We start from the raw sequence: 70,300 nt of genomic DNA on the forward strand, positions 1-70,300 counted from the left end.
TCCTGGGCCTTGTAATGGGGTGGAGGGAATGCTCTCCCTCCTGAATCCAGCTGGGGTTGCATTCGCAGAGGTGAGCAGAGCTTGGGCAAAGAGTAATGGAGCCATTCGTGGGCTTCCCTGTCTGTGGACAATTGGGGGGCCTCAGCAGGCACAGGAAACCCCACAAGGAGGGGGCCAAAAACTGAGGAACAGAGTCTGTGATAGGGAAGACCCATGTGAACATTTGGTTCAGGGAATCAGTTTGAGGGCAATTTGATCAAATCAACCTGAGTTTTTGAACTGAAGCAATGATTCAGTTCAGTTTATCAAACCAAACCAAATCAATTTGATTCAGATTAATTCTGATACCCCTAGTATGGAGAAATGTAAATTTTTGCATCCAAACTGGATCAAAGCAAATTTGACTGATTTGGCTCCTTCAGATTGAATCACTTTGGGCACCTGATCAAACTGGATTGATCTTCAGAATTAAACTAATTATTCTGACTGGACTGAATCCACAATCCAAATGAATTGGATGATTTGAACGTACTTATGTCTGCCAATTTCATTCAACCGCAAAGATATTTTGTTGTGGAAAATGGCAGTGCTAGTTGAAAAAACAGAACATTGCTCCTTTATAAAAAATCAAAACCTAGACTGTGCAAAGAAATCAGTTCAGTCGCTTCCTGCCATTCTCTGGCCAAGGTGGCCATATTTCATTAGCTAATACGAAGTGCAGGTGAGTCACAGAGAAAAAACAACCCACAGAATCTTGTAGGTGCAAGATTTCTTTTCTGAACCCAGACAAGGGAACTGAAGAAGCCTCTGCAAGATCCGGAGAATCCAGCCGCAGTTCCATTTCATATGGGGCGCTTTTCATTCCGAAAGACAAAATGTATTTCCAAATTGTGTGTGCGTGTTTACGTGGGTGTGTCTGTTCTTTAACTGTTCGTGAGATCAAATGGTTCTGAAACTCACTCAGAGTGCAGGAGGAGCCTTCGCTGCTTGGGGGTCCTCCCCCTGGACCTATCGCCAGCAGCTAGCTTGGATCCTCAGGGCCCCCTCCCCTCCCCTCCCTCCCCTCCCCATCTCGCTATTCTCTGGTTAGAACGACTTCAGGAGGCCTTGTCCCTCGTTCTGTTTCTCGAGCCCTGACTGAGACTGAGGGTGCCCGGAGCCTTCTCGGTGGTAGCCCCCACTGTCGGCAAAGCCTTCCAGGGACCCAGATTCTCTCTCTCTCCTTTGCAAGACCGAGAATCTGTCTGGCTCTAGGAAGCCTGTACATTTTACGCCACTGGGTTTTAGGTTCAGAGTCATCAAACTAAAAACAAATTTTGATTTGACTATGCATTTCTTTGAACACTTTATTTAATGGAAATCTTACTAGGAAATGCAAAATAGATTGGAGCAATACTTTTTAAAGTGCATAATATTTATTTTTTACAGGTTCAATATATTGTTTTAAAACAGATTTACAGCAGTGCAGCTGATCCAAGGGCTGGGTGTTGCTATATTTTCCTGTGTGGCTGTTAATCGGGATGATATAGTGCTGGTAGAAACATCGGGGCACATTATATATTCAGCTGAAAATTACATTGCATTGAACCTGGTGTCTGATCCAGAATCCATTAAGAAAAACTACAAGAAGCCGGTAATTGGCAAAAAAAGAAAAAGAACCCTCAGCATTTGGTTGCTCTTCAAAAAGCAAGCACACAGTTCTCCTTCAGAAGTTTATATGGACATAAATATTTCACTTTACTTTTCCAGAATTCATTGACTTTTGGATTGCATTTATGATTCACGATGATGGATGCTTCTTATAGCTGGCACAGTATTATTTTTAATCACAGCGGCTGCAATCCTGCATGTATTCAGGCATAAAAAGTCCATTCAAATCAATTGCAATTTGTTAGCTTTATTAGGTTACTGTACAATGCTTAATGTAACACATTATTTCAGGACAGAGGTCTTTAAATAATAGTTTTAATATCTTGCCTCATTTGTAGGAACTACTCTTTATAATTAAACCCTCTTTTTTCTGCTTTTGCATAGTCTCCCGTTTCCTTGTTTTAAATACCCTGTAATTGCAGTAAACATGATTTTTAAGCATCTTCTCATTAACTGTTCTGGATTCACTCACATAATTGTGATGGGTGGGTTGGATTTATTCTGAAATGACTTGGGTCCTGCTGATTCCAAAAAACACACATCAATTAATATTTGCAAACCACTTTTCAGCATATGAAGGTTGCCAACCATTACCATGTCTGTTTTATACCTCGGAAAATGAAGCTGAGGCCTGCCTGCCTGCCTGCCTGCCTGCCTTCCCTTGCCACTCTCTAATCCTTGGCAATGCATAAAGAAAGTTAACCAGCAGCCCATCTTTCAAGATGACATTTTGTTAAATTGGATCCAAAGGGAAACTGGTGGACTGAATTTAACCAGAAAAAAGGAAACTGCTGAAGGTTTTTGTATCCTGTTCTGGCAAGAAAAGTCTTGAGGTCCTGGCAAGTTCTGCTTTTGCTTTGAAGTTTCTAAGATTGCTTTGGAACAGGATCACCACAACCTAATATGCTCTGAAGAACAAGACATTTACAGATCTTTAATAATCTCCAGAACTCTTTCTTTATAGAGAGCCTGGTTTGCAGTAAAGGCTCATCACAGATTTTATCCCATCCTTTTTTCTTCTTGAGGGTCCAATGGATAATAGCTTTGCACTAAGGATGATAGGATGGATGGATGGATGGATGGATGGATGGATGGATGGATGGATGGATGGAAGGAAGGAAGGAAGGAAGGAAAGAAGGAAGGAAGATGATAGATGATAGAGATAGATGGAGAGAGGGAGAGAGAGAAAGAGAGATGTCACAGCTGTCTTACTTAGACATAGCCCCTATTCATATCCAGTCAGTGATATATTTTCACTTTGAGCTTGCTACTTCAGATACAGGTTTTACTTTACATAGTATCCTTCACAGAGGATTTAAAAAAATCATTAACTGAACATCAGAATACAGTAGTTTTTTAAATTTATTTTTACTGCTTTTTAATTAATAACAAAAAAGAAAAAGAGCAAACAAAACAATGATAATACAGATGGAGATACATACATTGTCATAAAGAGGAAAAAAACATTAAAAGTACTTTACAAAAAAGTGGGAAAAGTGCAACAAAAAAAGAAGAAGGAAAAGAAACATAATATAATATGACATTATGTCAGTAATCAGCTACAATTCTATATATACTTATCTAACAGAAATATTATTATTCAAGGACATAAATATTTCTAATACATGTGGATGACTTATCATTTTTATACTGTAGTTTTTACCAGCGTTCCCAATGTACCGCATCTTTCCCCATTCCCAACATCTGAAGTCCACCCCAACTCAAGGATGGCAGGTTTGGGAGGCTCACAAAGACACAGGCAGGACTCCTATACAACTGTTACAGCTTCTTCGGCTCAGTGTGCTGTGTGAACACAACCCACTGTAGTTTATTCAATCAGTGATAGACAAAGGTGGAATGGGTATCTGCAATGGAAGAGGCGCAGGCTGTGTTCGTGCTTAAGAACTGCTGGTATGGCTGTCTTTTGCTAATGGCTTTAATGTATTGTTTTTGCTTTAATTCTTGCAAGCCTCTCAGAGTTATCAATAAGTGCCCAGCCTTGGAAATTTAAATTACAAATAAACAAGCCCACCATGGTTAAATAATGCGATGTATGAACACAGCCACTCAGTTAAAGAGGTGACTGGGAATGCTGCCCACCTTTCAGGGAAGCCATGCGCAGATGTTTTCATACACCAAATCAGCAGACCAGAAATGGGTGAGTCTCCTATTTCCTCCAGAACTGAGGACCTTCAGCCTTGTCTGGTGAGCACAATATCCATGGGGCACCTCTCTGTAACAGGGCACCAGTGGCATCCCAGCAGGTCTCCTGGTTCTTGGACTGCCCATGCACCCACCCCTGTCCAAAACAGACAGTCATGCTTTTGTATCCTGGGCATAACTCCATTGGGAATCCCAAAAGTAAAGTGCGCCAAAGGCTTCAGGAATCCTGGTGATCATGGAAGGAGACTGAGGGCCTTAATGAAGAGAGTGCCCAACTGCTTTCCATAAGCAAATACAAGAAGCCGCTGCTTTGAGACGGGCAATTCTGCTTCTGGTGCAGCCAAGAAATCCACGTAACCAGGGAAACGGGAGGAGAGGCAGTTGGAGCAGGATAATCCCCAGGACTGAATTTAGATTATGGAGTTATATCTAACTCATTATTTCTTAATTTTTAAACTATTCCTATCCTATTTTTCTAAAAAATAATTTTTTAGAATCCCCAAGTTCACAGTGATGATCTTTAAAAGACCTCCACGGGTTAAAAAATCATGCCCACGAGAGCAGAAGCCAACTAAAACCCACAAAATAAAGCAGAACAGAATGAAACTGCTTATAGAAGGACAAATGTTTCGGTCCACTCTAAACACTTTTAGGAATAGGGTAGCAAGAGTTAAGTAATTTTCCAGGGATTGTCCTGGACTTGCAATGATGACGAAATCTCTGTTATTTTTCCCACTCCCCACTCCCCACATCCAGCTTAAGCTCCAGATCTGAGCTGGAGAGCCAGGTTTCTACAGCTCCTGCTGGTTGCAACTTGGGGGACCCAGAACATTCCACCTCAGCCGTCTTCCTGACCAGCCATCCTTCAACTTGAGGAAAGAGGGTTTCCATGAGATTCCCTTGGGTGGCAAGAAATGGGGCATGAGAATGTCCTGCTTCTCCCTCTACCCAGGGCCGCAACTGGGGTCTGTGTCACCCAGGACAAACATGGATTCCACGCCCATTTTGGCGCCCCCCCAGCACGGCGCCTGGGGCACATCCCTGGCTTGCCCCCCCCCCCCCCACCATTTGCGGCCCTGGCTCCTCTACCATCCTCCCTCCAGTGGTCCACAGCTTCCTTGGCTTTGCAGTGGACGGAAATGCTTCCACTCGTCTTTTCAGATTGCAAAGGGGCAGAAGGAGGGGGACCAGAAGACGGCCAGCTCAGCAACAGCCAGAAGCACAAAAACACCACCGAGGAAGTTCTCGAACACTCCGAGAACCTGATAGAAAAGCAGGAGGAGGAGAAAAACCAAAACCTTCCAAGAAATTCTTCCACCCTGCATGCTCTATTGTCTCTGCAATTCTGACCTCCCCAAGGAGGTGCATGAATATCGGTTGCATACAGTCTGCCAAGAAAATGTTGCGAAAGCGGCATCCCCCCAGAGGGTCAGACGTGACTCGGTGCTGGCACAGGGGACCTGTCACCTTCACAATTAAGAAATGTTTGCATATGTTTTGTATGATTTCCTGTGTATCGGAGTGATAATTATGAATTCAGCATAATCAAATTGCCTTGTTTGTTCTTGTTTGTGGGGCCTCTTTGAAGCTTTTGAATCTCTTTCTTCTGGAATATTTGCTTGATGGACAGAGTCCACTTAATAGATAAGCCTGTAATGAGATTCCCCATCTGCTCTTCATTTACGTCTTTCATTCTTAGCTTCAGCCCAGTCTTACAGTGATGGTGGAAAAGCAGCATGGAGATAGATAGATGGATGGATGGATGGATGGATGGATGGGTGGATGGATGGATAGATAGATAGATAAAAAAACAAGCCACCATCTGCAGCATTGTTTCCCAGCACTAGGTGTGGCGCATATAAACAAACAAACAAACAAATAAATCAAGCTGGGGGAGGTGACGACTGGGGAAGGCAATGGCAAGCCACCCCGCTATAGTCTGCCAAGAAAACATTGTGAAAGTGGCATCCCCCCAAAGGGTCAGACATGACTCAGTGCTGGCACAGGGGACCTTTCACCTTTTTTCACATGCTTGCTCTGTAACACAAGCAAAAAACGGTGACGCTGCATCCCCCAACTCCCTGGCTACAACGCAAAAGGGCTGGATGTCCGTGCAAGGTATGGGGAGAGTGGGGAGGGGATCTTAACCTGCTAAGCAGAGAAGCTCCTACTAATATTTGAATCATTTACAGCGTGAAGCTGGAATCATACTATTGATCTGAGAAAGCTGCATCTTTTCCAAGGTTGCTATTAAAAACCCATTAGAACGATGCCCCATAGATCCAGCGAGAATAAACACATCTAGCTGTAAAACTAATGATATATTCCATTATGGAAGATAGGCTACAAAATGCTGGTATTGAATTACACTCACAAATAGAAAACGAGGGAGAAAAATATCCCTCTAGGAAATAACTCGTCATGACTGAGCAGTTTCCTGTTTACATTTCAGATCAATCATTCCACCCGGGTCTCACGTAGGAAGCTACATGTGAAAGCCAAGGAATTTCTCATTCTCAGCCTACATGGCAGAACCACCTTTTTTTAAATTACTAACCCTATCAAGAAATGGGTAGGTTTGCATTATGCTGCCTAATGGCCTGGAAAGATGACAACAGCAGAGATATTGTACCTCTAGACGCATCATACTGTGTTACTGTTGGTGACTTTACTAGAAGCATATCCAACCAGTTGGCTCAGCACCATTTCAACTATGTTTTCACGTGACAGCTTCAAAGAGCAACCTTAAAAACCAAAAACGGTGCGTTCTGGAGCCTGGACCTGAACGAGGTTGGATCCTACAATGGCTGCTGTCAAGGCAGATGACAGCCTCTTTCTCCAGCTTGTCAGCAGTTTTGGGGCCATGTCAGACATCAGATTAAGAACAGTTTTTAAAGAATGTGCTTAATGTCAGCCAATTTCCTTTTCATTTTGAGACAATTCCTGTGAATGAGGCACCTATAAAGCTCCAGAAAGATGGAGGTGCGCAGTAAAAACAGACATCAGCTTTAATAGAAGCTGAACAGCAAGGAAAACGGTGTTCTCTGCTGCGTAGCGGACAGTTCACTTACAGGACTTTTTCAGCCCATCTACATATATTGCCATCTCCAATCTGATTCCTTCTGTGCAAACGTTTTGCTGACACTATTTATAATAGCTACTAATCTTTCCATACAAGCCTTCCTGCAAAGCTTTAGTATTTTTGTTACATACAACCTTCTCTGGCAGCAAAACAATGCATTCAAAAACATCTACGGAATATCTCAATTAGCCCACCTTCTTAGCCCAGAGATGAATTTGATCTTATGGCAAGAACATGCTAAATCAGGTCTCCCCCAGACAGGTGATTGCTCCAAGAGGAGGAACGCTGTTCGGTACAAGCGATTTCACTGAACACCTGATCAAACTGATTGCTTCCAGCTTCACATTAAAGCCAATTTTTTTCCTGAAACAATTCATTGTGCTCCTTTATGAACTATATCCATTCATAATTCATCAAAAGGTATTTTAATGACAGCGTGACAGTGCTTTCAATCAAGCAAACGGTGCTGTTTTTCCAGTAATTGCATTTTTGCAACCTAATCCTTTGCTTGATTTTTATTTTATTTCACTCAGGCTTGTGGATTCCTTGAACCGAGAACTGATTCTAAAATTGATCTTCCCAATGAATTCACTTTATTCTGTGGGGTTGTTGTTGTTGTTTTGGTGCAACTCCGTAGTGACTGCCTTGGGAGGCTTTGCACCTTGCAAAGCAGCGTGCCACCCTGCTGCTAACAGCCACGCAGCCCCGTTCCCTGGTGGGCTCCCTCCAGGGCACAGGCACAGCTCCTCCCCAGAACCCCTCTTGCGGGTTCTTGCAAAGGCCAGAGGAGCTCCAGGGAAGCCGCGAAGCAACAGAAGCGACGTAGTTACATCTCCGTCTCAAATCAAATGAAAGCTGCCTCGCTTACTCACTCCAACTTAATCTATTTGCTTTCCAAAGAGATGCTGAGGGTAAAGATATGGGGATATTGCTTGTTCTCTTCCAAATGGTTCAGAGAAATCTTGCACTTTATTTCTAAATCTTCCTCTCCATGGTATTTGAAGAGAGCCCTGTGAGTTTACATGGCAGAAAACCAGGAGGAGTCTGGCAGGGCCTTTTCCAAGCAAGAGATTGTATTAAAAGGCAAAGTTTCCGTGGGCCGCAGCTTACTCAGCCTACTTCCTCTGACCCCTATTTCCCACCTCTCTTTCACATGTTCTCTGCCTCAAATCAACAGTGCAACTTTCAACTCTGCACAGCCAAAATGTATTGCTTTTTGCAGTAAGTGGAAAACCAGAACCCCCTTAATGTCAGGTCCAAGTACAGCTGCAGGGTGACTTAAGTCAGGGAATGCATGGAAGAAAAATGTCTCTGTGGCATCACTGGCATCACCTACTTCCTTATCCTGTTTCCCAGGCAGGATGGGGGTGGGGGGGGGTACAATTCTCCCTCCAGTTTTGCTGGCTAGCAAAGAGCAATTCCAGGGCTCCTTGGGTGATTCAGAACTTGGAGGTTGCTGCTGATAATCCTAATGAGGCTTCTACAGGTAGTCCTCACTTAACAACCATTTATTTAGTGATGGTTTGGACTTACGACGATGCTGAAAAATCAGACTTGTGGCTGGTCCTCACACTTACGACTGTCCCCGCGATCACAATTTAGGCACTTGCAACTGCTTCACATTTATGACCATAGCAGCATCCTGTGTTCTTGTGATTTCAACCATCCCGGCCAGCTTCTGGCAAGCAAAATCAATGGGGAACCGCATGATTCATTTAACAACCACGTGGTTCATTTAATGCCCATGATTTTGCTTAACTGCCACAAAAATGGTTGTAAAAGCAGGCCAGATTCGCTTAATGACCACTCTGCTTAGCCACCAAAATTCTGGTCCCAATTGTGGTTGTTAAGCGAGGACTACCTGTACTTGCTCTCCTTCTGTGGATGTGACTTGATTTGCCCAACCTGCTATAATTAGAAGGAGGTTTCCCCAACCCAGTCCCACACGGGTGGAACTGTAGCTTCAACAAGCATAGCTAAGAGTTGGGACCTAGCGCATCTCGTGGGCATCACTTTGGGTGTGAGTAGACGGAGCCAACGGGTGCGAACAAGGAGGCAGGAGTTCCATTTGTTTCATTACTGGATTCGCTTCCCACCTGTTTGAGGTCGAGGACCAGTTTAACCCACCATCGAACTGGGCGCGGAAAGGAAATTGGGGGGAGCGAAGAGCATCTGAACTGCCCCAGCTGAGCTCAGAAGTCTTGGCGAGGCTGGCCCTCGTGAGTACTTGAGGAAATCCAGGGCTGGCACTGGATGGGCAAGAAACACCTGCCCAATCCTGGGAGAACACCAATGCAAGCTGCTTCAGGCCATGTACTAAGGATCATCAGGGACACCTTCGCAACCGGTGCAGCCGTGAACAGCAAAGCACCCAATCGCCTTGCCAATGAAAGCAATGAAAGTTGTGGCTCAAGGGTGGGGTCTTCTCTTCCTGGGCCAGGGTCAAGCTTCTCAGACCCTTTGCAGGCCCCTCTCTGGCCCGATTTCAAAGCCCCTCCGCTGCCCACGAGGTACGGAATCAGCTGGTGCCACGTAGAACCAGCTGCAGTGCTTTGCCGAATTGCTTAGATGGTGTAGCTAAAGCCTCATGAACTTCGACATAAATGTCCTGCAACGCTTTGCAGCAGATGGCGGCATCATGGCGGTCATTCCCCCCTCTGCTAAATAGGCATCCATATTGTCAATTAAAGACACCATTTTAAGCTCCAGATATGGTCTGCTGTGAGATGGAAGAAAAACGGGGAGAATTAGATGGGACTGCTGGAGAATTTCCTACTCTGCTCAGCGTTCATTCTGTAGCTCTCGAACACGGCCTGTTCTTTTGGGAGGGTTTACAGCTTTCAGCGAGGCCATTATTTGTTTATTTATTTCACTTTTATGTGATTTCTATGCCTCATGTTCCCAAAGGCTCTGGGGGGCTAACAAACCGATCAGAAAGTCCCCCCCACCAAAATCATAAAGAAACCCACCAGTAAATTAAACCAAACGTTGTATCGAAACTGTACGAAAAAGAAAATGCACAAAAGCAGGCATCTTCCAAATCCGCCGTCACAACCCGCCCTGCTCCCGGGCAAAGACGGAGCAGCCGGGCTTCCTCTGCTCTTCCAAGGGGGCGGCCGGTGATCAGAAGCGTCTCGTCTGGACGGACCCGGAGGTGGCTGACCCTTTCCCACCCAGTCGGATCAGACCACAAATACGGGGGAAGGCTGCCCCGCCGCCCCCTGGGCTGGATCCACGGAGGACCTTGGAGGTGGCCACTCGCCTTGAGTCACCCTGGAAGCCAGCCACCAAGCCACGCGACTCCAGAAGCTGCGGGGCCACCCGAGCATGTTGGGATAACCCCCCCCCCCCGCTGTGCGGGCGGCCTCCTTTGACCAGCTGAAGCCAGGGCAGGGCAGGGCGGGTCGCTCACGGTGGTGCAAACAGGAGCTGCCCGGGGGTGAGCCGTTGTGAGCAGGGCCTCCCTGTCCAGGAAGAGCCCCTGGCAGATGGAGCTGTGCAGAAGCCCTGTGGGCCGCAGCTGCCACTGCCGATGGGAACCCGCTGAATGGAGGAGGATCAAAGAGGCGCCTCCCTGGATTTGGGGGCCCTGCCTGTGTGAAGCAGGAGGACCCCCAGGGGGCCCCGGGCTCCTTTCAGACCCTGGAAAGCCCTTCAACTGGGCTTCTAGATTTCAGAGTCTGGGGGGGGTAGGGGGTGCCACTGCGGAATACCAGCCCCGCTGGGGTGGCAGGTGGCACCAACGGGGGGGGGCGTAAAGGAGGTTCGGGGTCCCTCAAGGGAGAGGGACGCACGGCCCGCTTGCGTCCTCCCTGCGCGGGCTCCGCAGGCTCGCCTTGGGTTCCTGGCGCGGCCCTCGCCCGCCAGGGACGCCGCGAGCCCCCTCCAGCGCTGGCGTCCCCCGGGGCCCGAGCCGCGACCGCTGCCCCCACCGCCCGGCGCCGGCGCGAGGGCGGCTCCCCCGCGAGGCTGCGGCGCGGCCCGGCTGCCCGGCAACCGAGCGGCGGCGGCGGCGGCGATGGCGATGGCTGGCGGCGGCTCGGCGGCCAAGGGAGCGCCGGAGCGGGCGAGCGGCTCGCCGCTCCTGCCGGTACGAGCCGCTTCCGGGCGGGCTGCGGGGGGTCGAGGGCCGGGCCCGGCTGTCGCCCTCCGAACCGCCGGGCTGGGGGCGCCGGGAGGGTCGCGCGCGGCCCCCGGGCTGGGCCTGGGTCGCGTTTCTGCCTCGGCGCGCTGCTCTTCTGGCCGGGCTGCGGGGCGCCTCGGGGGGAGCGGCGGGCAGCGGGCCCCCGCGTCCGGGCCAAGGAGGAAGGCTCGGGCGCCCTAGCCCGAGCGACCTGTCTGGGGCCCTCGGAGGGGCCGCGCGGCGCTCCCCGTCCAAACCCGCGCCCCGCGGCTGCGGCAAAAGGCCGCTCTCGGCCCGGTTCGTCCCGGGACAGTCCGAAAGGGCTGGGCGGCGCTTGGGGTGGGAAGGGGAAAGGGGCATCTGATCGCCGGGGGCGGCGGGGGGCTCGCCTGGCCCCTTCCTGCAGCTGGGAACCAAAGCGGTTGCCGCCCCCGCCGGACCAGGCAGGAGGCCGACCGGGCGAGCTCCCTCTGCTTTGGAATGGTGAGGCTGCCCTAACAGGGCCTCGCACGCCTGCAGCGCCCGCCGAGTAGTCGGGGCGGGCCGCCCCCAGCCGCCTTCTCCGCCTATTGCCCCGTTGCGGGCGCCTTCCTCCCTGCTCCGGCTGTTCCCCAGGCGGCGTCCCTGCCCGTCTTCTGAGCCACCCTCGCGCTCCATCACATCAGGCGGCAGCCGCGGCCAGCAGGGCCTTTCCACAGCTTCAGGTTGGGCGTCGGATGCCCTGTTCCTGGACGGGGAGCCCCCAGGAAGGCCTTTGTGACCTCCCCGTTGGACTACTGCAACACACTCTACCTGGCGCTGCCCTTGAGGAGCATTCAGAAGCTGCGGCTGGCGCATACTGCAGCGGTGCCAGCGGTTTGGGGCGCCTGACTGCTGTTCAGCATGCGAGACGCCACTTGCTGCCGGGCTGCTGCTGGGCGCAGTTCAAGATGCCAGTGGTCCTCTTTAAAGCAGTTCCTGGTTTGGGCCAAGGTTGTGTACGGGGCGGTCTCCCCAGCCGTTTCCGTCCGCCCTGTCTGGTCCAGCAGGAGGGACGTGTTTTGGGTCCGTTGGCTCAGGAGTGTGGCTGGGCTGGCGGGGCCAAGGAAGAGAGCCTTTTCTGTGGTGGCACCCCCTCTGGAATATTGTCTCTCTGGAGGTCAGTCCGTTGCTGCTGGCCTGCCTTAAGGTCTTGGAGACTGGCCCGATGCCCATGGTTTGGCCGCTCTGGATGTTCGTTTCTTGCGTCTGTAATTCTTCCTGGCTGCTGTGTATTTCTATGGGTTTTTGAAACAAGTTTTTAAAATCATATTTGTTAGCTGCCCAGAGTCATATATTTGAGATGGGCAGCCATATAAATCTGCTAAATCAATACAGAAATAAAGGGCTCTTCTCCAGATCACGGAGGCAGGGTGATCCCAGGAAAAGATGCTCCAGGAGTTTTGAGCTGGGGTGGGGTGGGCCTCTTGCACACTTCAAGGTACCTTTTTGCCCTTGAATTGAAAGTGCCACATGGTCCGCAGTGTGGCGGTGATCTCTAGTATTCCTGGAGCATAAAGAACACAAAACATGCTTGCGTAACACTCGGGTCATTTATAGTAGGCGTGCTGTGCATACCACCTAAGTCAGTGGCAAATTTATGGTTATGGAAGAAACCTGCTTAGCCAGAGCTAACCCTGTGGAGATATTCAAGTGCAAGGGAAGTGTAAATTTGGAGGGCGGTTGCTTCAGCAGAGGACCCAGAGCTCACCTGAAATGTGGTGGTGGTTAGCCCTGTCCATCCTGGGGCTGTTTTTCAGTGGGTGGGGGGCGTCCCATTGGGGCTCCATAGAAGCGACTAGGCAGCCTGCTTCAGAGTAACAGCTGCTTCAGAGTGAGAGCTGGGATTCTGATGAGGAGAAAGGGTGGCGTTTTCCAGTTGTGGGTGAGGGGAGGGAGAATCGATGTCCTTGTGGAAGAAGACAGTAACTTCATCTGTAGGAAAAACAGCAAATTTGGGTTAGAATAAATAAACAAATGCATGGAGCACTGCAGAACCACTTCCCTGTTTCTGATTCTGACATGTTGAGAGGTGTGCATAGAATTTTCCTAAAAGCTACCAAAAATGATACTACCACTACAAGAACATAATGTTTGCCTTTTTTGTAATCTGGGGCCTTTTTGTACCCACCCCCCTTTCTGTCCCCATCTGGTGATTTTAGGAGGAGGAACAAAGAGCTGTTGCTGGAGTTCTGGCCAATGGCCTGCAGGGTGCGTTCGAAACTTGGTCAAGGCCCAGCGGTGACCTAGCAAAAATAGGAATTTCTGCTTTGCTGCATTGAATTATCTAAAAAAAAAAATTGTCTGCAAATGCAAGGCAAATTATTCTTCTCTTTATCTGCCTGTTATTGCTGCTGTTCCACATCAGCTAAATAGGTGTTGACAGTTGCCATAGTTTCTCTTTATACACTGATTCAAAGAAATCCTTGAGATCGAATGTATTGTTTGTGCTTGAATGCTACTATACTATGATTCATTGTTTTGCCATAGGATGAAGACAAAATTAATAAAGACGACGAAGCAACGGCTTGGAAATTTCTTTCTCTTGCTGAGGTTAGCGTTATGATGGAACAAGACGTAGCAGGAGCTGAGAAGTAAGTAAGTTTCTTTCTTTCTTTCTTTCTTTCTTTCTTTCTTTCTTTCTTTCTTTCTTTCTTTCTTTCTTTCTTTCTTTCTTTCTTTCTTTCTTTCTTTCTTTCAAATTTCTCTCTCCCAACAAGGGGCCTCTTTGCTGGGACATCAACAGACCTTGCCCTTGTTATCATCTGTTGGGAGCGCGGCTGGGCAGCTTGCCTGGGGGGGGGAGACTGGCTCGGGCTCTTGTGGCGGTATGCTCTTCATAGGGCTCCCCTTTTACAGAGAGGTGGGGCCTCTGTTGGTCCACGGTTTTATTCCTTGTCCCTGGCCCAGGAACAGAGCCAGAGTCCTATTCCACTGCACTCCACAGCCTGCAGACCCGCCCACTGGTTTCCAAGGCATCCCAGAGGCCCTCCGTGGCATAGGCCGGCTTATGGCTGGAGGTCTTGAGAGGAGACCACCTTGTGATCCCATCTAAGCAATGCCCAGGGAGGAGAAATGCAAACAAGGCCTCCTTTGTTTGCGCTGCCAAAAAAGAAACTCTGATGTTCCATCCTTTCCAATATTTTCTTTGTCAAGTCAGCTCAGAGTAAAATATTTTGATGAATCAATTTTAACCTTAAATCCAATAAAACAAATCTGACATTTATAAGACCTCCAACCGTTCATGTTACGTTATCAGATGTTCCAGTTCTCTAGTGCATAAGCTGTAAATGTCATTACTATCAACTCTGAAACTATTATTTAGTTCTCGGTACAAATACGATGTGGGTTTAGTTTTGGACACTGACTGGGCCTAGCTGTAATATTAAAACATTTCCAGAAGTCCCATGGTCTTGTTTTATATGCTATCAGAAAACCTGTGTGAGGCATTTCTGGTCCTCCAGAAGCAGTTTAATCAGAGGTGCTGGTTAAGTTTCTGGCACTGGTTTTTTCCCCAAGGTCTGGAGGGCCACCCACTTTCCACCCATTCCTGATTTGGCAAAATTTATTTCATTGTTCTGCTCTTCTGAAGGTAAATTGGCACAATTACATGGACTAATGTGGTTTTGGGTTCTGATTCTCATTAACCACATTTTTCAACTACAGAAGTTTGGAAGAGTTCCTGAATCTAACACACCGGCTGACCTCTTTGAAAGAAGGCGTCTTGCTGGATTATTATGTCTCTGGATTTTGGTGGGCCAGAGGATTAGAGTTCTCATCTGTGCAGCTTGGAGGGTTCCTGACTCTCTTAAATTTGCTGCTGGATAATCTGGAGAGTAAGTTCAATTGTATTCTAGGAACTTCCATTTTCCATTTGATTATATGAGTATATTAGGGCTATTTTGGGATGTCCCCAGCCCCAGAAAACTGTAATTTTACCCTGAATTCACCAGCTGCTGTTACTGAAGGGACAATACATTTCTTTATTTCTTGTATTTGTGTACCGTTTTCTGTGTCAAGACACCTCAAAGCAGTTTACAGCAATAAACTATAAAAAGAATAGTATTGTGGCTCCTGGAGTGAAGAGTAGTCAATCGGAAGAGGGACCCTCGGCTCCATATGGCTTTTCCCTGTAATGGGTAGGAGTGGTGGAAGTTTGCTCACAGTTCAACCCTCTTTGAATGTGGGATAATGGGAGTGGTATACAACTACAGGTAGTCCTCGCTTAACAACCACAATTGGGACCAGAATTTCAGTTGCTAAGCAAAGCGTTCATTAAGCAAATCTGAACCAATTTTATTACCTTTTTTGTGGTGGTCATTAAGTGAATCACTGCAGGCGTTAAGTGAACCACATGGTCATTAAGTGAATCATGCAGTTCCCCATTGATTTTGCTTGCCGTAAGTCGGCTGGGAAGGTCAAAAATGGCGATCACGTGACCATGGGACGCTGCGATGGTCATAAATGCGAACTGGTTGCCAAGCACCCAAATCGTGATCACGTGACTGCAGGGACTCTGTGATGGTTGTAAGTGTGAGGACTGGTCATAAGTTTGAACTGTCACTAAACGAATGGTTGTTAAGCGAGGACTTCCTTCTATTGAGGGAAGGATTTTCCACTCCTTCCCTCAATAGAGGTGGAGGCCTCAGACACAACTTGTCCCCCATTTTTCATGCTGCTCTTTCATTAGTCCACAGGAAGATTAAGACCACTTCACAAGTTTACCAAGAAGGCCACTCTTAATGATCCACTTGGGGATGAACAAGGGATTTAGGAGTAAGACATCCCAAAGACAATCCACACCTCCATGGCACAATTAACAAGCCATTCAGGTGTAGGGACAATGCAGCCACCCTGGAGGACATATACCAGGTCCCCTCACCAGCCTTTGCCCAGACTGAAGAAGCTGCCTGGAGAAGCAGCGAAACATTTCAACCAAAAAGAAAGAAATCCAGTTGCCATGACTCAACCTACAGACAATTCCACCTGGATGACTAAGAATCTTCATCAACACTCTCGTGCGTGTTTTCATAAAAGGGTTACTATGGCATATATAAAATTAGCTGTATTTTTAAAATGACATTTGTATAATTTTGCTAATATACAAATCTCAGCATCGTCTGTAATACAATGGAAAGCATCAGGGCATCTGTATCAACAATAAGGGAAATGGCATTGTGGTTGCAATATATTCCATCTTCCAATTTATCTGACGAATCAGAGGGATTAAAACATCTTTCAGTAGATGCTGAACTTTTAAGATTCAAACCAGAATATACCCATTAGGTTAAAGAGCTTGGAACATCTCTGGTTGCTCACATCTGCTTTATATTTTGAGAGTTTACTTTAAAATTAATTTATTAAAACATCATCTTACATCTCCTTTGTACATAGCCATTTAAATTGGCTGAACAAATCCATGCAATTAAAGACTTGCTTCTCGGCTCTCGGCCGAGGTCCAGCTGCTGCGTTAGAGCTAACGCATCCCGCCTACGTGGAGATGGGCTGGCAGTACGGTGGGCTGGCCTCCCTTCACCCCACCGCCTGTGCAGGGGATCTCTGGCCTTTGCATGGAGCAGGAGGAAAGGGCACCATTCAACTTCTTTGGAACCAAAGCCTCACTGGCTGATCCTCCAGACTGGCCATCGTGAGGACGTTCGGCATCCAGAGCATCTCCTCAGTTGAGATATCAAGGACTGAGAAGTCCTGTGAAACCCAAAAGCAGGTCCAGCCAAAGATAAAATTTACTTTTTGCAGATGTGACCACATCATAGAATCCTCAGGTTGGAAGAGACCTTGGAGGTCCTCTTGTCCAGCCCCCTGCCTAGTGCAGAAATCCTCAGACCATCCCAGACAAATAGTTGTCCGGTCTTTTCTTGAAAACTCCCGGTGATGTTTGACTTCAGGAGGCAGGGTGTTCCGATGCTTCGTAGCTCTCTCAGTCAGGAAATTCCTCCTTGTTACAAGTTCTTGCGGTATCCTCTGGTGCTAGGGAGAATACACCTAAACCCGCACCCGCTTCTCTGAGACAGACCTTCAAGTACTATTGGAAGATTGCTCTCAGGTCTCCCTTCTTTAGTCTACACTTACCGTGTTCCTTTAACCCTTTTTGGAATTAGCCCCCAAGCCCCTCACCATCTTTGTCGCTCTTTCCAGTTCCTCAGCATCCTTCTTACAGAACTGGACGGGGTATTCCAGAAGTGTTCTGGCCGGTGCAGCCTAGAGTGGTACTAGCACTTCCCATGATGTTGAGGCGAGACCTCTGTTGATGCAGCCCAAAGTTGCATTGGCTCTTTTGGCAGGTCTGGCATGTTGCTGGCTCATGTTTAATGGCTCATGTCAAACCATGGTTTGTTCAAGCATAATTTGTTGACTGATTGGCTGGATCCACACAGCCTTCTAACCCTACTGTAAATCATAGTTTCCAAGCCACAATGGCTGGGGTCAAATATTATGGGAACCCCAAATCAGACATGTTAAGTGCAGTGTGTGGCCTGAGTCTGCGGTTGTTTCAGCGACGGTTGTGTCTGAGTTGTCATGCTGGATCCACCACCGCGATCTTTGCCAGTGCGGAATTGCAGAGCTTCACTCTTGAGACCCCGTTCGCTAACGTGGACGGTTCAGAGGCAGGGCAGCTCGTACGTCTCCTGGCCAGCACAGACCCTCCAGTCCATTGACAGTAGCCCTCCCCTGTGTCCTGCTTTGCCAAGGGCTGCTCCTTCTTTTGACACCCAGATCAGGAGCTGATTTTTCTCTGGAGCCCCAGTCAGGAAATAAAGCCAAAGGAGGGGTAACCATAGGAATTTCCCAGCATGCTTGGGAGCATTTTCCTGAGAAGCCACACCCTCCACTGTCCCTTAAATGACAGCCTCCTGCAAACATCTGCCCGTTTGGCGGTGGTAGCTGTGGAAGAGAAGCAATGTTGTGTGCAGTTCTGCATGTGTTGCGGGCAAGATCCAGGACGGTGCAAAAGTCGAATGCAGATGGTTGTGTGCGCAAAGGCTTTTCTTCGATGTGTATGTCAGTTTTCACACGAGCCAGGTATTGGTCACGTGGAAGCCAATGCACATCTTGTATGGAGGCTTTTCTCCCACAGGCACTGTTCCTGGAGGGGGCTTTGTCTGTCGCGACCTGGTGAAACGGGTTCATTCTTCGTTGTTCTGCATTGCAGCCCAGCATATGACCCTGGAAGAAAACATCCATGAACTCGCAAGTGCGATGGTCGGCATCGGGCAGGGTCCTTCGGAGATGAGCGGTGGGTTTGAGTTCTTCACCGTGGATCAAGCCAAGGCCATCATCAGTTACCTGAAGAGCAGGTACCTGCTGCTTCGCCCTTCAGCCGTGCTGTGAGAAGGGTGCCGTTCGGTGCTTGTGGCATATGAGCAGGCAGAGGTCGGTGACGGGTTTTACGGGCCCCCTATAAAGTGTGTCGTGAACAGATTAGCGTTGGATTTCCACGGTTGGTGGCAGTTTGCTTCTCTGAACCCCCACTAATAAAGAAAGGAAATATCAGCTGCTCAACTGGTGGCATTAATTCCCATAATATGTAAGTCTTGTGCAGATACATTTATCACTGTACCCCCTTAGGCGGGTAATGGATTAAACAATGAATCATTAGGGTTTTAACAAATTGATTAACTGATTAAATTTTTATATGTGTTATCCTAACATTTCTCTTGCAAACATGAGACTTCTTCTAAAAAGATATTTTGAGAGAGTACATTTGGGCATTACAGCTTATATTGTAAAACCAAAACCTTTAATATTTGCCTAGCAGGAAGAAACCGCCTTTAATTTCTTCTCCTCAGGGCTGGTGGGTGCCAGCTGGCAGAAGGAACTAGAAAAGGCTTGGCTGGATTCCTGAGCCGGATGCGTCCTAGAAGACCCCAACAGAAATGGAAGACTGTGGCCCTGCCCTGCTCTTTACCTTTGATAAATGAAATGTTGATTGGCCTTTAAATAGTAGAAGAAAGCTAAAATGCTGGTGGCACATGGGCCTAATCAGTGGAATTTTCAGCCAGAAACACAGAGCAAAAGCAAAATAAAGGAGAACCCCCTTCCCATCCTATGACACAAGCTTTACTCACAGAGCGGACATTTCGGCCTTGCCCACTGTTCTTCCACTCTTGGTGCAGGTTTTTTGCCAGCATGGTAACAACAGGACTCTTCGGCAAAGAGATTTTCTTGATCTGTTTCCAGTGATGGAGTTGAGGTATTTTTTTCAAGGATATTCAGAATTTCTTCCTTCTTCTAGCTTTGGTGTAGAATTTTTTTTCTAGAAAAAATAAGGAGAAATGCCCATTTTTCAGGGCAGATGAAGTTTGGTCAAATTGGTAACTGTCCCATCCCCACACCCCGGCCCCTTTTGTGTCCCCTGAAGCATACCCCAGCATCAGCCTCGTCCATGACATTTTCTTCCAGGAAACAATTGAACTAGGAAAATGTATCTGCATTAATCACTTTCAGATGCTTACATGGTGTCGTGAAAAAGCCCTTCATGTTGTTTTGTTCACATGTGTAATCATTTGTCATGTTATGCCAAAAATCTCACCCACGGTAACAGCAGACATGCATGCCAAGTGTATTCCACTGTCTCATAAAAGGGGAAATCTGTTTGGGTCAGGAGAAATCCACACGTTGCCCATGTTGCACGGTTTCTTAGCTGGGTGATTGGCCTGAGTCCAGAGGGAACAAGGGCCGTCAATGGTCGGCAGATGCAGTCTCTCCTTCTCCCCTGTCGCCCCCTGACAGAAAGCCCCCGTCCCAAGGCCATCCTGGTGGGCTCAACCCAGAACCTCCAGGGCCAGCAAAACAAGACTGACAAAGCGATGTCAAGGTGTTTCTAGTGTCTTGGCACCTTTGAAAACGGCAGTTTTCCATTTCAAAGTCCATTTCAGAGTCCTCACGTTTTTTCCACTAAAATGCATTTATTATTATTCCCATGTCCCATCTTCCCTCGAAGGTGATGGGATGTCTAGTCTTTTCACCATCACAACAGCTTCAAGCACCAGCAGATCCAGAGGAGAAATCACAGCTGGAGAAGAGTCTGCCAAGGAGGGAGCTTCATCCCTGTGGGCAAATTTAAATCTGCAACCTGGCCAAGGCGGCTGGGCTCCGGGGACCGTGGCTTCTCTTGAGATAGGCTTAGGGTTACCTTAACCCTAACCCACCAGCCCTGTTCTGTGATAGTGGCAGGCATGGTATTAGGGCACTGCAGCTCTTGATGCTAATGCCATGATGCTTCCTCGAGGGGAAGTGTTTGAAAAAGGAATAAGGAGTTGGGGAACTTAGACTGGAAATAACCTTATTGCATTTTGCTGTGAGGACTATGGCTTCTTCTAATTCCCCTTTGTTTCCTGAAAAGGGGGTGGAGGGTCTTTTATTGACAAGGATGTTGGGCCTGAAGAACTGGGGTGCCACACCTGAAAGCCTGTCCTAGTATCCCCTTGCTTCTGGTCTCTGGACCCCTCCAAAGATTTCCGTGCCTTGCAGATTCCTGGCAAGCCATTTAGGAATCAATTTATTAATAGGCATTAATTAAAACAATCAATGCTCCCTTGAGGTGTCTTGTTCTGAAGCAAGAGATGGGGAGAGAGATTCAGCTAATAGTATACAGAAGGCTGCCTTGCCTCCAAAATGTACCCCGTCCATTTGAACAGGCTGAAGGCTGTGCAGAGCAGCCTGCAGAATTTTTAAGCAGTATAAGTCTTTGTTTCTTAAAACTATTCATGACTAGAAAAGACTAAAGAATAGATATTTTTTAATAAGATGCGTTTATTGCGGTGTATTTTTTAAAATAGAGAATATAGAATACAACCAGTTTTTAAAATCTTCAGTTTTTTCCCTTTCACTTAATAGATGATTATAAATCTTAATGGAACATATTAGCTTCATATATACATAATATATTTAATCAATATCTGGAGTCACATATATTAAAGAAAGCTGTAGAGTCAGTTAACATTCACCCTGTTCAGATATTTGGCCTTGGCATTAGCAAATTTTGAAAATGTACTTTCACAGAGATTTGTTGAAATAAAAGATAGTTGTATTTTTTCATTTCAAAACTCATTTTCTCTGAGAACCGTTCATTTAACTCTTAGATCTGAGGAGAGATCTGCAAACATCTCACTCATGGCTAGTGGAACTGAATGGATTCAGAACTTAGCAAGAAACTTCTCTAGATGAGCCAACAATTCATGGAACAAACTCCTTGGGAAACACTGGTGTTTACTGAACACAGTTTAAGAAACATCGCTGTGTAGTCTTGGTTGGTTGGTCCCCATAGCAGAAGTGGTGGTTTCTTTCGGCTGCAGGATTGGCAATTTTATTACAAGAACACTGAATGATGGTACTGAAATAGCAGGACAGAGTTTGCTGTAATAGCTCCTTCCTTCTATCAGCATGTCCAAGCAAGAGATACTTTTTTTCTCCAGCTGTCTCTGAGTCTCTGCCAACTGGGCTTATGCTTGCAATGGCATCACCTTTCCTTGTTGCTGTGAACATGGCCAGGGCAACAGTTGTCAGCACTGGGGCATTCACCAAGAATGCCTTCTCTCCACAAACCGCAGGAGGGTGACAGGAAAGCCATCTGTTGGACAAGCATTCCTACCGTTGGTGAAGAACCAAGGACAATGATTTCTGAAGCAGTGCAAGTTACATAGATTTAAGGAATTCTACGATCAGAACTAACTTGGGGGTAACATTTGAAAACCTCAGTACTGTTAATCTAGATCTGGTTTGGGAAATGCGTCCTCTGATAGAGTGTTTTTACTCTGGGCTCTATTTTGTGTGGAAAAAATCTGAGTACAGAATAGTGAATGCAGGTGTACCCACTTTGGGATCTGTCACCCACAATTCTGTACAATGCCTGTTGCAACTTTAGTTCTACATTTAGTGGAAATTATGATCTCACTGCAGGATTTTATAACAGCGAATGAGAACAAAACCAGGCATGGACTATCCAGTCTGGCTAGAACTTTAGGGTCTTACGTTCTATGGCTAAGGAACCTCCTTTTAAAACCAAACTGAACCTTGTCTGCTCCTGGAGGTTTATTGTTTTGCAAACAACATCCACTTTCTTGTCTTTCAGTTTATTCCAACATTATACGCTCTACGAATATCTTTTCCACAGTCCCAGGGAAGAACTTGTGATTGGAGATGAGGTAAGTGATTCATATGACTGGAACTGATTAAGTGAAGTATTTTAATGCATGTTCTCTGGCATCTGTTTTCTATAGCTCAAAGCAACTTTATGTCAAAATTGCTCAAGGGTTAAAAGCCTAGAATAGCGGATGAAAGAATAAAAAGGAATACAGTAATGCCTGTCTCCTCTGCAATTTGAAATTAACAAGAATAAATAGTGCCATTGTTGGTTCAACTGCTGGCGGCAGAGTTAAGAATGTATTTGCTGACAACATTTGTAAGGGCAACACACTGCATTTGTATTCTTATTGTAGTTAAGGAGGAAGGGGCTAAGCAGCCTCACTTTTCCTTTTGTGGTGGTGCCCAGCCCAAGGAGTGTCTGTGGGTAACAGGGAAGAAAGTGCTCAGAGAAGTGGGCTGTGGCATTGCCAGGGGTGGGGTGGGGGTGCTGATGGCAGGGCCAAAAGGCCATCCGTCCATCTAGAGAAAAGCTTCCTGGTGGGGCCTCTGGTGGTGGACCTCCCTGGCTTTTGAGGAGGGCCAATCACAGGCTGTTTTGCAAACCGTTGCTGAACTTCTGGTTCTCTCCAATTGTCTGCTGATTACTGAATTTTTAAGGTGTGATCTGGTATTTTATTTTGATCTTTGTAGGAAATCTGTTGTGTACATTAACCCAATGGATTGTTCACCTGGGCTGTGATTCTGATCATAATATGGGTCCTATTCCTGTGTAACTATGAAGAAAAATTGTGCTGCATCTTGACAACATAACAGAAGTCTTCTTCTGTATTTACTATGTGAAATTTTGCTTAACACACTGGTGATCAACTGATTTAACTGATTTATCATATTAATGCAGTTGCTGTTTATGTATTCAGGAAGCTCAAATGGAGGCAGGCAAAATCCAAGAATTCAGCAGAACTATTTCCAGTAACATGTCAGACCCAGGAACGAATGTTTACATTGCTTAGTCATTAGCTACATAAAAGCTTTTATTGCTGCCCACGTGGGGGTGGGGGTGGGGAACCTAATTTATTTTAGTAAGGGTGATGTATTACTGTCTGCCGTTTACAGAGCTGGGGCGACATTTAGGAATACAGCCTTGAGGGTGATGTGGTCCTGCTGTTCTTTGAGGGAACAAGGAGAAAAGATTTGAACTGATTCTTGCTTTGAAAAAGTCTTCATAATATGGTGTGGCTGGTAAACATAGTTTTATCCCTTTGGGCTTCAATCAGCGTGATGGAATAATCTGTATTTTATGACCCAGCTGACTGGATGCCTGTTCGGTGACCCAGCTGCAAGACCTCTGGCTCAGCCTCTGCTGAAGGAATTTATTGGCGCAGGAAAACTTGCCAAAGCGTTGTGCTCTGTTTAGACATGGCATAGATTCTGATCTCTCTCTCTCTCTCTCAATCACACACACACATGCACAGAGACACACATATTATTAAGTGCGCCCTGCCATAAAATTTATAGTCATCGAGTATCATCTGCTGGAGTTCAGTTTGCAAAACAGAAACTATTTACATTAACTTACTGCTCTCCTCAGCGTTCCCATGCTTGGGCTGTCTCCAAACTGGACTTCATGTCCTTTGGACAGACCTGCTTGCTCGTTGGCGTTGTGATGGGGAAAGGGGCTTCCCCACCCCACCCTCCGCTCTTCCTGGCAGCACTGATGGGGCAGAATTATCAAAGAAAGAGTTCATTTTAAAAATTATGGAATTGGGTTCCATCTGAGAATTTTGCTGCTGCTGCTGCTGCTATCACCACCACCAAAATATGTTGCTTTTGGCAAGTTTCCTTCCTTTCTGGCTTGCACACGATTTTAATTCAGTTTTTCAAATCTCTGTTACTAACCCTCTGCTGAATTAAACGGAGACGATCTCATTTGTAGAACCAATTTTTAGAGTTGGAGGAACTATCTGCTTACAGTACTGTTATTCTTGCTTTTCTGTTTCTTTTTTTCTTTTTGCTTTTCAGAGAAACATAATAATAATAATAATAATAATAATAATAATAACAACAACAACAACAACATAACTTGCAAACAGAAATGCAAACGTTAAATTCATTTTCCAATGTCATATGAATGCTAATTCAAACAATATGATTCGAATCAACAGTATTAAAAGTTCAGCTATGTATAACATTAAAGAAAAATGAAATAAAAGAGAAACATGCCTGGAAACATTTGCTCTTCAGGCAAAACAACTCCAGAAAACTTGACTGGATTGCTCAGAAGCCCTTTCCTTTAACCCTCTGTTGAAAAAAAAAATCAAATGTTGATAAACAGTCAAGTTTCTTGTCCCTTGCTGTGTCATAATTATTGGAGCTCACTTTGATCATTGTGCCTTGACAAATGCCAAACACTGAGGATGTAACCCAGAAAAAAACCAGTTGTTTTTCTGCATCAGTTACTGTTCTCACTGTGATTCCACGTATGAAAGGAGAGCAGCCAGCCCAGGACAGTAATTCACACAGAGATGCAACAGACCACGTCTCCCAAAGGCAGAGGGTTTTGCTCCATCAGATGTGGCTGAATCCAGTGGCTGCCCAAGAAGGCAGGGCCGGTCAGCAAGGGGACAGAAGTGCAGAGGTGAGTGGGTCCTCGGGCCGTAGGCCTGATAGCCTTGTGGACGGTTGCCGGGGCCGGACGAGGGGCTGAAGCAGTCATAATGCAGGGGGAGTCAAGGGCGGCTGAAGGCATTTTGGTGCAGTCCCACCAGGGCTTGGTCAAATCATTCTGGCTCCTGAGTCCAAAAAAATCATTTAAGATGCTGCTCTTCTTCCTGAAAATAAAGCATAAAGTATAAACAAGTATTTCCCTGTTCTTTTATGGGTAGTAATGAAATCAGTCTGGCATTCTCTGAAGAAATACTCTGATTGGCCACCTGGCACAGTCTCTGAGATAAAACATAGAATAAAATAAAACAAAATGAAGAATTAAAACAGGGAAAGCTCCAGGAAGTGATGACAACACAGCAGATGGAAGAAAGCAAAATGTGGGCACCAATCTTGTCATCTCCAAGGGACGCCTGTCAATATTATGGCCCTCTGAGTCTGTGCGCCAATCCCAGAGGAAGGGGAAGTTGAATTCTTCTGTGGTGGCTTGCAAGGGCCAGTTGACTGATCGTGTTCTGCCAAGGGAATTCAGTGTTGATGGTAAATGCCTTATTCCAACTACCTGAGTGATGATTCTATGCATAGATACCCCTCGACAGACCACACTGAAATCGGATTGACCATCTACTCTGCAAACAAAGATGGAGGACTCCTATTCAGCCAAAAAATAGAGAAGATCTCATGCTCAGAACACAAACTCCTTCTTGTAAAAATACACTAAAGCTAAAGAAAAGAAAGCCACCCGATCAGCAAGGTCTGACCTTTGCAGTATTCTGTATGATGATGCGGAGGCGAGGCGTAGATGTAATGGCTTAGATCTGTTAAAGAGGGTCCCTGAAGCTCTCTGGGTTGCAACTCACAATATCAGGAAAGAGGAAGCAAAGAAAAGCATCGCCAGGTGCGAAGGGGCCAAACGCAAAAGGCAGCAGAGGCAAAGGCAAACCTCCCAAGTAAACACTGAGTTCAGGGAAGAACCAGACGAGGGCAGGAGTCTTCCCAAAATAAGCTGCACAAAGAAATGGAGGAGAACAATCAAATGGGAAGGGCAAGAGAACTATTTAAGAAATCTACAGAAATCAAGGGCTTACGAGCACCACAAAATACAAATATCTGAAGGTTTGAGGAAGAGAAGGTGTGAATGCATGGAAGGACTGAAGCAGTGATACATACGAACATTGGACCACCAATCTAGAGCCAGATACTCTGGAAAGTGAAGCTTCGTGGATCCTAGGAAATGCTGCTGACGGCCTAGCTGCAAGAGTTGATGAAATAACAGCAGAACTGGTTAAAACCTTGCAGGTTGATGATGCATCTAAAGTGGTCAATGGAGTTTATAAGCCAGTACTTACAAATGGTGGCTAACGGACTGCAAAGGATCAATTTGTAGTGATTGGTTTATAACCGTAACAGGGCGCTCAAGCTGCAAACAGGTGCTCTTATCAGATGTGCCGGAAGGGCAAGATTCTGCAATCCAGGCACCTCCTGTGTATGGAGCGGGAACTTGCCAGGTGTGCAAGTCGGATTCAGAGGTCGGAGGGACACCCACGATCCCTGTGCTAGCATCTGACAGAAGGTGGGGGAGACCGGAGCATTCCCAAAAGATGGCCGTTTTTGCTTTATCAATTATACAAAGACCTTTGTTTAGATTGCAGCGAACTGTGGGTTGCCCTTAAAAGCGTGGGCACAATGGACGACTCATCTGCCTCTGGAGGAGTGTGCCTGATGGCCAGGAAGGAGCAGTTTAAACAGAAAACGGAGAAACTGAATGGTACAGAACTGGGGAATGGGTGTGCCACGGTCGCATGCTGGCACTTGATTTTCTAGACCTGTATGCAGAATATATTCAGAAATGCTGGGGTAGAAGAGGTGCCGGGCGCCCATTCCAGGCTTTCCCCTTGCTTCGTTCTGAGACCAGGATCCCGGGCGGTTCCCTTGCTGAGGGCAGCCGGTTCCCATTCCTGCCTTGCCGACTTCCCTCCCTTCTGGATGCCTCCAGAGTTTATGGTTCTCCCCACAGAATCCCATTGTACTTAAGTTGCCGTTGAACCCGTGGAGGTGATGCTGTGCTAGTACAGACAATTTGCAGTGTGCCACAGGCGTGCCTGCAAGAACAGGCCATTAAATCTGGGGGGAGCTCGCTAAATAGGCGGTGGCGGCGGCTGCTTCTGCTGCTTGTGGGCATTTGTTTTATATAATCGCTATGAAGGACTTTCACCTGAGTAAAAGGTAAACATGACATTACACAGAGTGTAATAGAAAGGAAGATGGATAAAAGATCAAAGAAGAAGTAGAAACAACAGTGCAGGTAGAAGAAGAAAAGAAAAGAAAAGAAGCAACTTCCGATCTTCTTCACAGCCATTACAAATTCATTCGCTCTCCTCCCTCTTTAAAGATACAACATGGTTCTCTCCTTCCCATATTCAACCCTTTTTAAGCAGTAAGTCCATAAATCACCAATTCATTTTTTTCTATTTTTAGCAAAAAGGCCATAAGAGGTTTCCAATCCTTTATAAAAGTACTTGTTGTCTTACCCCTGCTGCTTGTGGGCGTTTTATAGTACAGAGAGTCTTCAGTTAATGACTGCCTTGTTTAATGACCATTCAAACTTATGACATTGCTGGAAAAGTAATTTTATAACCAGTCCTCAAACTTACAACCATCACAGCATTCTTGCAGTCATATGATTGCAATTCGGGGGCTTCACAACTGGCGTGCGCTTACAACGGTCACAGGGCCCCGTGGTCACGTGATCACCACTTGCAAGCTCCACGGCTGGCTTCCAACAAGGAAAGTCAGTGGAGAAGCCGGCAGTAAGCCACAAGTAGCAGTCACGTGAGATTCTGCTTAACAAGTGTGGGTGACTCACTTGATGACTGGACTGGAACTGATGTTGTAAGTCCAGCACGGTCACGTGATGCTTCACTTAATGACTGTGACGCTTAACAATGAAGTTGCTGGTCCCAGTTGCTGTTGTTAAGTGGGGACTACTTGTACTCAACTGAAATTATTCTAGCAGCAAATAGTGTACTTAATGTGAAAATACCTATTGAATAACTTTTAGCTAGATAATAACACCATGGGCTACCACTTGAACTGCTACCCTATGACTTTACTTGTAAAATCTGCATTTCTCTGAAACTTTACTGAAATTTTTTTATATATATTTCAATAAAAGCTCTATAGCAGCACATGAACACTACTTGTTAATATGAACCCTTTTTTTAAAAAAAGAAAAGAAATGTGTTTTCAGAGTTAAATATTTGTGGTTTGCTGATCCTGGGTGGTTTTTGCCTGGCTGAATGATCAAAACGTAAGTCAGTGGAAGTGCGTAGGAATGTGAGGAGGAGGAGGTGACATGCAGAAACCTGACAAGTTTTAAGCTCTCACTAAGTATGTTTTAACTTTCAGAGCAGCCATCCTCCTCTCTTTTCTCTAATTAAGGAAACAGGTCTGGTGGAAAGGCCAGGAAGGGCAAACTTCAGCTCTTGCAACTGACCTGTGCTAGGAGAGTGGGGGTGGGGAGGCTCCCCCTTGAGTTTGAAACTGCATTGCTCATCCTCAGAGGAGAAAAAGCCCAAGAACCGGACTGGCCTGTCCTGTAGAGGTGCCCGCCTGGAGGGCAGCACCGTTCTCACAGACCTGGTCGTCCCATCCATCCTGGGACCAGGTTCAGCCTCTCTGGCAAGGCCCTGCAGGTGTACTTGAATTGAGAAGCAAAGGCTTGGGGGTCCCCCCTGCACCCCTTGCCCCCAGAGGGCCTCGGCCAGGAAGAGGGGAAGAGGGTTGTGCGGCGGACAGAGAGTGGACAGAAGTGAGCATTTAGCTTGGGCGATGTGGCTTCCACGCCTCTCAGTTCCCGTGACTTGACCTTGTGCTTGGAAATCCCAAATTGACCCAAAAAAAAAAAAGGAAGGAAAAAGTTCTCTGTGATCTGAATCTGGAGGAGGAAGAAGACAGGCTGCTTCACTGGAACTGGCAGGTGAGTCCACAATCGTCGCTGCCATAACCTTTCCTCAGAGCGGAGGAGGGGGTGTTCCTGACCTCCCCCTTTTCTGCTTGGCTCCCTGCCCTCAGAGGTGGTCATGAGCTTCTTGACTCATTCACTGCATCAGGGTCGGGGTTGAGGTTTGGGACACCCTGGGAGATGTCAGGCCGGGGAGGGCCACTGCTGGGAGAAGGGCCGCTTCCACGCGTGGGATTCCAGGAGCAGCACTGGCCCAGCCACGGCCTTGGGTCTACGGTGGGTGGCTGCCCTCGGAGTGCCGGGCATGAGGTTCTGCTCGGCCCCCTGAAGAAGCGGGTGCTAGAGGTGGAAAGGCTGCAGCACAGGGCAGGGCACGCCACATGAACCGCCCCCTGCGGGAAAACCCTGCAGGGCTGGCTCTATTGCTGGAGCGAAGATGCCTGGGGAGACAAGCCGAGGCCGCTGGGGTCACGCGTGGTGTGAGGGCGGAGGATCAGAGGAGGGCTCCTCTGGGTGCCTCTCTGTCGGAGCCGGGTCCTCCGTTCAGAATCAGTGCAGGGGCAATTCGGAATTGTGGGTTTTTTCTGCTCTGAATGAACTGGAATTCACCATCACAAGAAATGACCGTGGCCATTAATTTAGCAGTTTTTTAAAAGCTGGACAAATTTGTTGAGGATTGGGCTCCCAGTGATGATTACTCTTGCGGTATTTTCACTATTAGCCCCCTCCCCAGCTTCTGGGCCCCAAAGTCTTATTTGGCTGTTTACAGTTGGTGCTTCCTGATGTCACAGAATACTGAATTTGGTAGAGCAGGAACTGAATTTGATAAGACTGAAGAAGATGGACCCAGCAGGACTCTGTCTTAAGGGCATCTTAACCCGTAATTGTCTTTCATCTCCTCCAAGAGTGACGGCTTGTTAGCTGCTGAACTTGTGCACAGTTTTGGGTTCTCTTTCAAATGGTTTACATAGAGGGGAGACTAAATTAACCCACAGTAATATCTCTTCAAAGACAGCATTTCATGGAATTATTCTTTCACCTGCATCTGTTATTAGACATCTGTAGGTGTGTGTTTCCTCCTTGGTGTTTTTTTTTTTAAATTAAATATTCAGAACTCCAGAAATTGGTTTTGAAGATAATACTGCATAGAGGCAACTTTGTTCTGCAGAAATTGTCTAATCGGAGGGCCCTTGAGTGCCCTCATGTGGGGGTCTCGGGAAGTTCTTTATGTCGTTCCTCCTTGGAAGGTTTTCTGCTCTGCGCCAGCCAGTATTTCAGACCTGTGCTGTGCACGTGGGTGTGCGTCTGTGTGGGTGTGGGTGTTTGCAGGTATAATATTTAGAAATTTATGTTTTGGACTAAGAGATCAAGAAGCAACTTTTTCTTAAAAGGCATTTCTTCAAACAGCTTTGTCTTTTGTGTCCTCCTTGCTTTCAAATCTGACTATCCTTCTAAAATTAGACAATTCGCTTGCTTTCAAAGAAGTCTTGAATAAATTTAATTGCGCAGTGGGAATAGTAAGGGCACAATTCAGCCTTATCTCTGCATTTCTTTCTAGCTACAGGGAATTTAACTCCGAGCATTAAAATGCCACAGAGGTTTGAATGTTATTATTCCAAATGAAGAATCTCGGTTGTTTGGAAATAATGTTTAAGCAGGTACATAATAAAGGAGGTAAATATATCTTTTAAAATTAATAAAATGATACCTTGTGAAATTACAATTTGGGGCAGTAGTAGGAAAACTTCCACGTATGATCATGAGCTCAAAGGCAGCTGAAGTATTCACGTTGTACTTGTTCCATTGGCTTTCCAAAGGTGACTAGAAATGATGATCATGATGATGGCACTACCCACGAATGTGCATGGGATAAAAGTGTTGACCCACCCACTGTTTTTGAGGACAGGGCTTAGATGTTTCCAGTCTTCCAGAAGCTCCAGCATCCGGGGTCCCCAGATCTCCTTCAACTGCCTGTCTGGGCCTGCACATTTTCACAGTCCAGGAGCCCCACCAGTGAGAAAAGGGCATCCCCCGGCCAGGGTCCCCCTGGCTTCCCACCGCAGTGGATCTTCTTCACGATAGGCCACGACATCAACACTTCTCTTTTTACTGTGTTGGCAACTGTGAAACAAATAATAAATACACAGTGGATAAATTTTATTAATTTCAACTATAGCAGGCTTCTATTCAAAAAGTTTGGGAGAATGAAAGAAAGATGTAATTGCATTTCTTAAACCCATCCTGCATATTTTTTTTTAATACAGAACACTGAAAATGTGGCATCAGAATTAGATGAAAAGTATGTTTCTGTTTTCTCCCTTTGAAAGATAAGTTTAGGGAGAAGGAGAAATGCAGAAGAAAGACAATAAGTGACAAAGGCGTTGGCTGGACTAATGCAATAACTGGGCCCCTGTTCCCTCTCCAGTCATGTTAAAGAGTCCAGTACACAAAAGCTTTAAAGGGGTTGTGCAATACCCTTTCAGGAGAAAAGTATGCAAGTGGCAACTTCCTCTGAATGTATGCATCAGCACACATGTGTTTTTTCTACCTGTCCATGTGTACATCTCTCTTGTTTTTGAAGTGGCAATTTTCCTACCAGGAAGGATTGTGCACCATCACTGTCCTGACTCCCAGGAAACACTCTGAGACAAGGATCTGGTCTCTAATGTTTTATTGATAATACATAACAGTAATCCTAACAAACTGAACAAGCGTGGGAAAACCCAGCCATATAAACCCCGCAGGTTAAGGCGGTCCCAATCTGTGCCTCTTGGAATGGCTCACCAATTCCTCAGTGCTACGCATGCGCTTAACAGTCTGGAAGGGAGCCCCCTGCTCGCCATCCTTACTCATGACAATCACCTTTCTACGGGGCAGGACCAAGGATGGGGTTGTACAATGCAAGCTCAGCCTGGAGTACCTTGATAGGTGAGGGTTCTCACAACTGCCACTCCCCAGCTGTATGTAGTTTCCATCAGGGCTATATAGACCTGCTTCTGGCTGACCCAGCCTTTGCTTCTTCTCAACCAGCTTGTCAGTGAAATAGTTTCATTCATGGATGGGTCCTCTTCTGTAGAGCTGTTGTGTGTTTCTCACTGACTTTCAGAAGCAGGTAGAGCTGAGTAACTCAGATGTTCAGGTCAGGGAAGGAAATCTCTTTCTGATCCATGTGATATTAATCCAAAGCATGAATTAAATTATGGCAGTGGATGTCATCTATTTAAGCTCTCCAATAAAACTTGCAATTGAATCATCACTCTTATTTATTTGTTTCCCATTATTACATGCCACCAAAATTACAAAATCTCTCAGGGGCTTATAGGGCCAAGTCATTAAAAAAAAAGATATAAAAGTGTTGTAAAAGCAAGCAAACAATTTTAATTTTCAAATAATTAAAATAGCTGCAACTTGAAATATGTCCCTGGCTGTCTCTGCCTGTAAAGACAGTTGGCAGGAAGGAGAAGGGTCTCCATACCTGAAAGTCAGGGACGCACATGCCCCAGATAAGCGTCTGCCCTCTTCTCTCTGTGGTATTACAGCCATGACTCCTGTGGACATCTGTGGAAACACTCTTGATGAATGGCTCACTGGCCTCCGACTTTGGGCCAGGAACTGGCCAGTCCACCTGTCCCCCCAATACCAAAGTTCCTGGTCAACCTCATTGTAGAAAATGTGGAATTCCTATAGCTAAGAGGGCATAATCTGAGGAACTGCCTCACCCCCATTACATCGACCCATCCTACCCGGTCAGGCAGAGAGGGCCTGTTATGGACCCTGTCCATGAGGGACTGCCAATTGGCAGGGTCCAGGGGGAGGGCCTTCTCTGCCGTGGCACCCGCCCTTTGGAACAAGCTTCCCCTGGGGGTAAGACAGGCCCCCACTCTCCTGGCCTTTCGGAAGGGAATAAAACCATGGCTATGCCAACTGGCCTGGGATAGGAGGGGGGACAGCCATTCATGGGGGTGGTTGGCCCCGTGAGGGTGCCAAGGAGAAGATCTTATCTCCCATCTTGAATTTATATTGTATTTATAGTTATATTGGATTGTTTTTAGCAATTGCCACTTCTATGATCTGTAAGCCACTCAGAGTTATACGCAAGATGGGCGGTAGAGGAATTTAATAATAAATGAAAATAAAATAAATAAATAAATAATCTGCCCTTTGATGTACAGCTAATGAGAGGGGAGGGATGGTCTAGTGAGGAAACATGTTAAATGTAGGACTTGGTCCATACCTGTTCAACCTGACGTGGCTCCGTTTTGTAAGACTAGTTACTTACGCTTTGATGACCTGGTTTATTCTTTAAATCTTCCTTGCAAGCGGATAGCTTTGACTAGATGCTTCCCTCATTCCGCAGTGGATGTCTGTCAGTTTTATGTCAGTTTCACCCAACTTTCCTGCTAAAACCAGTTGATCACTAGATGGCGACAAAGCAACCTGCCTTTATGCATCAGAAGATTTGCAGATGGCAATCGAACCCACGGCTGCTTTGCTATCTCCTGTCCTTCAGGCCGTTTGTCAGAATTATTGCTAGTGTGTTGACTTAGAAGCAAAGAGCTGGATGTTTGGACAGAAATTGTGTGTGACTAGGGTGATTTTATTTTGTATGGTGGTGGTGTTACGGGCCGGGGTTTTTTAGGGCAAAGGCGATCCATAGCAACATATCGTAATAAACTCTGCTTGCCTGTGTCTCATTTAAAGAAACAAGATTGCTCAAAGAGTGCAGTGAGGAAAGGTGGGGGTAACTGTCACTTGTCTTATTTTTGTGAAACCTGATCGAGCTGGAAGGTGGGAGAAGCAGGAGACAAGCAGATGCTTCTTAAAATTATCCATGCTTAATCGTGTAATCTTTTGTTGGGGAATCTTGAAATCCATATGCCATCTGCATCTCTGTGACAGCTGAGGATCGTGGCCCTAGCTGAGTCTCAGGACAGGGTTTGTCCCTCCCCATCTTTCAGAGGATTGGAGGTCCCTCAGGCCCAGGCCCAGCCTTCTCCATCCAGGGTTACGAGCACACAGGAGTTAGTTGCAGGGGAGACGTACAGGTCGGGTAATAGCACTGCAGCCTGATTGCCATGCTGCGTCAAAGAGCATGAGCCTCCAGGTTAGCTCTGGCAGCTCTGTCACCTTGAATAAATAAATAAATAAATAAATAAACAAATAACCCTGAGTGAATAGCCCCAGGCTCCTCCGCTTTGCTCATGCTAGGGAAACCCTAGGTCAGGAGATCTGGGCTTGGTGCTGGACTTCCATCAGTCAGACGGCCAAGGACTGGGGCTTCTGGTGGAGAATGTGCTAGAGGATGCTTGTGAATCTTACATTCTACGTGTTCTCTTCTGCTGCTGGCACTTTCAACACTGTCAGCAGTGCCAACGGTGAAGCTGAAGAGGCAGAGTCTAGGGTGCCCTGTCTCAGGTACATTCCCATTGGGTCATCTCCAGCACCAGCTTAGTGTCGTGGTTAAGCCACCAGGCTAGAAACCAGGAGACAGTGAGTTCGAGTCCCGCCTTAGGCACGAAGCCAGCTGGGCGACCTTGGGCCAGTCCCTCTCTCTCGGCCTAGGAAGGCCAGGGCAAACCCCTTCCGAATTCTTGCCAGAAAATTGCTGGGACTTGTCTACACAGTCACCAGGAGCCAACACTGGCTCAAAGGCGCACACACAGACACAGAGAATTTGAAGAGGGTGGGCGACTGGGGAATGCGTCTCTGAGCCTTTCAGCATCTGCAGAGTGCGATTGTTCAGAAGGACGGAGTGAGGTGCAACAGGAGGTGGATGGCCGCAGAGTCTCTTTGGCCTTTTGTTAGAAAGAAGTGAAGATGCTGAAGGGGGACCAGAGTCAGTAATGGGCAGAATGAGGGCTGCGGATGGATGGCCCACCCAGCTGAGCAAGTGGGATTCAGACACTTCTGGCTGGAGCTTCAGCCACTTAAATAATCAGGTTAGTAATCTGGGATTTCTAATCAATGCTTAAGCAGTTGCTTCAGTGTTAATTAATTAACTCAGCTCCTGGTTGGAATCCCAAATAGAAGCTGCACCCACAGAGAGTCCTTGCCTTAATGGCATCTGCAGTCATGGTCTCCTGCATCTTAGTTCTTTAACTTGCCTGATGTGGAAAGGAAACTTGAAATAATAACACTTAATCCAAATAATCCAAATTCAGACCCAAGCACAGTGCCAGAAAGGAAACAATATCTTCCCACTGATATTTTTTTAAGGAGACTGGAGGGAGAGCCCTAAATAGGGAACGTTGAACACAGGTGAACGAGTTCCAGCTATTCCCAGTTGCATCTGCTGTTTTACTACATCAGATTGTTTCTCATGAATCTCAGCTTGAGGTTAAAGTCATGATTATGGAGATTTTATTTAAACAAATGCCATCTCTCTCGCTTTGAAGAAATGGAAATTAAATTACAGATGGTGAGGGATAAAGAGCAAAACGTGTGTGTTATGTAACAGTTCACTTCAGGGGGAAGCTGTTTGGTTGAAAATGGTTACTGTTTCATCCCACTCTTTGTTAAACACGTTTTAAATACTTTGATTTAATAACATGATTCGTTGGCAGTTTTCAAAGCAGATCACAGTAGAAGCTATTCTAAGCCTAACAGCTCTGGGAGATAACCCTTTGCAAGGGTGTCTAAAGCCAAAGAAAAATACTAATTAAAAACAAAAACAAAGCAGACTTCTGCCTTCTAAATATAATGTCCTTAATATTTTTCCAGATTTGAGCATTCCAAGATTTACCTTATATGGGGGGATAATTTGATCAATTTGCCACCATTTGCTACGCTTTGCACCAGTCCAATCTCTGCGTTGATTTTATTTGATCTTATTTATCTTGTTTAAAATGGAACATGCGGCTGATTAGATTCATAATATGTCGCATCGGAGGCCTCTACTTCCGGGAGAAATACATTCAGGGCTTTCCGTTCAAATCTGATGCAGCACGAAGGCTTCCAGGCGCTTTGCTGACGAACTTGTAAGTTGAAAGAAAGACCCTCCCCCTTTTCAAGAATTTATAATCCCTTGTTTGGTTTGTCCCCCTTGTTTGTAACAGCCTCCCGCCTCCGTGTTTGGCTGGAAGGGGTATGCCTCCTTGGTGCGACGATCAAGAGCAGTGGTGTCATGTTGGAACAGCAGGGATGTCACACTGGGGTGTGAGGCCCCGCCATCGCCCTCATGTGAACGGCTGCACCGGAGGGGTGTTCTCTTACTTCACTTTTCTTGCACGCTTCTTGTTTCTCGGGCCGAAGGGGACGCCAGAAAGAACGACCTGGGGCTGTAGAAGTAAAAGGAACAACTGGGGAAAGTGGAAACGGCCATCTTTCCTGACCCGGCAGATAAATTTGGAGAACAGGGTGGTGTTTTCCAGGTGGAGCTGCAGACAGGGGTGCCTCCCAAAGGGTTGCCTGGCCCTGCTGCTTGCTAGGACAGGTTTTTTGTGAAGCAGGTGCCTCGGGAATGGCCCAGAAGGCTGGCTCAGGCTTCCCCCTGTTCTAACCTGAGTTTTGAGATAATTGAGAGTTGAGCGGGAGACCCTTTTGAACTGGAGGGTTAGGGTCCCCCTGCCCACTTTTAGGAACCCCCAGGGTCTCCCCCTTGATCAGAGGCAAGGTCTGCCAGGCCCAGTCCTCCCAGGAAAGTCCCAAGTTCTCCGTTCTCCTCAGGGGCGTCCACAGGATTTGTTAATGCTGGTCAGAGGGTGTGACTGAAGCTGCCCTTGTTTTCTAGGTGCGACCTTCAACCGCGCTGTCTGGCTACCATATTGACTTTTTTGCCCATACCCTGTGAACACCCCTGATTGTCCTTCTCCATGACTTCACAGGAAGTAACACCCTTTGTTGAGGAAGCCTGGGGGAGAGCGACCGTGATTTCTTCTTGATTTTAAAGGAAATTGGAGCTCAGGGCAATGAAACGCTGGTCAGAGGGAGGACCTCTTGTTACTGGAGACGTTGTTCAAGGGAAGGAGAGTCCCGTCGTTGCAAGGTGCAAAAGTGTCCCTGTCGGGACCATTCAGGCCCTTCATAAATAGGGGGATAAAATCTGAAAGCATGTAAAGTTTGAAGGACCCCTGCTTCTTTATTCTCCACATTGATTGCCGAAAAGGGACGTGCACATTAATAATTATAGCGATGCAAACATGAAAAATGGAAGTCTCTCAAATCACCTCTAGTCAATTTTCTGATAAAATGAATTTTGTATTTCCCTGTTTTGATTAAAGTGGGCTATGCTTGAGTTTTATTTTTAAGTTGGTGTTAATTAGAAATATGGAAATAGGTTGAAACACATTGCTCTTCGCAGGCAAGGAGCATTCACAACCAGTTTCTTCACACAATCACGTCTGTTTTGGAATGTTAAAAAACCCTGACTTATTGCATATTTCTGTATATTCTGGTTTCTGCAGTAGGATGGGGTGTGTATAAAGTCAGAAATTGAATTTGCAGCCTGAAGAGGGGATGGTTGTTTTGACAGAACATGAGGTGCTGTGTAGCAAAGGCCTAAGCACTTTACACATCATATCTGATGTCAGAGAGCATCACAGTACAGCCTTTACCTCTTTGGTTAAACACACATTTAGCTAAAAGCATAATATTTATAAAATAAACCCTAACATGCAGTTTCTGTAATTTTGAAGAATTTATGTCCTGCTACTTCTAGTTTCAAGACTCTTTTAAGTTTATTTTTACACACCCGTTTCTTTGAACTGAAAAACTAGAACTGTTTCATACCTATGCTGGAAAGGAACTGGCTTCGGGGGCCTGACGTGGTCCCTGTGAGTTGAGTCTTAAAAGGAGTACAAATTCTGGAAGGTCAACCTCAGCATTTCCCAGCCTGGGCCACTTCCAGATGTGCAGGCTTCATCTTCCAGGATCCTCAGCAGCCACCATGCCGGCCGGGGAACAGTGGGAGCTGACCAGGCTGGGAAGCACTGTGTGACATCGTTAGCACTGGTGCAGTTATCCTCCTCGGTGGATCCAGACTTCAAATGTGCCTGTGGAAATGAGTGTGATCAATCTGTCATAGATAGCGTCAGAGCTGTGGTGGGGCTGTAAGCACGACCCAGTCTGGATCAAGTCTCTGGGCTGCTCTTCTCAGGAGAAAGAGGAAGCTGAACCGATCCTTCTGGGGAGAAGGATAAATCCTTAAAGGATGATGAAGCAGGAATCTTCGGTTGGACGGCGAAGAAGACATGTCGCAGAAAGGAAGTAGTCGTTTTGGCCAGAGGGAGAACATTTCAAAGCTACTGAATATCTTAAATCTCAGGGAAAATATTATCACAGTGAGAGTGTGTTTTATTGTAGTAATTAGCAGGTTAAATATGGAGGGGGGAAATATAATCCATAGATAATCAAGCTGATGGTAAACCTCACTTAAAATTGAATGCTGATATTCACTGATATAGGTGCGTGCATTTTCAATGATTCTTTGTACCTTTGGACCAAGATGCCACCAGCAGATGCACCATTTCTTGGATTGTGAATACAATTCAGTAATTAAAATGCATACAGTAAATGATTTTGTTGTAGGGATATGCTTGATAACCTTAAAATTCTTTTGTGCTAGTCAGGGTCTTTAGAAGACCAAATCTGGTGATACTCCATGTATTCGTAATTAAACCAAGGGAGGTGCAACAGATGCTGTGTCTGTGGAAGGATTCCTAAACATATCTATGTGGCCACAAGCTGTCTTCAAGCTCTGAAAATCTCATTTCCTTTTGAAAAAGTTTCTAGCCCTTATTGTTTTGAAACAAAGCTTCAGAACATGACTGTGTGTATCTAGAAGGCCCAGAATTGGCAATTCTTTAGTCTTGGCTAAGAAATTCCATCTGGAGTTTGTTGTTGGGAGGCAAATCTGGATCTGAATTTAAGAGGCAGCCCAGAGAATACAGTGCCTGCTACCTGCAGATCAAGAGCAGATTTTAATATTGCATAAACATCTCCTTTATAGCTTATGAGTCACAGCACTTCGCTCATCCCTCGAACAAGCACAGACACGTCTGGCTGCTCTTTGGTTCTCCCACAGTTGAAATGCAGAGTTAGCCCTGAGCTTGCGAATAATTGAGCAAGCTTGGCAAAAATCCATCCCTCTCCAGACTAAATGATTCGGTTTACGGGCTTGTGTTCTCTCTCCTTAGAAATCAATGGTTTGTTTAATCATTATTTAAGCTTCTAACAGATTCTTAGAAAGTTAAGGCACAAAGCACAAGTAAGAAAAAAACAGGTATAGAGTAAAAACATTACCGAAAGACTTTTTAGCAATGCTTTTTCTCCTCCACTTCCATTTATTTCCCAACAGGTAACCTAAATATTTGTACTTTGCCCTGAACATTGAGGGTTATTGCTGATACTTGTTTGAGTCTTCTGTTATTTTTGATTGGTCTCATAGCTCTTTTTCTAGAAACCACATTCCAGGTATCTTAAGTTTGCTCGGCTGTGTGATGCGTAGTATGTAAGGGAGCCATTCCTTCCTGAATGGGGCCAGGCCCCTGTGATGGATGTTCGCCGGCCGTTTCGCCAGGGCTGCACATCCTCCCGTTTTGGCCTCCCAGCCCTATATCGTCGGCCAAGTTTCCCTTTTCCAGGGCTGGCCAGATTTGTTCTTGCTGCTGTCAGCATGCAGCTTAGTAAGCGGGGATATTTTTCATTTATATTTTCTGGAATTATATCTAATGGAAATATTTGTGGTTTCAATTCAGATTTCACTTTTAGAATTTTCTGAATAGTTTGAGGCATTTCTTTCCAATGCATTTGAGTTTTTTACGTGACCACCACATGTGATAAAATGTTTTTTTCTTTGCTGGGGTATTTCTAACATTCATTGTTACATGATTATCTATCTTGGTAATTGTTGATGGAGTGATATACCATCTGTAAAACATTGTATGCCAGTTTTCCCTTAAATAGTAGCTTTGAGTAAATTCTATTGATTTTTTTTCACCATAACTCTTCCCACTGTGGTGCTGTGATTATTTCTTCAAAGTTTTGCATCCACTTAGCATACAATTTTTTATTTGTTCCATCTCTGTGCATCATATTTTAATTAAATAGACACACACACACACACTGTGTGTGTGTGTGTGTGTGTAAATTAAATAGATTATCTTGGTTTTGCATGATAGTTTCAAATTCTCTTGTTTTTCTCAAGGTTCCTCCTCCTTTCTTGAGATAATTTTTTTTTTACCCCAGCAATTCGTAAATACATCAACCATAGTAAATTCCTACCACTGAGCAGTTCAGTTGATGCATCCTTAGTCTGTTTTCTGGGTCTGGATGAACCATACTGGCATATGTGATTAAATCTTTCTTGCTGTGGTTATCTCTGAAAATCAGGGTATTTGGATCTGCCTCTGATTAGAAGTGTCCCCCACATAGGTAATAGCTAGGTAGATGTTGCTGGCAGGCAGGCAGGCAGGCAGGAAGGACTCCTTAATGTTAGTAAACATTGGGATATGGTTTTGTTTGAATGGAAGAAGTGCTACAAGCTTATTTACTTTAGAGATAATTTTATTCCTTCCAAGTTTTTGGAATTAGCCTGTGCTTATGGCACACTAGGCCCTAGATAATTCAGGAAAAAGGTTTATTGTGCTTACCTCCCTTGACCTCCCCAACTCTCTGTGAACTCATTAGGTTTATGTCCTATGTTCCCTTCATAGTCCCCAAGCATCATGAATCATGCTCCCTCCTCTAATGTTGTCCTCACAGCCCCAGCACTGCAAGGTAGGGACTAACCCCAAATCCCCCAGCAAGCTTCCATTTTGAATCTGAGTGCCCACAATCCTAATCTAGTCCCATACTCTCAATCATGCATCACCTCCAATAATAAGGTCTAGAAAGAGATTCTTCAGTTATTGACTTGAATTCAGCAGAAGAGTTGGCGTGGTCAGGGACCTTCTTTTTCAGGTATTCAGTCCTGAGAAGAGTTTAAATGGCGCTCACAAAATGGGCCTCCACTTCAGAACTTTCCAAGAAGAAGTACAGGACAGGGCAACTCTCTTCAATACTCTTGCGCACACCTGAGAAGCATCTCCAGGCCATACCAAAAGGGACTAAAACCATGCACCCACCTGCCCCATAAAATGATCTGAACCACAGACTTCCTTCTGCTTTCACAGCTCTGCTTGCACAGTCATGTTTCATGAGATACATGAAACTAACTTTGCTGAGGCTGATTTATTGCTCCTATGTAATTAGTCATTACATATGGCCAAATGTCATTATTTCTGATGAAGTCAGGAATTCATTCTTTGTATTTGCTAGATTTATAGGCCACTGTAGCAGAACAGATAAACATAGTGGATGGGAGGGCACAGGTCTCCAGCCTCCTTTCCCAGAAGCCTTCAGCTGTCTTCCAGGAGGGTCTCACAGGAGCTCCCCACCTGGACTGCCTTCCTGGCAATCAAAGATAACAATATATTTAAAAAAGTCATTTCAATAGTGCCCCTTCCTGGTCATAGAGCATAAGAGTATGGGGCCAGAGGATTCAGCCATTCTCTACTCCTTCCACCCCTGGAGAAAGATCAATCTCACAAGAGATAAATAAAATCACATTTTATTTTTTTAAAAAAATTAAATATACAACTCCTTTATAATTTTAAATATTACAGCACAAATAGTCAATTCTGGTAAAGATAAATGGCAGAGGTACTCAGATCCTGAGTATTATCATCATCATCATCATCCCACCTTTTTTATATAGATAACTCAAGGTGGTGAACATACCTGATATTCCTGCCTCCTATTTTCCCCACAACAGCCACCCAGTCAGGTGGGACGGGCTGAGAGAGGGGGACTGGCCCAAAGTCACCCAGTAGGCTTTCATGCCAAAGGGAGGCCTAGAACTCCCCATCTGATGATACAGCTGCCAGCTTAAAAGAAAATCACAGAATAAAATGCAGTGCTCCATGCAGACTACCGGGATGGCCACAATCCACTGCAAATAGCATAGCCTCCTTGGGAGAAGGGAGATGTTGTAGTTCAATTGCAACTATAAGACTATAAGGGGATTCTAAATGAAATTAATGCATAACAGGCTGAAGGACATCAATTCCCAAATGTGTACAGATAACTAAAAGACAAGTAGACTTAACTCAGCATTACACAAAAAAAGAAGGAAAAAAAAGAAAAAACTTAACAAGAATACTTGGCTAGACTGGTTACCTATTTCTGCCCAAAGTATCAAATTTCCAAAGCAAAGGTTCTCTGCTTCACTTATCTGGACTTCCTCCAGATTTGGGGGGAGATTCTACTTTAATTAGATGCTGCTGAAACACATACATACCCGTTGATCGACAGACCTCTATTGGAGTTCTGCCACCAGTTTCCAAAGGACCAGATCTTTTCCTTTTCTCCAGCTGAACAAGGGGCCAGAGTACCTGAATCTCTGTGGACATGATAAAGAGCATCTGTCCCTGCTGGTGGGGATGTATCTCCTGCATCTGGCACCAGCCGGCATATTGTGAGCATCTGGCAAGCAGGCACATTCACAACAGCCACCTTTCCTCTCATTGTGCAGAATGGCTTCCATGTGGATCTCCCTTTATTTTAGGCAGTGAGATGGTCATGCTGAGGGAGCATGACTGACCCAAAGTCACCCCAGCGAGTTTCCATGGCTGAGGGGGTCTTGAACCTGGATCTCCTAGTCCTAATCCAACCCTGTTACCCCAAGACCACCTTGGTCCTCTTCTGGTTGGAAAGAATCACTGGGATGCTTATCCAGCCACCCATGTGAGGGACCTTCAGACCCTTCTGGATTCACATTGTTTCATCTACATCTTTGCTTCATGGACAGTGGGGCTTGACTGAGAACACAAGCTGCCACCCCCCACTCCCAGAAAAGTTATCCTCTTTATCCTGCAGGCTGATCACAGCTCCTCTCCCTGGTCCTCCATAAGGGATGTAGAAGGCAAGGCAGGGCCTGTGCCTCCAAGGCCAATATGTAGCTTCTGAGGGGGAAGAAGAGGAACCAAGAAACCCCCTGATTCTCCAGGGAAGCTATTTCAGGAACTCTGCAGTGTGCTTCCACCCCTGAGGGAATACAGTACCAAGAGATGGGAAACACATTGTTGTCTTCAAAGGCTCCTTGTCCTGGACATGTAGAATTTGCAATTCAGAGCAGCCAGTGGCTTAAATATGCTCAAACCAAGGAAGCAAGAAGTGGACAGAATAGATTTCTTTGCTGTGCAAAGAGGGAATATTGTGATGTGTCAGTTTTCTTGAGCTGAGTCTTCTGGAGATGCTGGATTTCAGCTGCTTCCATGCCTCACTGGGCAGCCCCAGAAGAGCCTCCTTGTCCTCCTGTGAATTTGAGTTCATCTTTCCACCTGGAAGGTTGCTCAGAAGCAACTCATGAAGCCATCAAGGGCAGCAGGAGACATACATTTTAAAAACATAATATCTACGACAAAATACATCAATTGCACTGGACACCGGAAGTATAACAGGCTCCCTCAGCCCATTTCCCACAACCAGAAGTCCTCCATTTTGGGCCAAAGAAGGTCATAGTCCCAGCCTTTCTCCACCACCAGCCTTTTCCCTGGAATGCGTCCAATGGAGCCACACCCTCCTGTTCTCATACCGGCTGAGGGTTAGCACATCTGAAACATTTTTGGGTGCCAGGATGATCTTGTGGGTAGGGCGTTGGATGAGGAGAAGGAAGACCCCTGAGCCATGGGCATATCCAAGGTGACTTTGGGTCAACTGCTCTTAACCAACCAACCAACCTCACAAGGCTGTTGCCGGGGAAAAAACAGAGTGTAGGTACCATATAAAAGCACTACTGCATTGAGGGGCCCCAAAAAGGAAGGGGTGAAAGAGGCTGCACCCAGGAGATTGTGCTGCTGGAAGGCATCAGGAAGATGCTCTAGAGCAGTGCTTCTCAACCTGGGCAGCTTGAAGAGGTATGGACTTCAACTTCCAAATTCCCCAGCCAGTGTTCCTGGCTGGGGAATTCTGGGAGTTGAAGTCCACACCTCTTTAAGCTGCCCAGGTTGAGAAACACTGCTCTAAACTAATATCTGCTGTGGAATTTGATAGAAGGGCTTTATGGAGCCTGATCGCATCTTCCTTGTTGCTGTTGAAACTTGGAGGTTGGACTGGGGTTCACCCTGAGCAGGAGAGAGATTTGCAGAATCATCTGATCAAGCCTCGGTTCTCTTCTGTTTGAAATGTTATGGGTAAGAAATAGCCAAGGGAGGGAGGGAGAAAGCATTCAGAAAATGTGGTGGGCGGGTGCCTGCGCCTTGGCCATTAAATAAAATAGCAAGATAGATTTTTTTTTAATGTTATATGTAAGCTTACTTCCCTCAAAGCCCCTCCCAGGCTGAACAAAACTATACATTTCTCTTCGGGTGGGGAAAAAATAAGTAACTGTAAAATAAAAACAGGGTTGTAATGCTGCCTTGTCTCCTTGGTTTTAAATAGTTTTCACTACATAATCAATGGTAATGGTATACATGAGGTTTTGTTTAAAGGAAATACAACGCCTTAATTGTACTGTTTAAAGAAAAGTATTGCATCAGAAAGATTCATTTAAATACGTTTGGCTCGAGGCTCTCTTCACAATTCATTCATGCTGATTTTCTCTTGGACTTGTTAGGAATGCAAAATATAAAAAGAAGTAAGCTCTGCTGGATCACAACATTCTGTCCCCAAAGCATACTTTTATTCATAAATCTCTCCTGCCAACAAAAGGCTTCCTTTTAATTCTAAGTTGCAACTACAAGCGCATTTAAAGCCTGGCTGAATGTTAGTGCTGCGGAGACTAACAAAACATGCTCGTTCTGTGATTAAATAGTTGCTTGAACGAGGAGCGGGTGGGGGCTGGTGTGAAGGAAATTCTGAGCACAGAATTGTGGAAGCCCACCAGTCGGTGTAAGGGTACATGTGGAGGACGCCTACAAGCAGGGTTCAGGGATGGATCCTTGGACTGTCTGAGTGGCAACTGAACTCAGCTGCTAAGCCAAAAGAGTTGAGAGGTAGTGGGGAACAAGCAAAAATAGGGGGGGGGGTAGCACTTGGGAGACCCCAGCAAAGGGAAAACTCAGGGTGGGATCTGTTGCACTTAAAGAAGGATGAACCCTCCTGGGGGGTTTATGGCCCAGCTGCATCCTGTCTCTTAGCATCATACATGTTCCATCGTTTGCCTTTTTTCCACCAAAGGACTACACTGTGCTGCAATTTTTTAACACTGCATTTGTTTTCATATTTTGAGACAGACACCATTGAACTCGAGCACTCCGTGCTTACTTATGGCCTCACAGATGACATTTTGCCTAATTGCCCATTTTGCTGGAAAAGAAACGTGATGGGTTTCTCTGACATCTCCCGCTACCCATTTTTGCGGGCCTTGAGGGCAGTCTTCGCACATGTGCATGGCCTTTTATGAGGATGCAGCCCTTCTGCAGCCCAGTCCCAGCCACCCTGATTCCTAGAGGTGGGCAGCGTGGCAGTTCAGAGTAGCATTGCTGCAGCTGCAGTCCAGAGAGCGGCAGGCCCTCCTGCTTGCCTTTCCTGTTGGCCCCAAAGAGACCTTCCACTGCAGCAGAAAGGGCTCCTCAAAGCACCCAACAGTTTTAAAAATGCCCAGGGCGGTTGCAATGCTCCGCCAGAAGCCCACCTTGGCCTGCAGTCATCTACGGTGTTGCCTAGGATCGGTGTGCTGGCAACGGAAAATAAAAAATGGTTGAAGCCCTTTATCCAGCCAGCACCATTCTGGCCCCACTTCTCCCTCATCCAGGTGCCTTCTCCTCTCTCTGTATCAGAAGGGGGTTCTTTCATCTGTCTGTCCATCTGTGGAAAGCATCCCATGCTGGTCACTGGGGACCTTCCTGCTTCCACCTTTGGCAGGGGGGCGGTGGGTGTCTCTGGGGACGGATGAGAGAAGGAGCTGAATCCTCTCCATGATCATCAAATGCTGAGTTGGCCACGGGCTAGATAGCCTGGGCATCCTCTTTATTTTGTTAGCCAGAGAATAATACAAATAAGCGTGATTTCAGGGCAGTGGGCTTAGAGCCTGCAGACGTTGCTGAACGTTGGCCTCCCCCAGTGGCCAGACGGTGGAGAGCCTGTTCAGCAGTCGGGGGGCCCAGTGACTTACACGGGGCAGTTGTGGGGATGCAAATCTGGGTGGTTCTGGGAAAGAGAACCACCGCATGGGGTCTGCAGAGGGTGGAATACTTTCCCCCTTTCAGTTGGGTTCGTGAACAAAAGATACTACAAGGCCGTAAGTGCAGATCTGAGAAGGATGTCAGGAAGGCTTCCAGTTCAGAGCACTTTGGAGAATAACAGAATAAAAAGTGTAGCCTGTTGGCAGCCTGAGCCTTTGACTTCCTTCCTTTGAAAAGCCACCAGCAAATTATGACCATTCATTGCATCACTGCTGCGTAAACTCCCTTGCTTTCTCCTCTACTTTATTTCTTCCCAACAGAATGTCATAGAGCTAGTCAAGCCCCCCAACACCCCTTTTCCTGTCCCCCTGGAAGAAGGGTTACCGTGCGATGTCTTTTCCACGTTCGTAGCACTGACTCGGGGGGAAGAGGATTTGGCCAAGGTAAATGAATGTGTCTTGCTGCCCGCCATGCATCCCTTCACTCACATCCACACACGCAGCCCTCACCTTTCCTGGTTCCTGCCAGAGACTGGACTAACTTGCTGGCAGAGGATTTGGGTGGGTGTCCTGCCCTGAATGACAGCAGGAGGCCTGCTGTCCTGCTAAGGAGGCTGAGCACCTGGCTGGTGGGAAAAGTGGAGGGTCTTCCCACACTCCGTAGGGTCCCCTTTCTGTGGCCGGGGGTGGGGGGGACCGTGGGTGACTCCAGGTGGACTCCAGCTGCCCTCCCCAGGCAGTTCGCTCTTGTGGTTAGGCAGAGCTGCTTGGTGAGAATTTGTCCTCTTTTAGGAACAGGAAGGTGCCGTCCTTCCAGAAGAGCCAACAGAAGACCACGTCACTGTTGACCCCTTGGCAGGCTACACAGTTGAGGATGTTCGCTCAGTTCTGGGCCAAATCACTACTGAAATGATCAACAGTATCCAGGTATTGTTGCCAGAAGCAGCTTGACTAACTGACATTCTAGATTATTGTCAGCCTGTTATGTTAGGGAATTAGAGAATGCCCATTGTCTGCCTGCTGTGCTGTACGAGGGGATCCATTGACCAGGATAAGTTGAACATGGTTTGCCCCTGCAGACCTAGGGTGATGCTGCTCCCAAACTTGAGTTTCGCTACCCCAGATCATATTGAAAAACGCCTGAGAACGGGTGCCTGGATGCACACTCCGACACAGCTAGTGAACATGCTGAGTGTGCAATGTAGGCAGCGAAAGGCGCTTTTGCTGGTAATTCCTTCGCCTGTGCTCCTGGATCTGAGCCGCTGTAGTGGACAGCCCCGAGAGGAATGTGCAGCAAGGGGGGCAACACAGAGGTCTCTCCTGCCTTCGCCCTGCATCAGCCCTGCCCTCTTAGGGCCAGGATCCTGACCTGGGGGTGCCCCACAAGTAAGTGCTCTGCAGCAAAGGTCGTGTCCGTTCATTTAACATTTCGTATTTGCGGACTCGGCTGTTTTGATACATCTTGCTGGAAATCTCTGTGGAGTGGCCTGTTCACAGCCCCGTGAAAATACCATTTCCAGCAGAGAAGGAACACCCCATTCAGTTCCCTTTTACTTCTTTTTTGCAAATTGTGCTGTTTGACAATAAAAAATGAAAAGAAAAATTAAGCAAGGAAAACTTAGTGCTGAAAGTTTCCACTTGGGAGAACTGAAATATTTAAGAGTGGTTGAACGGGGGCATAAAACAATCCTGGGAAAGTTTACATTCTGTGTAAGGGTCGGCCATTATAACTGTCTTCTCTAACCTGTCACTGCAGACGGGCAAATGCCTTAGTTCCAGTTTCTCATATTTTCCATTTGTAAATTCCATTTAACCTATTCCCACAGTACTTCAAGAATATTTTTTAAGCTTGCAGTACAATTTGTGGGTTTGTGCACATTCCTCCAAAAGGAAACATTTTGTTCATAATTTTGCTTAATGGAGACACTTTTTGCAGTTTTCGTCCATGCACTTTTTTGAATTAGGGAGCTGCGTAACGCCCTACAGAGAAGAATGGATTCTGGAACGTAGCCGAGGGTCCGTATAGTTTGAAAGTGGGAAACTGGGGGGCTACCTTTCCAAGGCCGGTGGTGCCCTTCTCCCCTCCCCAGCTGCCCCCTCAGCCTGTGCTGCCCTGGGGCTTCCCGACACCCCCTCCCAGCTCACAATTCTGGGAATTGTAGCCCAGCGCCTGTGTGAGTTCTGGCCTGCAGAGAGCCCGGCCTCCGTTGGTGTGTTACTCTCTGCAAAGAGTCCCTTCTTGGGCAAGAGCTGGGTTGGAAGGAGGAGAGAAGCCATGGCAACCTGGCACAGATTGGTATTGCCCAGAAAGTGGAGTAGCCAGTTCCTGCTGCCAATAAGGTAGCTTTACAAAGTAGGAGTGTAGAAGAGGCCTGCGCTGGTGGTGGCCTTTTCTCTTCCATGCCATCTCTTGGGTGAGGGAACCCTTCCACCGTGCGCAAGGGCGTGCAGGGCCCTCTGAGCCGCATTCCCATTCATCAAGTTATTGCAAATGAAAGGCTTCTAAGTTCACTATGAAAGCCCCAATTAGCCAAGAACTTCCTTCTGACTCTCAAGGCTTCCCAGGCCCTTCATCTCCCACCTTCTCCTGCACCGCCTTTCCTATCGATAGCCTTGCCCTGCATTTCTACCACTTCTCTCCCCAATATCCTTTCCACAGCAACCTGCATGCGCTTCAGTAACTGCAACCCTGGACCTTCATTGTCTGGAACCCCTCAAGAAGGGTCCGCGCAAGGGTCTAAATGTTGTCCAACATTGCAGAGGAAATGAAAGCTTCTGAGACATTAGTTTTTGACAAGCCATGCTATCTCTTTCCACAAACCTTAACAGACACTCCTATGGAAAGGTTGCATATGTCCCAGGGCTGCCAATAATGATGGAATTTGACCCATGTTTCTTTTTAGATTTTTAGGCAGCAAAGCTACAGAAACACAGTTTATTAGCTCTGTTGACCTCTGTGTGAGCAACACACTGAAATTAAGCTCTGCATTCTGATACCTCTCCCTAGGATGTTTACTAGCAAGTAAGCTTTAGTTAAAAGAGACTTAGCTCACCTTTTCCCTTTCATTTCACTTCCAGTTGGATCTTCAAAAGTGCAATGGTTTTTTCCCCCCAGAAAACGAATCTCCACAGCAAAGGAAAGAGAACGGAGCAATAGGTCGCCTTCCAAAAGATTTGACCCACAGTCACAAATTAGTATTTAGAATAAAACAGAATAAAATACTTTATTGGCCAAGTATGATTAGACATACAAGGAATTTGACTTCAGTATAAGAGCTATCAATATATTTACATTATATATATATATATATATATATATATATATATATATATATATATAATATTATGTAATATATTTTATAGATTAGTCTGAGAAATTGCTGTAACTTGTGGGGGAGACATTTGGCACCTGAGAATTTCTTCATGGTAAACATGTGGCATATTGAACGATACCAGCCTTACCAAGCTTGGTGACTCCAGATGTGTTGGAGCAAGACTCACGTAACTGTGTGCTGGGGAAGGAAGACAGGAGTTTTAGTCCAACACGTCCGCACTGTCTCCCTTTGGGGAAGGCCAGGCTGTCTGCCCAGGAAGATGACCCGTGTTCTGCAAGCGCAGGTTGAGTGCTTCAAACATCGAGAAGCCAAGAGGCATTTGCTGTCCTGTGCCCCACAGAGAGCTGAGCCCTGCGCTGGGTCTGGAGCAAAGGGAGGTTAGGTGGAGCAGAAGAAGAGAGTCATGGGGTGCTTGGCCTGCCCCACTGGAGCTGCAGGCAGTTCAAGTCTTGCCCTTTTTCCAAAGCCAAGCAGGAGAGTTACTTATGGACTAGCCAATGTCAGCTAAAACAAGACAATCTGTAGTATGCTTTTGATGCAAAGCAAACAAAATAAAAGAGACAGAAGACTACAGAGTTGTTAAAACTTATTTCTTCATAGTCTGAGATCTATGAGAAGCTGCAAATGCAAGAAGACATCTATTCAGTGAAAATAGAGAAGTTGAAGAAGGCCTGAAGCCATCAGAGCAGCAGAGCAAAGGTAGGGTCTTAACACAGAGCAATTCATTGGGTTTTGTTGGGAAGGTAAGCATAATTTAGGCCGTATCCACCTACTGGAAATCTGCATTTGTCTCTCATCATTCTCTAGAGTTAGACTGGATAGCGAGATCCTGGAGACTAGAGGACAGTGAAAGACACTTGAGACTGACCCTTCCTTTAAAACAATCCCTGATTTTCATACTTCTTTTGAAACCTGAATAACATCAGATTTTGTGGAGTTCTCTTTCTGTGTATGTTGGTGGAAGATATTTGGAGGACTCAAGTATGTGCTTCTACATTGTAGGGCTGGTAAGCAAAGTCATTGTGATGGTTGCCTTATTCATAAAAAACACAGACTCACCAGCCAGGGCTAAGGATATCTGGTTTATTGAGAATAGAATGCAGACACGGAGAAAGACGGGAATGAGCACATGGCGTGCGAGGTAGCCGGTAAATACCCGCGGTGCGGACCTGATCCTTCCCCACCCCCCATTGTCCCAAAGTCTTGACCGATGGTGAACCCGGAGTCTCGATGGGCGATCAGGGGGCGATTCCGGAGTCTCGATGGGCGATCAGGGGGCGATTCCGGAGTCTCGATGGGCGATCAGGGATTAGCGCTGATTACCTCTGTCCTCTTCCTGTGTCCGGAGCAGGTGTGTCCCCCGTGGTAATGCAGAGATGTCAGGGAGATAGGATGATGGCTTCCCGGGTCAGGGCAAAGGTATGGCTCCTTTGTCCTTTATCTGTTTTTTCTTTCAGTGCTTATGGGATTAGCACTGGTTCTTTCCTCCCCCCTCCCCTTCACCGGAAAGGCATGTTCCCCGTTGTGATGTATGTATACATCGCAACGGGGGACATGGCAGTCATCCTTGGTTGTTACAGCCTTATCTCCTTTCTGTGAATTTTTCTGCCATCCTCAGGCTATCCAAACCTGAGGCAGCTCCCCCAATTTCTGCATTAAGAGAGGAGCAGAAGATGGGGGAAGTTCTCTGGTGGTCAGGGCATGAGGGCTTCTGCCTGTTCCCTGTCCTGGAAGATCAGGATCACCCTTTGGGAAGGCAGTCAGAGTCCCTCCTTCTGGGGAAGGGTCCTGGCCTTCTTCCTCAGCATTTCCCCCACTCATCCTTTACACCCCACCAAAATGGAAAGAGCCACAAGTGAACAACTAGCCATGCAGATGGGGTGGAGGGGAGAGAGGGGGCTTCTGTGATGGTGGCCTGAGTTACTGCGCTGATGGACAACTAGCCTGAGATGGATTGTCCTTCACAGATATGAGGAAAAAGTGTTTGGCAAAACGTGGCAAACGTGATTAGAAGGCTTTCCACTGAATTCTTTGGGGTGGAGGGGGGGTGGCAATAAAGCCTTACACTGTATAGAAGGAAGCAGAGAGGGAGCTGTAACGGGGCCTGTTAAATCACTCATTGAAAAATCAAATGAAAGAGCACCGGCTCATAAATTTCACAGCTTTCCGTGCTGGGACAGTAATGCTCAGAGTAGGAAAAATCAACAAGACGAGCTTGAAACCTTTATGCAGGAAGGGACGTACAATTTAACAGGTAGAGACCTGATGGGATGATTGACATGGATGGAACATAGCAACTAAGGGACGCAAGCAATACATGGAAGCAATAAATGAGGAGGAGGAGGAGGAGGAGGAGGAGGAGGAGGCTGTACTTCCAAAGATTTGCTGCTCAGAAATCAAAGTGAATTAATTTGACAATGCTGTGGAGAGCATCTGGATTAAAACAAACCTGGCAATGAAAGAAAGCAGTACTGTTGGTGATGGCTGCTGTTGCTCACCACACCAAGGAGAGATACACAACATTCTCTACTTAGGAAACAGAAATAAAGTGCAAGGATGGGAAAAATCTGGTTTGATAATAGTACTTGTGAAAAGGGTCTTCAAAAAGAAGTTCAATAGTATCCAAATCATGGGCGTTAATAATTCGAATGACTTCTGTGTTGGTCAGCCTCCCCATTGAATAATCAGCTCTGGTTCTGTTAAGAAAACTCCAAACAAGCTGGAACTTTCTTTGTTCAGAGAAGACAAGAAGGGGACTCATGAGTGAGTCCTTGGAAGAGAAGGTGAAGGAATTGAGAATGTGTGGCCTTAAAAAGAGAAAACCAAAGAGGCTCTTCAAATGTCTGAAAGGATTTTGCTCTAAAGACTGTTAGATCTTCTCCCAGAAAGATTGGGGGGGGGCTGCTTTTCAGAGGGGCTCTCTTCCAGTCCTAGCTCAGGTCTCCCTGGTCCTCGGCCCTACCATTTGCACACACAGCCTAGTGAAAGCAGTAACGCCTAGAGCTGATTCTTAGTGGGATCCCCTTTCCCCTGCCTTTTGCTCCTCTCCACTCCTCTGCTTGTGTCCAGCCGCAAATGAGCTTCCTCAGTGGAGTTACCTGGTTTGCACACCCTTGATTGGGCTTCTCCATCAACAGCAGGAGGTGCAGAAGCTGCTTAAAACTCACCTTGACAACTCCTGTTCAAGGATGCTCTTACTGGAACTGGGGGAGTTTAGAGTGTACTGTGAAGTGTAGGGGGTGTCTGTAAGAATACTGAACAGAATTGCACGTTTGAAAATAATTGTTTGAATAAACTGGACCACAAGGAGGAAAGGGGCAAACAGAGCAAATAATAATTTTCAAAATATCTAGAATAATTTAGAAATAAAATGCACAATCTTTGGTTAACTCAGAAAACTAAAATGGTCATATAAAATACAATAAAGAGGCATAATGACCATTAGGCTCTGCCAATCTATTTTACACTGCTGTGTTTAATCAATAATTCATTCATTTAAATGTTCCTGGTTGCCTCCTGATGCTCAGAAAATGTTTTGAGCTTCTCTGTGTGACATAAACATGACTGAACTGGAACTTGGCTGGGGCAAAGCTTCTTCTGGTGTCTGCATTGCAGAATTTCTCAAGCTTTTGTCCAAATGCTGGGTTTTGACAAATTACAAGACATTTCTCAGTTTGCCCAGTTTGATTTCCTGAGTTACCCTCTGTGCAACTTGAAAAGCAAAGGTGGTTTCGATCCTCCTGCAACATTCCCAGTTCTGAGCAAACGACAGCACACTCCAAGGGCCATGAAGATCAAGCAAAGGTTTTCCTTCAAATGATAGTTTGCCATCAGGCGGTGGCTCCAGTGCCTCAGAGGCCTGGAAGGGAAACTCCTGAGCAGAACCTCTTCATCATTACACCCCAGTCACCTTCTTCCTGAGAGAGAAACCCTTTTCCATTCTTAAAAAACCTTTCCCACCCTGGAAGTTGGGTAAGGAAGTTTATAGAAGCTAAATGCTCAAAGCCAATTATTAGCAAACATACAAACATCACACAGTATAAAGAGACTGATTTTCAGGGTAAAAGGATGCACGTTTCCAGCACAGGGTTGGTTCTTGCGTTAAAGACCTTTTGATTTTTCTAACTCCATCTCTCAAGAGGTAGCAGCTAAGGCACTCACTAGAGAATCCGACTGGCCACCGTGCCATAGTATTTTCAGCTGAAACCTGGTGTGGTCTCCCAGGATTGGAGGCCCCTCAAAACTCTATGAGAAAGGATAAAAGTTGATATTGAGCCTCAGGGGTCCCTGGGACCAATGGCAGGTATTGCCTGGAGTACAAAACTGCCCCCTCCAGCAAGATAAGAGTCCTCAAGTTGGAACAGATGCCTCCTCCCATCCCCAGGGGACCGGGGCGGTTCCAATAGTGCCCCTCGGCCGTGGGAGGAGCTTAGATGATGATGTCCTCTGTTGGTGACCCTCCAGAGGTTTCCTCACCATTTCTTTTATTTCTTTTCTAGGAAAAGCATCTATAATGAATAAAGGAAAGATGGAATAATTTCACAATGCCTTTTGAAGGCCATCTGGTAATATCCCTGCAAGTATATAGAAGACAGGAGATCTTCATAGCAAGCAGCCCTGCCTTTTTTTTTCCCTGCTCCAGTTTTGTCTTTTGACAAAGTACAATAAATAATCACTTGGGCTACCAAAATACTACAGTGTTGGAAGTCAGGCATCTTACTACACTGAAACAACAGGTGGCAAAAAAGACCTCTGCCTCTTTACTTGGATATTTATTTGTTTGTTTGTTTCATAATATTTATATAGCCACCCATCTCACAAAATGTGACTCTGGGTGGCACACAATAAAAAATTAAAAAATGATAATGTAAAAAACAATCCACAATTTAAAAATTAATATTACAATTAAAAAAGGCAAGGAGAGAGGGACAGATACGAGCAAGAATGGAGCCACCTCAACCGTTCACCCTTCCCTTGGGGCCTGAGGACGTAGCCAAGTCTTGAGGGACCTGTAAAAAGTTAGCAGAGATGGAGCCAGCCTGACCTCAGGGGGGATGATGCTCCACAAGATAGGTGCCAACTCCCACAACTTGCTCTGCTTAACCTCTCAGGGCCTTTGATACCATCAGCCATGCTGGATCTGATGGGACAGGCAGATATAATTGGGGAGAAGCGGTCCTGATGATACCTCACCCCATGGTGGGGATGAGCTCTCCCAGCAGCTTCATGTAGATGTTGAATAGGAGAGGGGAGAGTATAGTAGGGGCCAAGGGCAGGAACTCTCCCCTCCAGTCGCCATGGACTGGCATCAACCCCGGAGGAAGGAGGCAAACCAGCACAATACAGCATGCCCACCCCCAGTCCAGAAGCATACCATGGTTGATGGTATCAAAGGCCCCTGAGAGGTCAAGCAGAGTAAGGATGGTTGCACAACCCCCATCCTGCTCCCACCAGAGATGATCTAAAAATGCCACCAAAGCCGTTTTTGTCCCGTACCCAGCCCTGGATCCTGCCTGAAAGGGATCCAGATAATTGACTTCATCCAGGGTCCTCTGAAACTGTTGTGTGACCACCCTTTCCACCACCTTCTCCAAAAGCAGGAGGTTAGGTACTGGATGAAAATGGTCCAGTATGGTGGGGTCCGGCAATGGTTTCTTGAGGAGGGGCGAACCAAGGCCTGCTTACGAGGTAAAGGAACACCCTCCCTCAAGGAAGAATTCTCCATCACCCAAACCCACTCACACAACACCCCCTGGGCTGCTTTAACAAGCCAGAAGGGGCATGGGTCTGAAGAGCAGGTGGCCAAGCCCACAGCCCTAAGGAGCTGTCCACTTCCTCAGGCCCCACGGGTTCAAACTGTTCCCAGATAACTGGGCAAGGCTCCTCCTGGGCATCTCCCTCGGACCTGCAACAAGTCCTGCGTCCGGCTGCGAGTGAATCTGGGCGACTTTGTCCATTGGGTGCTGAGCAAATTCTGTGTGATCCTGCAAAGGGTCTCCAGGCACCCTTTACCCAAGAGGGCACGTGTCACCCCAAACAGGGCTGCGGGGCAGCCATCTGCAGACGCAGTAAGGGTGGAGAAGTATTGTCGCTTTGCCACCTTTACCGCCTCAAGGCAGGCCTACCCTTTGTGGCATTCATTTTATAGCTTAATTCTCAAAGCCCCTTGGGTAGCTCCTCTTCCCTGCTGCCCCATTTCCCCCATTCTGTTTCTTCTCCAGTGGTCTCCTTACTTGCTTCTCTCTTGCCCACCTCTGCGGTTCCTGTTCCCTCTTACTTCTGTGGTTCCCTTCCTTTCTTCAGCTTCTTCTAGAGAAATCAAGAATTTATTGTGGGTTCAGACAGAAAGAGACTGAAAATACTGCAGAATTGGTCACGTTTCTCTTGTAAAATAATAAAGCTGGATAAGGGTGATGGAAGCTGGGCCATACAGCTGAACGCCCCAAGACCTACCTGTTCTACTGCCAGCTGGCCTTTAGTCCTCCTCAAAGAACTGCAGGTTGCCTCCTTCCTCCCAAGGGCATCTTGCGTGGCTTCCATGACTGCATCATGACCCCATTTCAGAATCATTTCCCTGAGAACCTAGTGCCCTGTAGATCATGCTCATCCTCACTTGAAATTCTTGCAAGACCTTCCAGTAGGTGCACTTTATAAAAAAGGCAGTGGCTCTGTGCATATATATCACTCAGGCATTTTGACTTTCTAAGTTGAATTTTACCTGGGCAATTTATAAGGTTTCTTTTGTATTGCAGGCCCTGGGTATATAATCATTGATTTACTGGGGCAGACCAAAGATCACCCTGTCCAATTGTCTCCACCAGCAAGTGGTGAGCTGAGTTCTGGGTTCTCACAAACACAGTATTTTCCAGTTATTTGTCTTCACATCTCAGGTCTTGAGAGGTGTGTTGAATTTATAGATGGAGGTTCTGTTTAGCAATCATAGTTGATCTTGGATCAAGCTCTTTCACTAGGTTAGTGAAATGAATAACACTGAAGTTGGGCTGATACAGCTGCAGAACAAGAACTTTACATTTTATAATTGTAAAAGGTTATCCCTGTTTTTAGTTATACCCAAATGTTTCAGTCCAGTCTTGTAATCCTCTCTTTTGTTCTAGCTGTTAGATATCAGCTCCAAATGTTCCATTATGTGTTATGCTCACATTCGTAATCTTCCCTGGAGCATAATATTTAAGTCAAGAATTATCAGGCTACTTATAGAGAAGAATTTTGTCCCTTGATTGTGTTCCAGGGAAATGTTTCCAATTCCTTCTCTTGCCAGACACATGATGTGGATCATACTAACCATTTTTCCCAAGCCTCCGTGACCCCTCCCCCCCACCATAATAAACTAATTTGCACCAGTGGTGGTGGGGAATTTGGCAGATGTCTGAAGATGGAGGGTCTCCCACAACAGGCAATGTGGGCAGAATACCATGCAGAACATTCCTTCGTGTAATCCAGTCCAAGCAGAATTGTTTGCAATACCTCCTCGCACCACTGCAATTTTGACAGTTCAGCTAAACATTTTTTAAAAGAAACCCAGGGGAGAGCCAGGAAATTATGGGCTGGTCAGCTGAATGCCTGTTCCAGGCAGATTGATAGAAATGGTGATCAAAGGAAAAAGGAGCCGTGGAAGGAAATTAGCAGGGTTTCTCTGAAAGAGAATCCTGCCTCGCCAAGTGTCTGGAGTTTTTTGAGGGTGCCAGTAGGCACGTGATGGAGGTTGCCCACTTGACTTTGAATCCCTGAATTTTCAAAAAGCTTTTGATAAAGTTTTTTATCTCCAGGATTTACAGTCCTGGGAAAAGAGGCCTGTCTTTTTAATGGGTTGCTAATTGGTTAAAAACCAGGAAGGAAACAGTAGGAATAAATGTGCAATTTTCTGCTTGGAGGGACTGCTGCTTTTTAACTTGTTCGTAATGATCCTGACTTGGGGTAAGAAATGAGCTGAGCAAGTCTGGGGATGACATCAACTATTCAGACAGTGAAAAGCAATTGTGATTATGAAGAACTCCAGAAGTATCCCTTAAACCGAGTCAGTGTTCAGCCAAATGGCAAATGTGGTTCACTTTAAGTAAATGTAAAATGATGAACATCAGGACAGAAAACCCTAAGATCACGTATACCATGATGGGATCTGAGTTGCCTATAATTAACTAATAATGGGGTCGTAGTAGGGAGCTCAGTGGCAATATTGGGCAGTTTCCTTTGGCAACTGTGAAAAAAAAAACAATTCTATGCTAGAGATCATCAGGAAAGGCATTGAAAATAGAGCTTCCAGCTCTGTAATGCCCTGATACAAATCCTCATGTGAACTATTGCATCCAGTTCTGATCATCACCTGTGAAAAATGGATATTATGATAGCGCAGGGAAAAATGCAGAAGAAGACAATCAAAATGGTCATCAAGTTCAAACTTCTTCCATATGAGAAAAGTCAAGAATGGTGTAATTTGTGGCTTAGAAAAATGGCAACTGGGGAGGAACACGGCCAAGGTATATAAAATCAAATGTGGCATGGATACATTTTTCTCCCCCTCTCCACAGATAAGGATCAAGGTTCATCCAGTGGACCTGATTGGAAGGAGATTTGGAAATTATGATGGAAGCATTGTTCACCCTGCATAATTGACCTGTGAAATTCATTGCCATAAAACCTGGGAATGGCCACTGACTGGGATGGCTTTAAAAGGGGTTTGGGGAGAGAGCAGAACCATTGAGTGACACTCACCTTGAGACTCAACGGTTGCCTCTGGGCTGGGGGCAACATGCCGCAAGGAGCGGGAATGTCTCTCTCCCCTGCTTCAAAGCACCCAGAAGCATCCGGCTGGCCAAATGCTGGACTCCAGCAGGGCTAATCTTAGCTTCTTAGCCTATTAGCTCTGACTGCAATATAGGACAGCTGAAGGGAATCACCCAAGATGTTAACTGGATGTTCCTGACTTTCAGTTTGTGCCAAACGGTTAACCCTGCATAATATTTGCATCAGGTAAAGAAATCTTGGGTAAGTTCTGCCTTGCTCTTGATCTTTCAGATGGTCTGTCCTTTGTCTGTTTAATGCCAGGAGGTCCCTCCTGTGTGCAGCCACACCAGCAGTGGGAAGAGCGACCACTTCCCCAGCTCATCTCCTGACACAAACATCTGAAGCAGTGTTTCTCAACCTTGGCTGCTTTATGCTGTGTGGACTTCCACTCCCAGAATTCCCCAGTCAGCATGGCTGGCTGGGGAATTCTGGGAGTGGAAGTCCACACGTTTTAAAGTTGCTAAGGTTGAGAAACACTGCTTTAGGCTCACCATTTTTAAAATGGTACACTTGTTTTCCTTGCAAGAAGCCGCAAGAGACTGGCCTCGGCAGATACTGGGGTGGATGGGGATAATGTGTTTTGTGACTTCATGGAGTGGCCTGAGAGAGGAAGGACAGACTAAATAAGGCCAGGTGTGTCCCCCACCCATCCCTCTTCTCCTCCTTGCACACATCTGCAGTGATGGGAGAAAGGGGGGCCACTGGGAAGCAAAAAAGTATGCAGGAGCGTGGCTTCCTGCATACCACTGATGTGCAGACCCTGAGTTTGATTGTTCATGGTTTATTCAGTACCTTTGAAGAATCCTGAAAAGGTTTTCTTCTGTGCAAATATCTCTTTTGATTAATCAATTGATATCTTCCCCCCTGGGGATCCGACTGGCAATTGTACCCCTCCACCCGCTATTTACCAGCAGCAGGCTTCTTGGAACACATCAGATCAATTTTTTTTTCCCCCTGAATATAAGAGGTGTTATTAGAAATGTTAATAATTGGCCTTTGATCCTTAATCGATTTAATTGGGAGAGTAATCAACTTACAAAAAGCTTCAAACTGATGCTTAAGAGCAGGGTGGGGGGAGGGTTTCAGTTCAAGTTGTTCTTTTAAGAAGGAATTAGGAAAAGTCTTTTTCGATGTTAGCATGATGGTTACTCATTTTGTGTTTTAACCCATGTTTTCTCATCAAGAGCAAACAAAAGAGAACTTGCCCAAACTATTGCAAACACAGCCATTAAAGAGTGAATGGGGGGAGGGGAGTGTAAATACTTCTGTCCATATGATAACAGTGCTTTTGCCATATGGTCAAGTATCGTCACACCCAGATCTCTCATGTACGGTGGTGGATGTGGTTTACCAGGACTTGTTAACTATCTCAGACGCTTCTGATTAGACTTTTATTGCACTATGACCAACCTACCTTCTTTGCTGCATTTTTTAACTCCAGACATTGTATTCTTCTGCTTGGAATTTTCCACCATTTTGCCACTATTTCTTAGTTCTTTCCAGAGGGAAAAAGGTTGAAACCAGAAGGAAAGATTTGGAGTGAAAGGGTTAAGAATAGTGTCCTGGGTCCTGCCTAAACTTAGCTTCCACCGGTCCCAGTCCGTCCCACGCATTCGCCAGGAGACAGAGATGGCATCCCAGCTGGGGCAGCAGCAGATCCCCAGCACTAGAGTGGCACCCTCCGGGACCCAGTCAGTGCAGCCCAGCAGCAGGGCTCTGCATTTCCGCCTGGAGCTGTCCAAGCCTGAAGCTGTCCAAGCCTGACACCTGATATTTGCATCTTCAGGTGTCCTCCAGGCTCCAAAGTCAGGGAGGGGATTGCAGCCCTGTTCCCCTTGGCTGGCTTCAGGGTGTCGCTGGATAAAGCTGTGCCAGTGAGCATCTGCTTCCTTGCCTGCCAGAGAACACAGCCGGGGGTGGATGTGTCTTCGTTGGGTTGAGCTTTCTAGCCCAGAAGAGCCCAATCTGAAGAAAAGCAAGGAGTCTCAAGCAGATTCTGTCTGTATTTGATTGGATGGATCAGTGTTTCTTAATTTTGGCAACTTGAAGACAGGTGGACTTCAACTCCCAGAATTCCCCAGCCAGAATTCTGGAAGTTGAAGTTCACCCGTCTTCAAGTTGCCAAGGTTGAGAAAAACTGATATGGATATTCGTATTTTATTTTTGTTGACAAGTATCCTTTGAGCTGTGGCTTATTTTCAGATGTGGTATCAAGGAGGCTTTGTCACTTGTTAAGTGTAGTTTAGTCCTGGGAGCCATATTATGCCTTAATATTTTGTAGACCCTGCTTCTCATTGGCTCCCCTCTTGCTATTGTTACGGACCACACCATGGCCTTTCTTCTGTCTGGATGCTGAAACCTTGTAAGGAAATCATTCCATAGGTGAGAAGTTAAGGAGAGCTTTAAACAAATGTTTTAACAAAGATCAGACTCCTCTTCTGAACGTGCCCAGCTGAACTGAGAGAAGGGTAAGTTGAAAAGCTCTCTTTTCTTGCTAAAACGTCCCTCCTCTGCCCTTCTCAAAGCCCTGGACTCTCACAAAAGAGGCTGAGGTGAGAACAGCTTAGTTTTAAAGATGAGAGCATAAGAGCGTCATTTTCTACTCTGCAGCACTTGATTAATTAATTTTTTTCTGTTTTCTTACACTTACTACTTCAGAAGCTTAATGATGCTGAAACACTGGTGGGTCTCCCTCCAAGCAGTTAACAGCTCAGAAGAGCCTCATGGTGTTCACTTCCTCCCTTGGCCTATGCAATAACCTGGGTAGGAGAACAAAACAAGCTAACTATGCTGGTCTGCAGAGATCTGAGCTAACATGGGGCTGATTCACACGTATAACACTAAACTGCAGTCTGATGCTGTTGATGAGCCCACCTGTTTCCTGTAGCGTAGAGTTCAGAAGACCTGTAAAAACTGTGGTTAATCTCAAAGCCAAGCGAAGCTTGCCAGTGTCAGCCCTTGGCCAAGTTGAAGGGGGCAGAGGAAGCATGGGAAGTCATCTTAAGCTCCCGGCCCCCCTATTCTTTTTACAGATGTATTGAAAGAAGCGAACAGGATACAGTTACTAGAATCTCAGCAGCTGGATTGCTTTTACTTCAGAATCCCAACTGACTTCTCATAATGGAGACTTTTTCTGTCCTGGGGGTGGGGGCTCTGTCTTAAGTGGCAGGAGGCCGTTCTCTTCTCTTACCTGCTGAGTGAGGAATGTCCAGGTGCCAGATGTGAATCTGTCTCGGGCACTTGCACAAGTTCTTGTGGTTCATCTCACCCACGGAGTACATTCCAGTGAGTGGAGTGATGCACAGACACACACTCCGCACCCAGAGCTGCTGTTAGGAGGGAGTTAGGAATTGAATGACTGTGGGACATGCCATTGCACCTCTTCAGTCTTGTGCCCAAAATATATCTGATTGAGGGCAGCCCTTGCAGACCTCAGCCCCCCCCCCCCCGTTGGTTTGGGCACCGGTTGCTTTTAGCGTCTTCACATGTTGGAGAGCAGGGAGCGAGACCGGTGGGCGGAAGACCCAGAAGGATCTGGGGTGACCAAAAGAAAGCTGCCTTCTGCCTCCCCAAGCTGTGGAAAAGGTGGGGAGGTGCCACAGGGGCAAAGCCATCGGATAGAATTCTGTTGCCCCAGAGCTGGAAAAGGTGTAACAAGAGCAACCCACACGATCAGCAGATGAAAGAAAGAGTTTGTGTCACTGTTAGGCTTTTTCCTGAGAGAGAATGAAGAAGCGTCCTCAGTCTTGAATCCTAAGTCTGAGTCCACCAAGGATGCTGAGTATCGGGTGATCCAGGAGAGACTACAGAAGTGTTTCTTTACAAAGATAAACCCTGGGACGGTTAAAAGCAGGATGGGGTGGGAATTTTTCAGTGGCTCAGTTCAGACATACTGTAGGTTCAATTCAAACCAGTTGGGAAGATCCTCAGTTCAACTTCAGGATTAATCTGAATTTCCACTGACTGTCATGGAAAAGCAGTAAAAGGCTACAGATTTTATCCTGAATGAACTGCATGTACTTTGCAGGCATGGCTGAATTTGCTGCAGGAAATTTGAATTTTAATAGTACTATTTTAATTTCCCCTCCTCCCCCTGTCCAAAGCCTGCAGGATCATCTATTTAAAATACGTTGGGCAATATTAGATGAACGTTCAAGCAAAGTGATCACTTTCGGCCACCCCTTTTGCTGGTTTTCAGCCAAATGGGGATAAGCAATTGATGCAAAGGTAGGTTCACCATTTGGGGCACCACAAAGATTATTAAACATACTTATTCTCTGCTGGACAATTGCTGGACAAACAGTGGACATTGACCCTTGGTAAAAGCCCTAGAAGGATGGCTGGGTGGGCTTTCAGGTGAAGTTGATCTGGGGCTTGGAAATCATTCTCTCTCTCGCTTTAATCACATTACATACATTAACCAGCTGATCAGATCTACTGCTTTGTCCCTTTAAGTAATTCCCACAGTCGTTCAATTCCTAACTCCCTCCTAACAGCAGCTCTGGGTGAGGAGTGTGTGTCTGTGGATCTACAAGCCTATTCTATACAAGGCTATTTCCAATATTTGGAGCTACACAAAACTGGTTTGAAACCTGTTTTAAATGTATTTTTTTTTCCTGCAATTCAATCGTGTCTGATTCTCAGTGACTGCCTGGACTGGTCCCTGCAGTTTTTTTGGCAAGGTTTTTCAGAAGTGGTTTGCCATTGCCTCCTTCCTAGGACTGAGAGGGAGTGACTGGCCCAAGGTCCCCCAGCTGGCTTCATGCCTAAGGCAGGACTAGAACTCCCGGTCTCCCGGTTTCTAGCCTGGTCCCTTAACTGTGACACCAAACTGGCTCTCTTTAAATTTGCAATTTTTAGTTTTGAAAGTTGCTGATGATTAGAGATCCCCCTTCCTTTCACACAACTGCAGGTCTAAATGTAAACATATTTGAAACCAATTTAAATATGCCACATGGACAGCAGGGGGATGTTTATTTATTTATTATTTGTTAAATTTATATCACTGCCCATTTGCCCCAATGGGGGACTCTGGGAGGTTTACAACAAAGAAATGTTTCATTTCTAATCAGTATAATACAGAAACGTGAAACACATTGGTCAGAATAATTTGTTTAAATAGTTCCAGCGCTTTTTCCATTTCCACTGAGCTGGTCCTGAAATGAGAAGACAACACCATGCATGAAAGATGCTGTGGGCCATCCTTCTCTGTTTCTTCATTGAGAATCCTCCTTTCACCTTTCAGAAACAAAAAGCAAAACTCCAAAAGATGCTGAGGCAGTCTGGAAGCTGGGAAGGGAAAACCTTTTCTGCTTTGGGCACCTTAAAACCATGCACAGGGAATCAAGAGCCCCTGCAGATTTCAGGGTTTTTGCCATCTCCAAGAATGGTCTAACTCATTTTGCAATGATACAATGGGTTTAGAAATGCCATTGTTGTATTTTTCTAGCATGAGAGAGGTCAGCAATTAAGCGGGACAGAAAAAGGTGGTGCAGCAGTTGGCAGTGCAGCTTGTCAAGGCTTAGATGTCACACGAGGAACACAACGGCCTCCTGCTTAAATTTCCTCTGGAATCGGCCAGAACGCTGTGACTGTGATGGGGGGTAGTCTAACTTCCCTTGCCAACTGTGGTCCATAATGAGGGGTTGGGCTACAGGGGTAAGGAGAGGACATTATGGGATGTTGTTAAGTCAGAGGTGGACTTCCATTGTGCCTTCTCTCAGCCGCTTGACTCCTGAGCCTGGGCTGACTAATAAATCCTGAAGTTTGCTTTGCAAAGCTGATTTGCCCCCAGGAAAGACCCCACCTTGGGCTGTTCAATTGTCCACTCTCTGATTCAGGCAACTTCAGGTCAATTTTTCTTCTCTGACTTCAGATACAAATTCACTTCCACAGTGGCAGACAAACCCACAAATGCCTTCAGATGGCGGGAGGCCCCTTGCTGCAATGGAGTGATGACCAAAGATAAGACAGTAACATGAAATTCAGCCTGTTGTACAAAGCAACAAACAAGTCTGCAAAAATGGAATACAGGAAACCATCTCCAGAGAAGAATTTCATCTACCAACGGTTGAAGCAAATCACAAGAAACAACTCATTCCCCTCAGAGAAGCGTTTCTCAACCTTGGCCACTTTAGGCTGTGTGGACCTCAGCTCCCAGGATTCCCGAGCCAGCCACTAACAATAGTATTATGTAACCAATGTTTAGATCTCGGTGAAGGTATTATTGGAAATTATTGTTGGCTGTTACTCCCTAGTCTAGGCCTGCATCCTTTGCTCCTTGGCTCTAAGAATGAAGGTGGTTTGGCACGAAAATCGGCCTAAGATCATGGCAGTGATGGGTGCCACGCCTGCTGATGGGGTCCTTGTGGGAGGGCCTGGGCCCCTTTGCCTGCTGATGAGTTTGCACATCCTCTGGCAGGGGCCACACTTGGTGCCCCTCTCCTTTCCAGTACTCACTCTGCTGGTTCAGAGAAAGAATGCTTTCAAGCTTTAATGTCTTTTAATGATTTCATTGCGTCTTTACTCCTAATTTATGTTGCATGGAGAATTGAGCAGGAAGTGATTGAAATCTCTCTTTTTAAAAGTCATCTTAAATGACAAAGGTCTTCTGGGAAAGTGAAAGCATCTCAACAGTGGGTTCATAGAGAAAATGACCAGCTTTCCCTGCAGAAGATTGTGAACTGGCGATCCTTTAATACCATCCGAATGGCAGCGATCGCACATGAAGCAGGAGTTTGCTGTTTTGGGCCATGAGGTGCAAATGTTCTGTCACCACTGTTTGTACACGTCACATGGTGGACTACTCTGAACTTCACCGCCCCTGTCCTGGAGGAGCACAATGGCTGTTTCTCTCAAGGAAGGGGCTGGGGAAGATGCGGGGGCCTAGATTCCTCCAAGTCCTTCAGCCAGAGGGCGAATCAGGGGGAGGAGCCGAGGGTTTGGCCAGCCACCATGCCCACCCCCCTCCCTTCCCAAATGGCTAACTCCAGAGCCAGCTAGCTGGGGCTGCTCATGCCCTGCCCCACCCCCTGGTTCTGGCTGGCACAGACCCGTCCTTCTCCTGCCCAGGCCGTGTGCCTCAAGCTGAGTCGGTGGGAAGCCACAAGTGGGGCCTGTGCACAGGGAAGAGGCATCAGGGAGAAGGGGAATTCAAGTTCCTTGAAAACATCTTTTGCGGGGAAAAGGGGGTGTCTTCAGAGGCACTCTAGCTGATGAGGACTGGGCATGAGGAGAGAGTCATGGAAGAGGTAGGAACAGATTGGGTGGGTTTTCTGGATAAGGGCATACGCGAGGTCTCCCAAAGAGTGGAGGGTCTGAAACAACTGAAGAGACGGCGACAACGAGAAGAGGATGGGACCAAGTCCTCATGCCTGGGTTGTTTCTGCGTCCACTCAGTGGCAATCCAAGCAGCCAAGTTCTTCTCTGCAGGATGTCCACCAGCAGCCTCACCCAGCTGGCATCTCGTGAACAAGCCAGAACAATTGGGTTCCAATAGGCCTTGGGCCTCAATAGCAGCTTGAGCCATTGGGCACTGATTGAGACCGTTCTTTCTTGGGGGTTTCAACAACATATACGTTCTACTTTTCTTTTTTTTCTTTAGGTATGGCTTAGTTGTCCCCCACCTCGAGTTCTGGTCAACTGAGGTGGGCTATAAATATTGCAAAGTAAGTCAACTAGAAGGCAGGCAATGAAAAGAATTCAAGGGTAGGGAGTCCACCCCTCATCGCCCCAAATACCTGGACCTGATTGTGGGCATTTTGCCCAGAAGAGGAGCAACAGTTAGAAGGTGAGACTGTTCCCCATTGGAGCAAACAAGGAGGCAGAAAACAGAGAGGGTGAAGCAAATAACTCTCACACTCTTGGGGCAAAGCTGGCATTGGCTGTGGAAGAGGATGCAACGGTGACACCACCGTGACCTGTTTGCAGCATAATTTAATCTCCACGTAACGTCCTTGTGTCCTCAGCATTCAAGGTTTCCGACCACTGGGAGTGTATCAGCCCTTCCTGACTGAAACTGCCTGAAAGAAAGCCATAGCCATTACTGTTTTTTTGAAGGGAGCGAGGGAGGGACAGAGGGAAGGAAGGAAGGAAGGAAGGAAGGAAGGAAGGAAGGAAGGAAGGAAGGAGGGAGGGAGGGAGGGAGGGAGGGAGGGAGGGAGGGAGGGAGGGAAGGGGTGTTGAAACAGCAAAAATGTGATGCCAGCTGAGCTTTTTCCTCTTCTGTCTCCTTTTCTTCCTCTCCCAGAGACAATTTAGAAAACTAATCTGGATGCCAATTGGTATTTCTAGAAACATATGCAGACAAGATGTTGCTGCCACAATCTGTTCCGTTTTAGACCAATGCTTATATTTTCCTGCAAATTTTTCAGCAAGCATCGGTTAGCAGGCTCACTTGGTGCAAGGTGAATGTGCGCACGCCTTCTGGTCAGTTCAGAAGAAACCCTTTTGGCGGCAGCTGGAGGCCTATCTCCAGCCCGCATTGCCTGCCCCTCCAGGACTGCCTGGTAGACGCTTGGTTTCTCGGTCCTTTGGGACTAGGGGAGGGCCCCACAGACTTCTTAGGAATGGCCATGCCCCCAGGAGTTATGGGTGCTGTACTCCCTCTCGCTGGGGTGGCCCAGGATTGGGGGAGGCTGCCGTGCTCAGAAGGGCGATAGCGTCAGGCAGCCCATGCCCTGGGGCAGGGGGTTTTCAGGTGAGGTGCATACAGGCCGTTTCCTCCTTTCCTGGGGTGTTACCACCACTGCTGCCATCTCACCACAAGCCCCTTCAGCAGAGTCCATCCTTCCATTGGCTTGGAAAGAAGAACCAGGGAGGTGCAGCATGAAGTTCTACCAGGTTCCCCTGTTTGTACCACAAAAGGAGTGGACCTCGGAATGCACTCCCACCATGGCTGGCCTTGGGCAGGTCATCTGGGACCCAAGGCAGCTGGAAACCTGCAGCATCTGCCGGACTCCACGCCCCTGCCCCTGGGCCTGCAGCAGCCGGACACTGCGAGAACCCACTTAGGGTGTCCCACCTGGGCAGTCTTTCTTTGGCTGAACCTCACTAAGCTCCAGGGGAGGAAGGGGGGATATATAGGCAATAGAGAGAGAGGGAGAGAGAGAGAGAGAGATGCATGCATGTATGCACACACACACACATTCTTTAAAGGGCTGCATCTAGCATTGTTATGCCAGCATAACAATAACCCAGTTTAATCAGCAAAACAATGAATAGTTAAGCCATATTTTATCCTCATTTTATCATTATATTAATTCATAGGGTAGAAATAGCTTTAAAAAGCAGACCAGTGCTCTCTAAATGGCATCCTGATTATTGAAATTAATTAAACTAATTAAAACTAAAACAGTGTCATCTTTTGGGACCTGGTGTGGCCCCTGCCATCTGGAATGAGGTCTCCCCTGAGACCCAAACATCTCCCACCCTGATACCAGTCCAGAAAGCCTTAAAGACCCCGCTATTTACCCAGACCCTGGGGTAGGGTGGGAGGGATCCTCCTGTTTGCACTGTTTACATTTGCTTTGTGGTGAGATTGCCATCTGGTGATTGTTTTGTGGCTATTTTTGTACTTGTTCTGGTTACTTTTGTGTATTCTCTGTTTTTATGTTATTTATGGTTGTGAGCCACCCAGAGTTAGTTGGAGTCATGAGCATCCAAATTGAATAAATAAATTTTAAAGACTGAACGTGCAAACATACACACGCAAGTTAATCAACTTCAGTAGATTAACCTATTGCTTGTCAGAGAAAGGTCCTTGCTCTCTGGGCTATGAAATCCAAACTGTAAAACTCCAAACAACCACTAGATGCCAGCAAGGACTTGGAGTTTTCTGCGTCACTTTGCTGTCCTCTGGTGAGCATGCTGATTTCTGCAGCCCTGATGTGGTGTCCCCATCTTTCCCAGATAATTGCACCATAAACCTATGCACTTTGGACCCAACCATGTTTACTTCTAGACCAGTTAAACTTGCAACCTTCCGTGAACGTATTGCCAGAGGAAGGAAAGCAAAACCCTGGCCCCAGGTGGTCAGTGTAAATTCAGAATGCTACGTTTGGTGTAATGCCTTTTGTAATACTTAATAAGCAGCTTGTGTAACTGCTCTAAAGGGGGAGGGGAGTTTATATAAGGTCAAAAGAATATTAAAGTTTCACTGCGGAAGAAAATATGGCAACTGCCAAGGCTGATTAGTCATAAAATCCACCGCATTATCAACAGCCATCAATACCTTCCTTTTAATGACTAATCTAACAAGAAAGACATCAAAGTTCTCTTTTAAACACACACACACACACACAGCCTGAGTAAACTGAAATATTTGGATAAGTCAGTAAGCATTAAATAAAACAAGTTTTTGAAATGGCACTTTTTGTTTTGCTCTAAAGTTCACAGAGTTTAGGACTACACTTTATTATATTAACTGCTTAGTTTTTCATGCCTTGCTAAATTGCTGTGTAATCCAAAACCTTGTTGTCAGTTTCTTGCTATTGGAAAGTCCCTTGAAAGGAGCAAGATGATTATAGAGCAGGCCCAGAACAAAACATGTTTGTATTGTTGCAAAAATATCGTTCTAATCGACTCTATCTTCCACTACCTTTTGCCAAAAAAGAGGAAGAGAGAACCCTCCACCCCAAATCAATTTTTCTTTTTCATCTAATCACGGCTTCCCCTCTGAGCCCTCTTCTTCTTCCTTCAGACACATCTTACAAAGGATTTCATTGCAGGGCCTTTTAAAAATGTTCGAGACACAAGACCACTTGGTGTAAAATTCTGTCGTTTTCCTTCCTGTAGGGACTTGGCTGTAAATTGCTGTGCCCAAGTTAACGACAGAGATTTCATTGTCGTATGTACTTATATCATCTTAATACGATTTTATTTTACTTTGTCAAAGTTGTATTAATGGAAATGTGTTCTTGATTTCAAACAGGCCACTTTTTTATGCAAAACAGGATTCAGCTGACTCTAATAAAAACAGCCTGCACTTCACTAAGCCATTGTAGTAATGGGTTGATACTGTGTGTGTGTGTGTGTTGTGTGTTTTACTTCCCAAGACAAGACTGTATCAAAGAACACTGTAAGCAGATTTCTCTTTTTCTTCACACAGTAATTGCCTGGGCTGGGTTACATTATGATCTCTAAATGAATAGTATCACTTAGAACAAACATGTCTATCTTTTATCTTCCCCCTGCATACAGTGCTAAGCTTTTCTTTTGAAAAACACCAAAGCTACTTTTCCAGATAAGTCATCAAAATGTTTCCAAAGTATTTTAACTGCCAGATTAACTAAATCTGGAAAACAAAGAAAGATTGCTTACATTCTTGCAGCAGAAAGCTTGCCAATGTGTAATAACAAGCAACAAATTAATTTCTTTTGCAACTGTAGCCCAGCCGTATTAGAGGTGGAGAGATCCTTCCAAATGGTCTTCAGAAGGAAAGGGAAGGAGCCTTCTTGGCCCAAAAAGAGGCTGTTTCCTTAGCCACTGATTTTCCCAGGGTTCCTTTGAAAAGGACAGTTGGAAACCCCAAACCCTGTCCACTCCTCCCCAGCTTTTCCATGCAAAGTGCATCGTGCAAGGTGGTGGAGTTTTGGTGGCCTTCTTTGGACTCAGCAGGTCCACGAGGGTGGCCCTGGAGGAGGACAGCCAGAAATGTCCCAGAATGCTTTGCACTGAGCCAGTCCCCCCAAGCAGCCAGATCAGGGCTCCCCGGACAAAGCAAGTTTGAAACACACTGGCCTGGGCAGCAAACACAGGATTGCATTTACTCCCGTTTAAAAATTTCCGCTCTGGTGCAGTCAATTAAGGGTCGCGGTGACCTTCTGGCATTTTTTTTTTAAATCTAGGAAGCCCGATTCTTCCCCTCCTCTGCCCCCCTCTAATTCTGCCTCCCCACAGAGTCTAACATAATCTGCTTCAGGTCAAAGATTGTTTATGTCAGCAGCATTCAAGCTACATAATTCTAAAATGCTTTAATAAATTTATCAACTGGAAAATATTGCAAACATTTCATTTCCTTTGATACAGACGCGAGGGCCTCCCCTCCCCTCCCCTCCCCTCCCTGGCCTGTATTTCATTGCAAATTCCTGCTCCGATGAATCACCCTGTCATATTTGCTTTAACTTTCCTGTGGTTCTACAAACAGACTTTATATGGCTGGACTTCAAAGATGGTTGAAATAAAGGTTGGAAATGTGATAGCTATCATCTATTATTAGGCACAAAATGCTAAACCGCTTCGCATTTGAAGCCTTAAAACATGAATAATCTTTTTAAAATGTATATTCAGTGCGTTT

General features: G+C 46.1%; 1 protein-coding gene across 1 annotated transcript; it reads left to right on the forward strand.

The window, feature by feature from the left end:
• Window positions 1–10,913: 10,913 nt before the first annotated feature.
• On the forward strand, window positions 10,914–53,870 carry CABCOCO1 (ciliary associated calcium binding coiled-coil 1). The gene is made up of 9 exons (XM_063306292.1): window positions 10,914–10,985; window positions 13,527–13,630; window positions 14,703–14,872; window positions 18,208–18,352; window positions 22,129–22,201; window positions 46,190–46,312; window positions 46,661–46,795; window positions 49,804–49,902; window positions 53,703–53,870. Exons 1-8 carry the CDS (start codon window positions 10,914–10,916, stop codon window positions 49,876–49,878), a joined length of 897 nt encoding a protein of 298 aa, XP_063162362.1. The 3' UTR covers window positions 49,879–49,902; window positions 53,703–53,870.
• The last annotated feature ends 16,430 nt before the right edge of the window (window positions 53,871–70,300 follow it).

This window comes from Candoia aspera, chromosome 6 (assembly GCF_035149785.1).
Source record: "Candoia aspera isolate rCanAsp1 chromosome 6, rCanAsp1.hap2, whole genome shotgun sequence".
NCBI classification, from domain to species: Eukaryota; Metazoa; Chordata; class Lepidosauria; order Squamata; family Boidae; genus Candoia; species Candoia aspera.

Coding starts and splice junctions, on each gene's coding strand:
- CABCOCO1 (XM_063306292.1), top strand. CDS start 10,914: ATGGCGATGGCTGGCGGCGGCTCGGCGGCCAAGGGAGCGCCGGAGCGG. Junction 10,986..13,526: donor GCGGCTCGCCGCTCCTGCCG/GTACGAGCCGCT, acceptor GTTTTGCCATAG/GATGAAGACAAAATTAATAA. Junction 46,313..46,660: donor GGGAAGAGGATTTGGCCAAG/GTAAATGAATGT, acceptor GTCCTCTTTTAG/GAACAGGAAGGTGCCGTCCT.